The 72,089-nt window shown below is 31.7% G+C and overlaps 1 protein-coding gene across 1 annotated transcript; it reads left to right on the top strand.

The window, feature by feature from the left end:
- The first annotated feature begins 23,184 nt into the window (after nucleotides 1-23,184).
- LOC120205781 lies at nucleotides 23,185-33,590 on the top strand. Its single transcript, XM_039205591.1, has 6 exons — nucleotides 23,185-23,325; nucleotides 23,419-23,630; nucleotides 24,102-24,258; nucleotides 25,472-25,543; nucleotides 25,630-26,094; nucleotides 33,528-33,590. Exons 1-6 carry the CDS (start codon nucleotides 23,185-23,187, stop codon nucleotides 33,588-33,590), a joined length of 1,110 nt encoding a protein of 369 aa, XP_039061522.1.
- Nucleotides 33,591-72,089: the final 38,499 nt, after the last annotated feature.

Raw genomic sequence — 72,089 nt, 5'->3', positions numbered from 1 at the left:
TGGGACTGGGAGAAAAGCACCTGGGGCATTCGAGTTAGATACCAAGGATTCTGTTTTCGCTCAACTCTCAGCTATCACTAATATGGTAAAAAAATTACAACTCTCTACTGAGGTAAAGGAAGTGAAAACAGTTAGTTCGACATATTTTTTATGCCAAGACAATCATCATGAAAGCGAATGCCCGACAAATCAAGAGTCTATCAACTTTGTAGGTAATTTCAATTGAAGAAATAACAATCCATATTCTAACATGTATAATGCAGGATGGCGTCAACACCGTAATTTCTCATGGGGTAATTAAAGAGCCCCTAATACTAGTCAACCTACTCGTCAGCAAAATTATACTGAATCTCAATGCTACCAAAACACTATGCCATGACATAATGCTAACAAGGGAGCCTTATCTTCAGCAAACATTAGTTCTTTGGAAGCCACAATTCAAGATTTCATATCTACCACAAAGATAATGATGCAAGACCATTCTACTTCAATTAAGAATCAATGAACTTTTCATTATAATCAAGATGCCTTACTTCAATGCCATATCTCGTCTCTAATAGCTTTGGAAGGTCTAGTTGGTCAGATTACCGTAGCATTGCAAGAGCTTCCGCAAGGATGTTTACCAAGTGACACTGAAGTCACCAAATCTATTAGAAAAGAACAATGCAATGTGTATACTCTTAGGAGTGGAACAAATATTAATCAACAAGTCAAGGTTGGGGAACACAATATGATGATTTTACCCTAATACTGCACAAGTTAAATCTGAATTACATGATGATATCATTGTTGAGAAGGACAAGGATGAGGGTTCTACTAGTTAACTTGCCGTAGCAATAAATTTCAATTCCAAGGCAAAACAATTCTTACTCCCGTAGTTAAGGAAGTTAGACCACCACCACCTTTCCCGCAAAGACTGAAGAAACACAATGTTGAAGTTTGGTTCAAAAAGTTTGTGGACATTCTTGATCAACTCCATATTAATGTACATTTCTTGGAACCTATTGAACAAATGCTGACTTATGCCAAATTTTTTAAAGAAATTTGTACAAGAAATGGAAAGTTGAGAAGTATGAGACAGTTTCCATGGAAAAATAATATTGCTCTGCATTGAGTAATTGCCACCAAAGCAAAATGATCCTGGCAACTTCATTATTCCCTATTCTAAAGGAGCTAATTTCGTTGGAAAAAATATTTATTCTGCTTGGTATAGGAGATGCAAGACCTATCCCTGTGATTTTACAACTTGTCAATTGATCCCATGTTAGACCTGAAGAAAAAGTCAAAGATGTCATAGTAAAAGTGGATAAATTCGTGTTTCTAGTCGACTTCCTTATCCTTAACTATGAAGTTGATGCCAAGGAACCCATCATCTTGGGTAGGCCTTTCTTAGCCATTGGTTGTAATCTGATAGATTGCAAAAAAAGGTGAACTTACCATGAGAGTTGTCGACCAATGTGTGACTGTCAATGTTTTTCGTACCCTCAAGTATGTTGATAGCCCTGAAGAATGTCATGGTATTTTTGAAATGAAATCATTGATTGAAGAAAGAACCAAATAGATTTACTAGAACAATTTCATTCAGCTAGCAAAATAGGAATGTTCGATCGATGATGAAAACTTGAAGGGGCATGAAAAATTGCCAGCTAGGGTGGTGTCTTACTACTAGATGGATCAGGTATGAACTTTGAACCCCTTGATTTTGATGTATTTATTCCTCCTAAGCCATTATTATTGCATGCGCCTACCCTAGAGCTAAAGCCTTTTCCAGGGCATCTTAAATATGTTTACTTGGGTAGTGATAATACTTTTCTAGTGATTATTTTCTCTAACCTTACTACTAACCAATAGAAAAGTTTGTTAAGTGTTTTTTTCGTAACATAAGAAAGTGATTGGTTGGACTATGACTGATTTAAAGGGGATTAGTCCCACAAATTGCATGCACAATATCTTATTAGAAGAATGACATGCCAATTCAATAGAACTACAACGAAAACTCAACCCCGTTATAAAGAAAATGGTGATGAAAGAAATACTTAAATGGCTTGACGATAGAGTTATTTACCCCATATCTAATAGCTCATGGGTGAGTAATTTCTAATGTGTGCAAAAGAAATGTGGCCCAACTGTGGTAACAAATGAGGAAAATGAGCTATTACTCAAACACACCATCATTCGATGGAGGATATGTATAGATTATCCTAAGCTGAACAAAATTACAAAGAAGTGCCATTTTTCTCTACCCTTCATCGATCAAATGTTGGATCGATTAGCAGGAAAATTATTCAACTATTTTTAGATGGGTATTCTAGGTAAAATCAAATTTTCATCGCATCATAGGATTAGGAAAAGACCATATTCAATTGTCCCTATGACACGTTTTCATTTAGGAATATATCTTTTAGATGTTGTAATGCACCGTTAACATTTCAGCGTTGTATGCAAGCCATCTTCTCAGATATGGTTGAGGACTTCCTTGAGATATTCATGGATGATTTCTCCATTTTTGGAGACGACTCTGAGTGATGCATCGGTAATTTGGTAATAGTTCTCAAAAGATATGAGGAGCCTGATCTACTTAACTGGGATAAATGTCACTTTACGGTAACTGAGGGCATTGTATTAGGGCACAAGACATCTCACAATAGAATTGAGGTGGATAAAGCTAAAATAGAAGTGATTTAAAAATTATCGCCACCTACTTCTATCAATGACATAAGGAGTTTTCTTGGACACGCTGACTTTTGTAGAAGATTCATCAAATATTTCTCCAAAATCTCTAAGCCCTTATGTACATTGCTTCAAAAAAACCAACCCTTTGTGTTTGATAAGTTATGGCTAGGCGCATTCACTGAGTTAAAGCAACGATTGATCTCAGTGCCCATTGTAGTTCCTCCCGACTAGACATCACCATTTGTGTTGATGTGTGACGCAAGCATTATACCATAGGAACTATTATGGGGCAATGCCAAGGTAAAATATTTCATGTTATATATTATGCTAGTCTTACCTTGAATGAGGCACAAATTAATTATACAATCACTGATAAAGAATTACTTGTAGTGGTATTTGCATTGGATAAATTTAGACCATACCTAATAGCACTAAAGTTATTGTTCACAGTGATCACACATCTATAAAATACTTAGTAAAAAAAGGATGCTAAACATAGTTTTATTATGTGGATCTTACTTTTGTAAGAATTCGACTTAAAGGTTGTAGATAGAAAATGTATTGAAAACTAGGTTGCTGCTCATTTATCTAGGTTAGAGAACAATTTCGAATATCATTACACTGTAGATATTCAAGAGAAATTCATTAATGAGAAAATATTATATGCCACAGCAATCCCGCGGTACACTAACCTTTTTAATTTTATTGTTAGTGGTATATTTTCTTTTGAATTAAACAGTCATGGAAAAAAAATTCAAGCACGATGCAAGGATATACTTTTGGGATGAGTCGTATTTATTCAAGCTTTGTGCATACCAACTCATTAGACGATGTGTACCTAAAGAAGAACAACATAAATTCTATACCATTTTCACACGGCCCCAAGTAGAGGCCATTTTGGATGAGTGAGGACTGCTGACACGATTTTACAGTCAGACTTTTATTGACCAACACTATTAAAAGATGCTCAAGCATTTTATAAGTCTTGTAATTGATGCCAACGCACTGGGAACTTATCAGGCGACATGAAATGCCATTACAAAGCATTTTGGAAATTAAGTTGTTTGACGTATTGTCATTGACTTTGTAGGACCATTCTCATATTCTCATGGTGACCTGTACATTTTGATGGTTGTTGATTATGTATCCAAGTGGGTGGAGGTGATTGCAACATCAAATAATGACTCTAAAATTATTTTAGAGGTTTTGCACAATAATATATTTACTCGGTTTGGAGTACCTTGAGCCATCATTAGCGATGAGGAAACCCAATTTAATAACAAATTGATTGCAAATGCATTGAGGAGATATGTAGTCTATCACAATATTACCATGGAATATCATCCACAGACGAATGGCCAAGTGTAAATATCAAACAAAGAGATATAGAAGATATTACAAAAAGTGGTGAACCCAAGGTAGAAGGACTGGTCACCAAAGTTAGATGAGGCACTTTGGGAATATAGAACAACTTTTAAGACTCCTTTGGGCATGTCACCTTTCAAGTTGGTGTATGGGAAAGCTTGTCGTCTCCCTGTCGAGTTACAACATAAAGCATATTGGGCTATTAAGATGTTAAATTTTGATGCTTAATTAGCTGGGGAACAAAGATTGTTGGAGCCAAATGAGATTGAAGAGTTCAGGGCACAAGCATATGAGAATGAAAGTATATACAAGGAAAAGACTAAAAAGTGGCATGACCAAAAGATGATGCCATGACATTTTCATGTTTGGCCAACAAGCGCTACTTTACAATTCCAGGCTTAAGCTTTTCCCTGGAAAGCTTAAATCCAGATGGTCATGGCCATTTGAGGTTCATCATATCTATCCCCATGGAGCAATAAAAAATGTAGACGATGGGATAATCTTTAAGGGCAATGGTCAATGACTAAAAGTTTAAAATGGAGCTCTAATGATGTGTGACAAATCAGTGTTTTATCTACATGATGCTTGAGTGTGCCTATCCCATAAAAAAATTTCAATGCCACAAAATTGATTTCTACTGATTGTGTATAAATAACAAATTTATATTTCTTTCATTTTTATTTTTATTTTATTATTCATGGATAATTACAATTTATTGTGTATTGTACGGACCCTCCAGTACTTAGGTTGTACGAAGGAGTAGTTACTAAGTGGAAGGAAAAGACAAAACAATTAAAGGGGGAAATATTCTTTTATACTTTATCATTTATTTTATTTTTTTCCATATTTTTTTAATTGTCCTTTCACCTCACATTTATTGTTACAGTTTATGTTTTCCCACTTACTCATTTCACTCATTCCGCTCACATAATTTTTAATCGTTCACTCACTTTTTTCATTCATTATTTCCCTTAACTTTTCATTTTCAGCTTCTTATTCCCTCATTTTCCTCTATAGCTGACATTATTGTTACAAAGTAAAGCTCTCAACTTTTTGCTCTTTATTCCTTCAAACTGGTACAAAAATGTTACGAACAAGACTCGCATAAGCTAACACCACTGTTCCCTTGTAGTTTGTTGATGATGCATCAAAAGGGAGATTTTAAAATTTAAAAAACCACAAACTCTTCTTCGAGATGGGTTCACTTTTACTGAGGAACGAGACGGAGGCTTTAGACCAGACGTTATGGACATTATTGAACCATTGAAATGGAAAACGTTTGCGAGGCATTCCCCGAGCCCAATGATGTAGACCCCCGTTGCTGAGGTAGTACTAGATCCTGTACCCCAATGTCCTACTCTTGATTCTCCTGTAGCACCATCTGAACCAGCTTCCAGTCCAGTTACAGTACCTACACCTACTTTCGCCCGCCAGACCAGCCTTTACAATAAGAGATCGATCAGATTCCAGTCCCACACAATTCCAAAAGAGAACAAAGTGTGGAGCTGCTAGCACTTCCACCAAAACACCGCCACCACCATAAAAAAATTGTGGTACCTCATTTTGCATTCATTTATGCATTACATAACATTGCAATTAGTTTTGATAATTAATTAGTTTTCTTAAGCATTTAGGACAATGCTTCCCTTATGTTTGGGGGACGTAGTGTTCTTTGTAGAACATAGGCATGATGATGTTAGCATTATATTAATCCATGACATTATTAAATGATAATATAGTTAGACAAAATGTTTTGGTGATGCTCGATGATGATTAACTTTTTAGGCTAAAAATTGAATGTAAATAATTGTTGAGAATTATATAACTGACTCTAAGGATTGATGCTTTGTGAATTATTCTTACACGATTTGTATTCTCTATACTTAAGGAATTTAGGAAATTTTATGAAAGAACTCTAGTTAGCCTTGGCATTGAAATTTGGTAGTATGCTAAAATGACAAATCAATGAGAACTCATTTTATGTTTGAATTATGTTTAATTATGAATACATTCTTTGGCATAGCTGTAGAGGGACACATATCTTTGCTGTGGCATTGCCTGGAACTCTCTTTAATAAATGATAGCCATGTATATGAGTGAATCAAAGTAGTCACATGATTACTCTACTTGACTAGCTTGGGGTGGAAGGTATACTCGATTTCACCTAGAGTGTGGGATGATTGGTGTGATAAATGACTCCCTTCGTAGCAATATAAAAATAGTGTGTATTCAGTAAAAAGGTAGTATAAATGTGCTTTATAAATGAGTAAATACTGGGGCAAAACTAAGAGACTCAATTAGAAATTGCCTAGATTTATTAAGTATAGATTGGACACAATCACACACACACAACCATAAAGAGTTTTGACCTATGGAAATGTACTTGAATTCTTGATATGTCTAGCATGTTGAAGCCAACATTTTTTAGGGTTGAAAATCTAATTTTGTCATGGTTGTCATATTGTTGAAAATTGTCATTACATTTTGATTGTGTTAACTATTATCATTGCTTGAGGACAATCAATAGCTTAAGTTTGGGGGTGCGATAACTCCATAGAAAGGCTATTTTTAAGGCTTTTTTCACTTAAGTTATTGTTTGTATAAGGGATCATTTAGGTCATTTTAGATGCATGTAGCTGCATATAATTGCATTTGTATTGGTTTTGTTATTTTATTTTGTTAACATGATGTATGTGGAGGAAGGTGTGGTTGTTAGTTATATACAATAAATAACGACCAAAAGGGAAAGCTGGGAAAGAATGTCATGGCATCACATGTTGCTTAAGTATACTGTAATGCCTAGGCATTTCTGGGCTATAAAAGGACAAAAGGATATTTTTACAAAAGGACAGCTAGAAAGGCACGTTCATAATGCTTGTAAACACCTGCTGGGGACCACTACCACATATGGAGATAGAACACACATATAAGAAATGAATATAGGGGTATAATGGGTATTTTAAGTGCAAAATCCCAATAATACCCTTTGAGATTTTTATTATTAAAAGACACCACTTATTAGAGAAAAAAATATGGTTACACCATCTTAGAAATTATCATCTTCTTATTCCTCTCCACCATTCTTCTTCCTCCATCTTTTTGTTGTGTTCCTCCATTAGCAAGCTCTAAAGAGTGGCGAGCTAGGCATCTGAGTGGAGTTAGCTAGCTAAGGTGGTTTGTGGTGGTCGAGTAGAGCTCTGGCAGTGCACATCAAAGGCTTTTTCCTCTTTCCCTTCATTTTTATTTCTCACTTATCATATTTGGGTTGCAAGGAACAAATTGATTTTATGATTTATTTCATGGATTATTTGAATCCCACCATGAACTAGCTCACTATAGATGTTTAAGTTTTTTTAAAAGGATAATTATTCTTTTTATATGATTTTATTTGTTTCGTTTATGGTGATTAACGATTTAATGTTGTAGGAGCTTCGAGAGTAACCATTCCTTAGGAAAATACTTAGTGTTATGGAGAAACTAAGTAGCTAATATTTAGTCTTCGATAGAAACTAAAGAGGATCAACATAAGCAATAGGTTTTATATAGTAACTAGACCTTATTCGCCCTTAAAACATAAGGCTAGGAATTCAATCGACTAAAAGGAGTAGTGCTCAGTCGAGAGGTTAGATGCTAGTGCTAATGTTGAGTGGTATTTCCGTGACATATTTTATTAAACTGATATGATCCCTGCACCTACTAATGCCAAGAGCTATTGCCATGGCATTTTCATCCTATTGTGTCCCTTGACTAGAGATAGCATAGGGCACCTTTAGTAAACTCTGTCGAGAAAGTAAAATATAGAAGTGAGACCATCCCGAGAAGATAAACTTAAGTTTCCTAACTGAATCCTATAATTCATTCCTATAGTAGCTTGTTGTGTGAGGATTATCATGTCATTTTATTAAATCTAGTGTTTACATTTTGTTTTGCCTTTACGTTCTCATTTGATTACACTACAACCAATCTATTTTGCCACGACATCTCTATTCGCTGCCACAACACACTATCATATCATCCCCACCAACATACATTTTTCCTTGCCTCAACATTTACATTAGTACATGGCATCACTAACTATACTTAGATAAAGTAGTTATTTACTTTGATTGAACTGATAAATTTCCTCTAATCCATGTAGATACAATACTCACTCATCACTATATTACTTGTTCGATTGTGTGTACTTGCACATATTTCGCATCCATATTTAGTACTCACAAAACACGAGATTATAACTTTCTCTGAGACCTCTACTGTTACTATAGTGCCACTCCAAATGGTGATGTAACTAATGTTTTCTCGTGCGTTTAGCTCGGTTTGAGATGGTAACTTTTCCTGTGACTCCAACTGACTCATAGTTTGTGCTAGTTGAGTCATTTCTTTATTAAGCTCTTGAAGTTGATCCTTAATCTTGATTTAAAATTCCTTAAAGGATAATACCAAATGTTCAACGGTAGAATCCAATAAGGATTTCAGTGCTTTATACGATTGAGGTGGTGGTAGCCTTGGTTGATATACTTGGTTTGATCTCGAGTTTTATTCATATATGAAGTTCAAGATGTCCATCCATCTCAAATTTTAGGTATCGGCGTGAGAATTGTAAGATCTCTAGGGAGGTCCCAAAAAACTTCCTACTGTATTAACTTTTGTGGTTGCATCTTATTGTAACATCGGATAATAGTATGTTGGATGACCTGACTTTGTACATAACTTGTATAGTTTAGTCATACTTGATTTCCCTGCAATAAGTGAATGAACCATATCAGTTAATATATCAACTTTACTCTCTATAGAAAGTGTACTTATCTCATGAGCCTATCGAATGGGTTCACCGGAAAGGTGAAACTATTGTGAGTTAGCAACCATTATATAGATTATACTTCTGGTTGTATTTGGAGTAATATTCACGGGATCCCCTCTTCTCTCTACATCGACCATCTTCATCTCCAAAAGAAGCAAGCCCTCATAAAAATATTGAACTGGAGCATGTTAAGTTAACTTATTTTGTGGACAATTAGCACATATTTTCTTGAATCATTTTCAGTAGTCATATAACTACTCACCTTCTTTCTGTCAGATTCCCAATATTTATATCCTTAATTCACTTTCCTTTGCCATAAGGAAGAACTTGTCAAGAAAAAGCGGTCATATCAGTCCATTTGTTGTTGGGACCGTCGACGCATCCCATTGCGTAGCGGAAACAAAAAACAACGGTCTCACCAGTGACCCACGTACGAAAAACTCATATTCGGGAGGAATAGATACTATTTCTCACTTAAGATTCCTTGAATAACAACAATACAACAACGACTCAAAATATCACGATCGATTTGAATACTAGCCTCCACATATATCGTCTCGACCTTTACTTAGTTCACCTAGTTGAAAAACCGTTGAGAGCAATTTTGAAATTTCTGAAAAGGGGATAAAGAGGCTACTAGACAACAGCTCCCTTTTATATGTGTTGCCCTAACTATTAGGGTTTTAATACGAATTTAATATGGAATATAATTACCCTAATTATATTCTTTTAATTAAATTTGATATTTTAATGTGTAATTAAAATTACATGAAAATATATATCATATATATTAATTTTAACAAAATATTTTATTCATGTACAAAACAATGTGCATAAGTGACACATTTATAAATTGCTCTTTTTAACCATTGGGTATGACCCTATAGGTCCCTTTAACGTTAGTAGGTATAATTAGAACCATTCCAATATTACAAACAATGAGTGACATCTAGCAATATATCATTGGTACCTAAGTTACAGGAAGTCATGATTTGTCATAACATGTTTGTGACTAATGTACTAAATCCTTTAGTCCTTTATATTAAGAATAGGCACAAGTCTTGGAATAGTTACACTTGTATAGTCTTTCTATTATTTCTTGATATCTAGAGTAGACCATAATAAATGAATAATTTGTGATATATCATATTAACTTATTTGTGCATGGCTATGCATTTATAGTCTCACTCAATCAAGTGGCCTGTGATATATTTCCTATTATGTAGGAAGCACAAATCTTATCTCGATTATTCACACCTCACTACATATGTCATGATATGTTCAATGTCAGTTGTTATAATACAACTATTACAAAGTACATTTAACTATATTAAAACATACAACAATATATGTTGAGATATTAATAATCTTAAGTATAAGGATCATAAATATGATTGTCACCATGAGCAGTATCATAACCGACACATAATAATCCAAGACATATTCTCATAGCGGGTCAATCCAATACATTGTTCTCTAACAACATATTCATGCATCAATTATGACATATCTATGTCAATGGAACTCATTGTCATCAATCAATAACATGTTAGTCTAAAGTGTATTATTATTGCCCATGCCCATAATAATACTTGAGTAAGGATCTTTAAACAATAATCATATTATTATATGGAAATTATTAACTTTTAGTTTATTTAATACTTAGAAATATAACAAAAGAAAATAATTGTAATGCCTTTATTTAATAAATATGGTAAAGAAAATATAGCAATACAATCATTATACTATTGGTATTTGGGCATACTCTAACAGTTGTTACAAAATTAGGTGGTAAATAAGGAAAAATCGAAGGTGCGAAGTTTGATATGATCTTCATATACTCTATGTAGTTTCATGCTTGAACAAACCTTATGAAATTTTGTAAGATGTTTGTGCAGATTTTCGCTTAGCAATATGTGAAAGGTATGGAGAAGGTGGATAAGACATGTTTTAAGCTGGAACATATTTTGCCACGAGGGAAGGCAATGTATAACAACTTTTGTTTGACAGGTGCAACAGTTAACTCTCGGATTATTTGATCAACCATCGGATTTGGTTCCTCTTATGTAAAATGTGTATCGATGTTAAAAGATGTGTTATGTAATGGATCTGAGAGTCATTCTTGCTATCTTTGTTTCTTTTATCGAAGTGTTTGTCTATGTTTTCTACGAGCTAAAACCTTAATTTCTTGTTCATAATCTACTAGCTATCTGGGATTTTTCCTAGTCATAAATAAAAACAATATGTATTAGTAATTTGCTGAAATCCCCAGTAGTAGCGCCAATATGACAAGCATCATATATTGTCAAATAAATATCAATTTTGTCAAATGAAATAAATTGAAACATAATATCGAGAAGAAAGGGTCAACCCGTAAAGCATAGAAATTTTCATCGTCGAATTGTGTTGATTAAGATCAGGGAAAATAGTAGGAAAAAGAAAGAAGGGGATTTTGTAATGAAACTAAGTAAAATGAAATAAATAAAAATAAAATAACAAAGAGTAAAATTAATAGTTGAAAATAATAATTATGAAGAATAGCCTCAAGTTCGCTCTCCCTATTTTCATTTCGATCATCGAACAAGATTTTAGTTCGAGATTCATGAGGGTTACATTTTACAAGGCCCGACCCTTGTAAATTACTTTTCTTTTCGGTAAACCGATATTCACAAATCAATCTTTGAAATTCAGTCCTTGTTTGGACTAACTATGGTTATCGCTGTTAGTACCAAATCAGCTTTAAGTGCTAGAAAAGCCCGACTAGGATTATGTTGTCTCAATGAGAAACAAATCTGATCTCAATTTCCCTTAGCGAACCACCGCTAAGTGTGTTCACAAGAAGTCAACTTTCCTACCAATCGATTCTTCCTCCTAACTTGATAAATGCACCATAGTCCATAACAATGACAACACATACTTCTTTGGACTAATATTTCTACTCAAACCTGTTAGAAAAACAAAGTCTCAAAGATTCAAAGCATATCTATTCAGTAAGTATAATGTGAGTAAATTCTTAAAAGGTTTTAATGTTTTTTATGATGAATCCTTTTAAAGAGAGGAATGATGATACATGCATAACAAGGATCACATCAAAGGAAGATATACTAACGCGTCTAATTGATCCACACGACCAAACCTTGGAAAAGAATAACAACAAAGAAGCAAACTTGTGATTGCTTTTTGAATAGGATCCTGATGTTATTTGGTAGGCATATCTTCTGGAGTTACAATCGGTTATATCTTATCTTTCGAATGGTTCTTTAATCGTATTAATATGATACCAGGAACTCAAGTTACGCTTATTTTAGTAGAGATAGTCCATGCAAAAATTCCTATATGGGATTAATACGGGATTTTGTAAACATTAAGAATTTTCAATGTTTTTATTGATTATTTGTAATATTTAAAAAATCTCGTATAGCAATTTTTCCATGCACTATCTTCAGTAAAATAAGAGAATCTTGAGTTCTTATTATCAGATTGATACGATTCAAGAACCGTTGGAAAGTTAATAGACATTCAATTGTAACTCCATATGATAAGTCCAAATAACATCAGGATCCCATTCAAGAAGTCGTAAGTCTGTTGCTCTGTTGTTTTTCATTTCCAAGCTTTGGTCGTGTGGATTAATTGGCAGATTTACTCCATCTTCCCTTGATGTGAGTCTTGTGATGCATGTATCATCATTCTTCTCTTCAAAAGAATTTTTCATCGATTCTAAAACATCAAAGAGATAAACATTAGAGCCATTTAAAAATGTACTCATATTATACATATTGAATAGATAAGTTTTGAATCTTTGAGACTTTGTTCTTTTAATTGGTTCGAGTAGAAACATTAGTCCAAGGAAGTATGCGTTGTTATTGTTATGGAGTTTAGAGAATGTATTTCAAATTTAAATCAGAACAACATCCAGAACAACATCGACTTTTTGAAATGAAAGTGTTAAGATTTTTAAAGGAAATGTTGATTGCCAATCAAAGTTTACAGAAAATTGACAATGATATCTATAAATATTAAGTGATTTTCAATTTTCACTTAATGAATTGAGTCATCGGTAAGCCATCGACTAATTGAGATAATTATCTAAGCATGATATAAATCATACTTAGAAAGTTTTTGAAAGAAAATAAAGTAAAGACTTAAAGTAAAAACGAAAGTGAAAAGAAGAAAACTTCTATAAAAATTAAAAACAAAGTAAAACAAATAAAATTCAAGTCTCCTCCAAGCTTTACCCTGAAGGGATATTTATAGCTTTCAAATAACCTAAGGAAAAAAAGATAATCCTAAAAATATTCAAAGAAAATACTAACTAATAAAATGATCATTCCCAAAGTTTTGAATTCAAAAGAAAACTTAAATCCTAAGTAATTTATGCACATCTCCCTTCTGGATAATGTTGATCTGATAGCCTTCTGGAAGTTGTTTATGGATAACGTCGAAACGTGTCAAGCCCTAGGTCATGCCAATGTTGCCAGCCATGATCAGACATTAAAAAAATACAGAACATGCCATTCTTACTGTTGTTTATGGAAAATATACTCATGCGCATAAATGAGCAAAACATAACCAAATCAACAATAGTAAGTCGATGACACATAAGAATTAACAAGTAAATATATTTAATTTAAAACATTCATCAACTTCTTACAAAAGAGAACAACCCTTTGTAACATATTATTATCTCTTTTGAGTTGGACCCTTAACAACTACATTTTGATTTTATTTTTGTCCTCATCTTTATATGCACTTTTCAGGTGAGTACTTTGAAATTTATTGTGCTTCTACATTACTTACTTTTTCACACAATGAAAAATGAGCTCATTTATCCATCTGAGTTGATTAAACTCTATTGTAACACCCTAAACCCGATTGTGCCTAAAGTGTCACATTAGGCTACCGAGGTAACACATAATTTTCAAAACCTACTTGGTTTCTACTGAAGATATACTCAATGGTATCATAATTAAACATAAATAACTATTATAAAAACATTTTACAAAATAAAACTCCATGACAAAAGTTTAAATCGAAATATTACAAATTTCTAAATACAATAATAAGAGTCCTATGAATACACATACCCACTAAAGCTATAGTACAGTACTCTGAAGGGGGTTACTGGAAGTCTTGCCGTGACGGTGCTCCTCAAACTTCCCAATCTATAGACCAGCTAACAAAAAACATCCGAAGGCTAAGCTTGCAAAGCATAATAGTATAATCACTAATCTAGTGCAACATAAGAATTCATAAACACAAACATGCTAAAGATTGAATAATAAATAGTAGTTACATGTATGATATAGATTAAATGCTACCTACTTAAGGCTTAATTATTCTATTGCTAAAGTAGAAATCTCATGCTTCCCTTAGTCTTCTACTAAGGGTGTCACTATGAGTACACCTCTAAGGGTCTTTAACCTTATTAATTGTAACTGTTATGCATTATCTAAATGTGTAACTAATACTCTTGTGCATCATCTGAATAAAATTTAACTGTACTGTGCAGTATCTAAATGCATCACTGACTCTATTGTGGTAGTATATGGTATCACATAGCATCAAATACTAACACACTATAAGAGAGTACTCATATCACATATAATCAGTATAGTCCCCTCTAATCTATTGGATGATCACCTGGTATCACATAGTATCAGGTAGACCATCGAGAATAAATCCTAGTATCACAGAACATTAGATATTCCCACTAAACTAAAGTATTGGCTTTGTATCACATAACATCAAGCCAAACTTTTTTTATAATTAAGGTATTGGATTGATGCAACTAGACATGCATATCTAAGGCCCAAAACCCACACAACACTGACACCACTAACCCACTCTTCATGAGTGTTTGGGCCTCGCGCCCTACCTAGCTCCTCATATGCCTCGCGCACTAATAATGACCCACAAGGGAAACTAAGTTAACATGGGTATACCCTAGCATAGCTGGACTCACTAAAGTGAGGTCATCCTCTCAGTATCTATTATCTCGTTGTTTCTCCCATATAGAATGTTAGGTGTGTAATACCCCAAGATGTTGGTTAGTGACCAAAATGTAAATTTTAAAAATTAATTGGCCAAATTGTAAACTTTGGAAAAGTTTAGTGACTAAAGTGTAATTTTAAAAAGTTTTGTAATCTTGCCCTGTAAATTAATAGTTTACCCCCAAGAATGACGTTTCTATGGGAATTAGATTTTTCGTACGAATTTTATATTAAAAGCTATAAAGCAATAAAGTTGGAGAAAAATCCAAATAACTGGATCAAAAGAAAAATTGAGAAAATTTGAAGGATGCTAAATTAAGCTTAGAAATATTATTTCTACATTTTAAAATGATGGAAAATAATATGGATTTGAAGATTTATTTCCATATTCAATTTGGATCGTTGGATCAAAGTGGCAAGATTGTAATTTTTGGAAAGCTACTTGGTAAAATTGGAAAATGGTAAACTATTTTTGTTCATCTTTGACTTTGGAAAAATGATAAGGTTATATGGCTTGGTAATATTGTAAATATCAAGTTTCATTCATGGCAAAACAAACATTTCTCATTTAAAGAATATTTTAATCATTTAAGCTTAAAATAAGCTAAATTAACATGAAATTCATTAGAAATTTTATGAAAACTTAGCCATTTTCAGCCAACATTTTTTTATCCCAATGAACAAGGTAAGAGAATTTTTATTTTTCACTTTTGAGCAATTTCCTTTGGATTTTGAATTATGCCGTGAAATAGAAAATTGTTCTATTCGAAAAACTATATCATTTGGTACCATTATTGTTTGCTAATTTGGTTTGTGTTCAAAGATCCCAAATTTTAGGGTTAATGTTCATGTTAGGGTTTATGTAATTCATGAACGATTTTGATGTTATTGAGGTTGTAGAATCACTTCCAAGCATGATTGATGATTAAAATCACTTGTACATTATCATATGAACATATTACGTTTCGGCCTAACCCTAATCTTGGGAGAAATATTTGTTTTGATGAAATTAAGTTAGGTTTTTTAATGTATATATTTTATAAGGTTGAATCAAAGTTGATTTCATGCCTGAATCGAAAAACAATCGAGTAAAATCATGAAAACCCTGATCTTGAACATACAAAGCACTCAGCCTTGACTATAGAGGATGAGAAAAATTATGTAAGGGCTGGAAAGGATGTATGAAGTATTTTACAATCCTTAAGACAATTCTGTAATTTTATAAAATTTGGGGACCTAATCGATAATAATGGAAAAGTTTTAGATTGTTGTGTAATTGTTCAATAGTTGATGTAATATGTTGGAAATTAATGTTTTATTGTTGGAATTGAAATTTGGATGTGAAATTGGATTATTTTGGAAAGCTTGTAAAAGTTGAAGCTTAAATCATAAATATGGAAATGTTGGGAGCTTAAATGCAAATTTTATGTGAACTTGGGATAAAAAGGAACTTGGGTGGTCAATTAGAAGTATTAAGGTCAACATCTATGTTGTGACATGGAAATTATATCGAATAAGCATCAGAAAATTTGTTAGGAATTTATTTTCCAAAGTATGCATATGTTAGTAAGATTCTAACATTTGGTTTGAACTTGTATATGTTTCGTAGTGATGTTCATTTAGATTTAAAGGTTGAAATAAAGATAAAATATTATTAAAACTGAGGAGAATATTAAGAATGAAATGGGAAATTCTAAGGAAGTTTGCAAGCTAAGGACAACAGGTGAATGCAAATTTAATTTGTACTTATGTTATCCAACATGTATTGGCTTGCGATGAGCTAGTGATGGAGTTACTATGGTAATAAGTGACTCCTAATTGTTATGTGATTTTTGGTTTATGCATACATATGCATTTGGTGAGCTAATACAATTAGTGAATAACATGAAAATGCAAATTGGTGAAATTTTCTTAGAATTTAAGTTATGGACAGTAAGTTTAGAAAATTACCATAAATTCTAAAAAAAATGATGAGAGTATGATTTTTATATCATTATATTCTTATATCAGTATATTATTGTTTAGGACAAACGAAAATTGATTTCAATATTTATACAAAAATATATGAATTTTTAATCGAGGATAGGTTATAAAATGGGGCATCATATTCTTCTCAATATAGATTATGTTGGTTAAATTTGAAAATTTACTGTAAATTATAAAAATTAGACTAGAAGTATTGTCTTGTATAGATTGATTTTTATTTAAGTCTAGTTTTCGTTGGTATAAACGGAATAATTTTTAAAGGTGTATATTAATACAAAAAAATATTTCTTTAAAGGTAGTGCAAACTGCCATGATATGAAATTCTGACTAGTTTTGGAGTTTAACCAAATTAGAAGAAAAGGATCAAGTTAAATCTTAGTGAGGCTTACATTTTGACTTGTACATAATGTCAAATTGAGTTCATTTCTATCTTATTTATATATGATATGAGGAGGACTTGCGATGAGTCAACCTCGAATGTTTTAAAAGAAAATTGTATTTTCATAATACTTTATTAAATAATCTTTCAATAATTTGGCTTGTGAAAAGTCAATCTTGAAAGTCTGATAATAAAATTATATGGGTTATGTTACGATATTTGTTAATATTTTATGGAAAGGATTTGAATGATTTTGGATATGAACTACCGAATGCATTTTTATATGATATTTTGATATATTTGTGTTTATGAAATTTGACATGTGAATGGTATATGGATTTAAATATAAGGCCCATTGTATGTGCATTGAGAGTAAGTGGTACAATTGGAATGCAAAAGGTTTGAGTGATTATTGATCGATCTTACATGGTACATTCGTGCACATTCTACGTGGCAGTTTATGTGCAATTCTATGAGGCACTTTCGGTACAATTCTACGTGGCACTATATGTGCAACTACACAACACTATTTGTACATTCAGGAAATTCATGATGTTGATCATTATGATATTCCTAATTTATACAGTGATGTTTTGTTCTACCTGTATATTCTACGTGGCACCGTAGGAGAATATTATCTATACGGTAGTTTTAACTTCATATTTGCAAACACTTATATATGACTCACGTATCATGCATTCTCTTTCATCATAGATTGGGCTTTGAACTGAAATGAAAGTGAAATATATAGGGTTGATACATTTTATTGAATTAAAGTTTTATATGATGATTTTATATTATGTCACATGTATGGTATTTTTCTATACATGTTTTTAATTATTATTCTTATTTTTATTATTGATAGTATCATAATGCCTCACTAAGCGTATGTTTAGTGTGTGATAATTTTCACATGTAGGAAAAAAGGAAGAAAAGGAGTAAGGAGCTGAGCTTGGCATCAATCACCAAGGAAATATTTACAAGTGACAATGATGACATCCTACTGTATTCTAAAAGTTCTATCTAACATGTATACAAGAATGAAATGTCTGCAATTTCTTAATAAAGTTAGCATTGAATATAATTAACAGTATCAATAAATATTATGATATTAAACTATGCTTAAAAAAATAATTTGGGTTTAAAATCAAAAGTGGTGGACAGTCATATTTATTTTATGAAACAGAACATAACTATCTATCATTGCTTGAAACTGGTTTTGAATTGGTAACCCAAAAGATTATATTATGATTTTTCTCTGAATAATTATTTTATAATAATTGTTCAAGTTATGAAATTGGAGATGTTTGACTGAAACAAAATTTTACTCAGTTCAGTTAAAGAAATGTTTTGAATTTCTGATGTAACATTTGTAACTCTTATTGGTTCGTGTATACGGGTTATGGGTGTTACATTTATTGGTATTAGATCTACATGTTTAGCCGATTCTAGGACTAAACTGAGCTTGTTTTGTTTTAAAAAGTGTATGTATGCTACTAGAACGTCATTGTTACTTTTTGGTGATTATAAGGTTTGAATGATGCCATTGCTTACTTATAGAGGTAAATAAATATAGTGTATGCAAAAGATGTGTGTATTCGAGGGTTTGAAGAATGTGATCGAATAGGAGGTTCAAAAATAAACTAATAGTGATAATAATGGTTTTACCATAATTTTAATGTTTAGTTTAATAAGATGATGTATTGGTACAATAGGAAGTGTCAATGTTGGATTAAGAAAAACCCTCATTTATTCATAATTAAAGCATTGATGAAGGAATGAAACATTCTGCTACAATTGATCGTAAGTGACATGTGTATGATTAACCTTTTTTGCTAAAATGCGAGGTTGAATCGTATTTGTAGACATTAACTGTCTGGTAACGATTCAAAGTGTTGATTTATAATAGACTTGATAGAATTAATTTTCGACGGTAATTTTTGGAATGGATTAATTACCCCTTGCCATGTTGCAATGAATTACTGCTTAGAGTGATTGAATTTTATAGAACTCATAAAGTTCTGAGATATTTGTGGTAGGTAAAGAGAATAAATTTGTTTTCTAATGTGATTTTAGCATCAACTACTGTAAATTTATTGCTACTAGGATGTCAATCCTTCTTAGTAAAGGAGGTGATACTCAAACTTTCTTAGTTAAGTTAGAAGATATTCAAATTGTTCGAGGGTATCCAAATGTGTATCTGCAAAAGTTACCTGGATTACCTATACTTTGAGATGTAAAACGTAAAATAAAGATGTTTCTCAGTATTACATTTATTTCTATAGTCATATAGAATGGCTCCGACTGAGCTCAGATAATTAAAGGCATAGTGAGTATAATTGTTAAGACCAAGGATTTACAAGACTAAGCGTTTCATCTAGGATGCACCAGTGTTATTGTAAAAAATAAAGAGAGTATATACAATTATGCATAGATTATCATCCATTAAATAAGGCAACAAAGAAGAACAAGTACCCTCTTTCGAGGATTGATAATCTTTTGATTAATTAAAAAGATGCATTGCTGTCTCCCAACTTGGTTCTCCTATTGAGATATTATTAGTTAAAGATGAGGAAGAAGATCTTCCTAAGACAGTTTTCAGAGTTCGATATGAACACTACGAGTTCGCGATAATGTCATTTGGTTTAACAAATTTTCTTGCAACACTTTTGGATTGGATAAATTGATTATTTCAGTTATGCATGGATTAATTGGTGGTAGTGTTCATTGATGTTATTGTGATATGTTGTAAAATCAGGGAAAACATGATGCTTGTTTTTGTATAGCTCTTCCAACTATTCAGGAGGAAAATTGCATGCTAATTTGACCAAGTGTAAATCTTGGCTTTTTAAGGTTGTATTTCTTGGCCATGTGGACTTAGCTAAGGGGATAAGAATATATATCATGGAAGAACGATATATAGTCGAATGATCTTAATGAATGTTTTTTAATTTCAAAGTTTCTTGGGATTTGTTGGTTACTATCGAAGGTTCACAATGAACTTTTTTATGATTATATTCCCTCTGATCAAGCTATTGAGGAAATACGTGTTATTTATTTGGACTGTTAAGTGCCAAGAAAACTTGGAGATGTGTTAAAAAAGAATACTAACATAAGTTCCAAGGTCAGTATAATTAGAATATGGAAAAGATTATGTGAATTATAGTAATGTGTATCATAATGTTATGAGATGTGTGCTTGTTTAAGAGGAAAAAGTTAAGGTTTTTGCTTCAAAGCAACAAGAGAATCATGAACGAAATTATTCGACTCATGATATCAAGTTGGCAATAGTTGTTTTTATTTCATTGACATAATGCCACTATTTATATGGTGATTGATGCTATATCTATATAGATCTCAGATGTCAAAAGCATGTGTTAACTCGAAAGAGTGAAAATAATGTAAATGGATTGAATTCCTTAAAGAATGATAATATGTTTATCAACTACAATGAGGAAAGACTAATATAGTGGTTAATATGATAAAGCTAAAAGACATTTATGTTCTGAGAGTTTTGAATACATGATTGTGTTTAAGGGAAGATGATGACCTAATTGTAGCTTTAAATTTAAAGCCTATGTTGCTAGATCGAGTAAAGATTCTTTAGAGAAAAGATGAAAATTTTTGTTCTTGTCAAAGATAGAACAATAGGGAAAATGAGAAACTAAAGACTTTAAGGTTAAGTCTAATGAATTTTTATATTATCGAGGAAAGAGTTTAGAAGCAGGTATGAAAAGCGTTATCATTGAGCTTGTTTCTAAATGGCTGACATGTTAGCGAGTTAAAGTAAAGCATCAAGTGCCTTCTGAATTATTGTAATCGATTTATATCCCTTCGTGTGAATAGAAACGAGTTACAATGGACTTTGTAATTGGAAATGATTATTTAAGGTAACCTCATGATAGTTGTCTATTAACAAAAGTCTTATTCGGATTTAAAAAGGAAAATAGATATTCTATAAAAGTGGTGATAAGTGTTGCTGAAAGTATCGATTAGGTCCTTCTTATGTTAACACATCAGAAGATATTAAGATTGAATAAAAATTTTGACTTATGAAATCGGTACTTATTAAAGCTCGACATAGAAATTAAAGCTTGAAAAAGCTAATCGAAAAAAAGAATAGCAAGATATGAACAAGCAATATCCTTATCTATTTACATCAAGTACGTTTTGAAAATTTGAGGACGAATTTTCTTAAGGGGGACAATTGTAATACCCCAAAATTTTGGTTAGTGACCAAAATGTAATTTTTAAAAGTTAATTGGCCAAAGTATAAACTTTAGAAAATAGAGACTAAAGTGTAATTTTAAAACATTTTATAATCCGGCTCCGTAAATGAATAATTTACCCCCAATAATGACATTTTTGTGTGAATCATATTTTTCGTACTGGTTTTGTATTAAAAACTATAAAGTGATAAAGTTGGAGAAAAATCCGGATAAACGGATCAAATAGAAATTTTGAGAAAATTTTAAGGATGCTAAATTAAGCTTAGAAATATTATTTTCACATTTTAAATTGATGGAAAATAATATGGATCATTGGATTTGAAGATTTATTTCCATGCTTAATTTTGATCGTTTGATCAAAGTGACAATATTTCAGCTTTTGGAAAGTTGCTTGGTAAAATTGGAAAAGGGTAAAATATTTTGTTCATCTTTGACTTTGGAAAGATGATAAGGTTATGTGGCTTGGTATTATTGTAAATATCAAGTTTAATTAATGGCAAAATGGACATTTTTCATTAAATGAATATTTTATTCGTTTACGCTTAATATAAGGTAAATTAACATGACATTCATTAGAAATTTCATGAAAACTTAGCCATTTTTAGCTAACATTTCGTGCTCCCCATGAACAAGGTAAGAGAATTTTTATTTTTCACTTCTGAGCAATTTCCTTTGGATTTTGGATCATGCCGTGAAATAGAAAATTGTTCTATTCGAAAAACGCTATCATTTGATTCCATTATTGTTTGCTAATTTGGTTTGTGTTCAAAGATCCCAAATTTTAGGGTTCATGTTCACATTAGGGTTTATGGAATTGATGAAGGATTTTGATGTTATTGAGGATGTAGAATCACTTCCAAGCATGATTGATGATTAAAATCACTTGTACATGATCATATGAACATATGAAGTTTCAACCTAACCCTAATCTTTGGAAAAAGATGTGTTTTGATGAAATTAAATTAGGGTTTTGATTTTATAGATTTTATAAGGTTGAATCAAAGTTGATTTCATGCTTGAATCGAATCAAAATCGAGAAAAAATATGGAAAAATTATGTAAGAGCTGGAAATTATGTATGAAGAATTTTACAAGCCTTAGAAAAATTCGGTGACCATTTTTAAATTTTATGAAAGTTAGGGGACCTAATCGGTAATTATAGAAAAGTATTGGATTTTTTTTGTAATTGTTCAATATTTGATGTACTATTCTGAAATTATTTTTTTATAGTTAGAATTTAACTTAGGATGTGAAATTGGATTATTATGGAAAACTTGTAAAAGTTGAAGTTTAAATCACAAATATAGAAATGTTGGGAGCTTAACTGAAAATGTTTTGTGAAGTTGGAATAAAAAGGAACTTAAGTGGTGAATTAGAAGTATTAAGGTCAAAATTTATGTTGTGACATGGAAATTATATCGAATAAGTATCGAACAATTTCTAGGAATTTATTTTCCAAAGTATGCGCATGTTAGTAAGATTCTAACATTTGGTTTGAATTTGTATATGTTTGGTAATGATGTTCATTTAGATTGAATGCTTGAAATAAAGATCAAATATTATTAATGCTAAGGAGGAGCAGGCACAACAGGGAGTGCTTGTGCAAGATCAGAGGACCTTATTCCAGGCGTTGGACGTGATTCTGACGCGTTTCCAACCGTCTGCTCTCTCAGCCCCTAAGATGAATGTCTATAAGGAGCTGAAAAGCCTAGTAGCACCATAATTTAGGGGAGAAACAGAAGATGGTCCCGTTGCTACCGATATGTGGCTCAATGACCTGAAGATTATGCTAGAGAATCTTCATTATTCTGAAATGGAGAAATTAGATGGTGTAGTTTCTTTATTACGGGGTCAAGCTAGAATTTGGTGGTCTAATGTGACGATGCGAGCTTCAAGGGATCAGGTGACTTGGCCCTTCTTTCTAGAGGATTTTAAGAACAAATATATAGGGGATCAGTTCATCAGGCAGATGAAGTAAGAATTTATGAGTTTAAAGAAAGGGAATCACACGGTGTATGAGTTCGAGTGCGACTTCAACAAGTTCAGTCGATTTGCTGCAGAGTTTGCCCCTATAGAGAGGGAATCTTGTGATTGGTTTGTGGAGGGTTTATGCCCCAGACTGAAAGAGTTATTGTTGGCACTTAGTCTCTTTTCCTTTCAAGAGGTTGTGAATATATCTAAAGCCCTGGAGCAAGCTCAAAACAAGAGGTTTGTGGAGCAAATATCACAATGGAATAAGAGAGCTAGTGCTTCGTCCAGTGTTTCCCAACCAAATAAAAGTAAATGTTCGAGTTCTTGACCTCATACTAGAGCAGAATATGCAGCATCCTTAGGTAGAGGATCAAATCCGGAAAGAACAAGACAAACTTATTTGGTGGAATCTAGAGTGGACAAGCCAAAATAATGTCAGTATTGTGAGAAAAATCATAGTGGAATATGTCGAAGGGTATCCAGAGCTTGGTTTAAGTGTGGAGAGGAAAGACATTTTATTCAAGATTACCTATTGATAACGAGAGAGTCTGCCCAAACATAATGATCCACTACAACACCAATGAAAGGTAGAGGTCAAGGAGAGGAAAGAATCAGTCTGAGTCGACCACTCAACCTGAAGTACATTCCACTGCTCGGTATACATCTTAAAGACTAGTGAAGATTGTGATGATCCTGAAATCATTGCAGGTTCTTTCAGATATGTGGTAAATCTATTTTAGTATTGATTGATCCCGGATCAAATTATTCCTATGTTAGTAGTAAACTAGTTAAAGACATGAGAATTCCGTTAGAACCTGTACGTAGTGAGGTGATTGTGACTAATCCATTAGGACATAGTTCTCGGGTGAGACAATTATGTCGGGGATGTCCCATATGGATTCAGGGAATTAAATTCCCTACTAATCTAATGGAATTACCCTTTGACGAGTTTAAGGTTATACTTGGTATTGATTGGCTTTACCATTATCATGCCAACGTGGATTGTCAACTTAAGTGAGTTATGTTAACAAGTCTGGATGGATTAGAGGTTAGCGTGGTCAGTGAAAGAATAAATCTCTTAGCTAATGGGATATCGTTGATGTCAGCATGAAAGTTAATGTTGCAAGGATACCAAGTGTATATTGCTAATGTAATTGATACGAGAGCTAAAGAAAAGAAACTTGAAGATATCCTTATAGTCAGAGAGTTTATAAATGTATTTCTGGATGAATTACCTGGGTTACTTCCAGATAGGGAGGATGAATTTCAGATTGAAGTGATGTCAGATTCAGTACATAATTTAATGGCTCCTTACAGGGTGGCCCCAAAGGAATTGAAAGAATTAAAGGTTCAGTTGCATGAGATTTTAGATTTATTAGACCTAGTGTGTCAACTTGGTGTGCTCCAGTGTTATTCGTAAACAAGAATGATGGTTCGATGCGCATTTGAATTGATTATCGTCAGCTTAACAATGTAACCATAAAGAACAAGTATCATCTTCCAAGGATAGACGATTTATTTGATCAACTCAATAGAGCTGCAATGTTTTTAAAGATCGATTTACGTTCAGGGTATCATCAGTTGAAGATACAAGAAAAAGATGTTCCAAAAATGGCGTTCAGGACTCAGTATGGTCATTACGAATTTGTAGTAATGTCATTCAGGCTAACTAATGCACTTGCAACATTTATGGACTTGATGAATAGAATTTTTCAACCATACCTTTATTAGTTCGTGGCCATTTTTATTGATGACATCTTGTTGTATTCAAAGTCAAGAGAGGAGCATGATGTCCATCTTCGCGTGGTTCTTCAAGCATTGTAAGACATGAAGTTTTATACAAAGTTCTCTAAGTGTGATTTTTGGTTATCTGAATTGACATTCCTTGGACATGTGGCTTCTGCAGAGGGAATTCGAGTAGATCCTCAGAAATTTAAAGATGTGTTAGAATGGGAGATTCTGAGAATGTGTCAGAAATTCGAAGTTTATTAGGTCTTGCAGGTTATTATCGGAGGTTTGTTAAAAACTTTTCGATGATATCTCTGCCTTTAACCAAACTGTTAAGAAAAGATCTGCAGTTTGAGTGGACTTCTGATCGTCAGAAGAGTTTTGAAGTATTGAAGAAAGTTCTGATAGAAGCTCCAGTGTTGGTACAACCGGATCGAACAATGATTTCACGATTTTCAGTGACGCTTCCCATAATGGTTTGGGATATGTCTTAATGCAATATAGACAGGTAGTTGCTTATGCTTCAATACAACTTAAACCTCATGAAAAGAATTATTCGACACATGACCTTGAATTAGCAGTTGTGGTCTTTGCATTGAAATTTTGGCGGCACTATATATATGACGAGAGTTGCTATATCTTCATCGATCACAAGAGTTTGAAGTATTTGTTAACAAAAATGGATTTAAATTTGAGACAAAGAATACAAATGCAGTTACTTAAGGACTATGATGCCATTATTGATTACTATCCCGGAAAGACCAATGTAGTAGCTGACGCTCTTAGTCGGAAGACTTTTGCTGCTTTACGTAGTTTGGATACTCGAATCGTGTTAAAGGAAAATGGTGCATTGATGGATGAGTTGATGTTGAAACCATTATTGTTAAAACATATTAAGGAATTACGAATGAGGGATGATAAGTGTTTACCTTGGTTTGGACAATTGGAAAAAGGTGAACTTAAGGAATTTCAGGTAAAGTCAAATGGATGTTTATACTTCAAAAATCAAGTTTGTGTTCCCGTTGATGACGAATTAAAAAGAGATATATTATATGAAGCACATTGTAGTCCTTTAACGATGCTCTCAGGAGGAAATAAGATGTATCAAGATTTGAAAGAGCGTTTTTGGTGGTCATGCATGAAAAGAGACATTACAGAATTTGTAGTAAATTGCTTAAATTGCAAACAAGTAAAAGTTGAACATCAAGTGCCTTTGGGATTATTGCAACCAATCTCAATTCCTCAGTGGAAATAGAAAATTATGATGATGGATTTTGTAACATGTTTTCCCTTATCGTCGAGCAAAAAGGATTCGATTTGGGTAATTATAGATCGCCTTACAAAGACTGTACATTTCATTCCTGTGCGAACGGAATTCTCTATGGAAAAACATGCTTAATTTTATGTCAAAGAGATAGTGCGACTTCATGGTGTTCCAATTTCAATAGTTTCTGATAGAGATCCCATATTCACTTCGAGATTTTGGAAGTCTTTGCAAGGAGCTTTGGGTACCTGATTGAATTTTAGCACTGCTTTTCATCCTCAGACTGATGGTCAACCAAAGTGAACCATTCATATGCTGGAAGACATGTTGAGAGAGTGTGTGATTGATTTTAGTGGATCATGGGAAAAATATTTGACACTTGTGGAATTTGCCTGTAATAACAGCTATCAATCCAGTATTAAGATGGCACCGTATGAAACATTGTATAGAAGGAAGTGCAGAATACCACTCAATTAGTATGAATTAAGGGATCAGGAAGTTCATGGCCCATATTTGATTAAAGAAGATGAAGAAAAGGTTTAGGTGATTCAGCACAATTCGAAAGTGGAATCAGACAGACAAAAGTCATACGCCGATTTGAAAAGAAAATAAATTGAATTTCAAGTAGGTGATAACGTATTTCTAAAGTATCACCATGGAAGAAAGTACTTCGCTTTAGGCGTAAAGGAAAAATAAATCCTAGGTTCATTGGACCTTATGAAGTTCTGAAAAAGGCTGGACCAGTGGCATATCACTTAGCGTTGCCACCAGAAATGAAAAAGATCCATAATGTATTCCATGTTTTTATGCTTAGGCAATATCGATCAGATCCTACACACATTAGAACTACAGATGTGATAGAAGTTCATTCTGACTTGACATATGAGGAAGAACCAGTGCAAATTCTAGCTTTTAAAAACAAGCAGTTGCGAAATAAGACGATTCCACTAATTAAGGTTCTTTGGAGAAACCATAAAGTAAAAGAAGCTACGTGGGAACGTGAACAAGATATGAGGAAGCAATATCCCCACGTCTTTTTGCAATGAAAATTCAGGGACAAATTTTCTTAAGAGGAGATTTGTAACATTCAATTCATCGGGTCAGTGATCAAAATGTAAGAATTTTAAACTCAATGGTTGAATTAGAATAATTTGATAAATTCAAGGATTTATGGTTGAATTTCTGTGTAGGTCTTGATAGAAATTATGGTTTAGTGGATAAGGCATTATAGTTTTTTTATGTTAAAGGATAATTATCTCCTTTTTTAAGGGATAAGCACGTGGAAAGTGGAGATATCTAGAACCTTTCTTGCTCTCTTCTTCTTAGTGTCGTGTACTCCTCCATCAAAGGTAAGATTATGAAATTAGTGGATTTCCTTTAATTTTTGGTTTGGTAATGAAAGTTTGGATGTTATATAAGCTTAACGAAAGCTTATATAGGATTAAAACAACAAGAGGAGTAGACTAGAAGTGAATTTATAAAAATGTGTGTTAAGATGAATTATTGATATAGTGCAGTTTTTGAAGTTTTATTTGGATATTTGACTTGTCAATGATCAATTTAAGATGGTAGAAGTATTTGAAATGATTAAACACGCGTTTAAAATCTTGGTATGATTTTGGGATTTGAGTGTTTATACAAGAATTTGGATTAGTAAATGAGGACAAATTGGTGTGGAAGTATAAGGGTGAGCTTAAAGGCTTAATGTGTTTGGAGTATAAGAGAATTAGGAGGATTTTGATTTATTTTCGAACTGAAAATAGCCATTCTGGGCATAGAGTATCAATACCATTAGAACAGTACCGATACTTCAAGCGTTAAATCTATGTACTTCTAAAGGTGGTATCAATACCGGTTGAAGAATGTATCGATATTGAGTTGGTAGTATCGATACCGTGGGTATGGTATCGATACCATTTTCAAGATACAATTCTAGAATCTTGAAATGGTATCGGTATCGTCAGAGGGTATCGATACCCTAAAGGGAACTATCGGTACTGTAGGGGTAGTACCGATACTTCTAGGCATGAAATGAAAATTTAGTTTTTCTTTCATCACAAGTTATTATGATTGATTATAAGTAATTCAAAGTATAATATTGATTTTCGATTGTTTTGTGTAGTTGTTGAATATAATCAACTTCCGGTCAGCTCGACATATTAAGTACCGAATCAAAATTGTTAAGGATTTCGCTTAGGACTTCAGTGAGTAAAAGGTGAGTGCAACTTCTCGGTTTTGTAACAGAATTGAGGAAGGCTCGAGATAAGCCAACCTCAACATTTTCAATCGAAAACTTTATAATTTCTTTTATGTTATATTACAATGTTTTATTCAATTTATATTATATAAGTTATGTTTTATGATTATGGAAATGTGAACTTTGAACAAGTGTATCTGAAAAGACTCTATGTGAATAAGAAACACTTCGAATAGTTATTGAAAATTATTATGTGGTTAATATCCCAAGGTATATGTATGAGGATTAAAGGTATAGTTGGCATGCCAATAGTCGAGGGTTTTATGTGGTCCTCCGGGATAATTATGTGGTACTTCGGGACAAATATGTGGCACTTCGGTGCAAACCTATGTGGCACTTCAGTGCAAACCTATGTTATCCTTTGGGACAATTATGAGGCACTTCGGTGCATATTACGAGCAACGGTGACAACATTAGTGCACAACCTCAATGTACTCAAATACCTAGAGTTCCCAGTAGTATACATTGGGCATTTGGAACAAATGTAAATAAAGTGAATAATATACATAAGTATACCTTTTTGATATGGAAAATAAGTTGAAATTCTTTATAAAATGTTTTGCTAAAAACCAATAAAGATTTCATTTATTAAGTTAGCATTATTAGTAATTTGTTAAGGTTCTTAAGGTGTCATAAAAAACATTAATAACACCTAAAATGTCATGTGATCATAACTTCAAAATATAAACCCTAAAATGCTTAAATACTCAATTCCTAGAAAATACTTGAAATTTATGAAATCTTAATACTCCAAAGGATTAGAAATACACTACCTTGATGTCAGGATCCCGAAAGAAAGCTCGTTGATTAGCCAAAATCCTTTCCTTGATGATGTGGATAGAAACCCCCACGTTTCTTTAGCTAAGATTAAACCAAGACTTTGATTCGTTAAACTAAGTTTACTCGATGAATTTAGGATGAAAATAAAGTATGAAATGTGCTCAAAAACTTACCTTTTCTTTTGCCTTATATTAGGAAGAAAAAGAAGTAAGAATGGAGAAATAAGGAGGAGGAGAAGATGAAGAATATAAGAAGGCTCATCTTTGAAAATTAGGAAAAATGCACAACTGGTCCTTCCTTGTTTTTCCACAATAAAAAATCTCCATTTTATGGCTAATTGGTCCCATTTCAAAATTCAATTAAGCCCAATGATGTAAATTAGAATTTTCATGGGGTCTACATACCCTCTCATGTAAACTCAAAACTACTAGCATGGAATTTGGTGTGTTACATCTATAGGAAACGATATTGAAATTATAAGAACATGTATTTCTTCAGGAAAAAAAACTCGATCTTATGTGCCTTAAGTCTTGAAGCAATATGAAACATATCCATAATGTAATCCCTCACATTTCATTGACCCATATACTTTAAAGACATCAAAAAAGTCAAAAACGATGTCATTTAAACTTTATTGTTTTAGGGAAAACATTTCTCAATTTCTCGAAGGAAACAATTGGCCTAAGTAATATTTTCAAATTATGTGACCCTAAATACTTATAAAAGTTGCGCTTCATGACCACTAAACTCATGCAATTTGAAAAAAAAATCATCTATCAAAATCCCTTATACCAATTAAGGATTTTATCCCATATGAGAGGTTGAAATTGTTCTTTTCTTAGTGCATAGTCTACGTTCATACAACTAAAACCTCATGTAAGTGTGTTTTTCCATTCCTTGAGTTTTGCTTCCCTAAAGGATGAGCATAAAATGTATAATAACATATATTGTGATAATAATAAATAAATAAATAAGCTAAATATAGAACAAAATATAAATAAAATTAACCTCACATTAATTCACAATTAAATAAATAATCAAAATAATAACTAATTCTCATCACAAGATACCAAATACTACATCAATATCATATCTTTGGATAATATTAATAGAAAACGATACTCTTATTATAGTAATCAAACATTGAATAAGCTATGTCTAACAATAAACTAATCTTCGGAATAATGTAGTGCTCACATAAAATACCTTATATTTGTCACATATTATTACCACGAGTGTCCCTTGGAAACTAACAAAATATTAACTTCCCCTGGGGCAATTAATAAACGCATGAATCAAAAGAACGCATAATCATTTGATATTTTAAATAAACCAGTCTACATAAAAGAGGTCACTATGATAGGATTATGTTTCAACAAATCCACTAAAATATCAAACGTATACAAAATTTGAATTATTTTGTTTATATATATATATATATATATTCTAATAAACAACCATCAAAACTGAAATTTTGATCAAACAGAATTGAATATATACATATATTGCATTAACAATATAAATAAAAATATATAAATATTGTCAACAAATAATTTCTCTTAGTTTTATCTTTCAGTTAAATTAAAAGATAACCAAAATAATAATAAATTTACATACACTTAAACCTTATCTCAAGATATCATATGCTCCATTGATATTTCATCTTTGGACAAAATATTCACTGTCAGTGATATCTGTTACGGTAATCAAACACTGATAATAAGAACATATCGAGCAATAATCTTCTTTTGGGCCGATTTATTACTCACATCGAACCGAATAATTATCATATGTTTATTAACAAAGTTGTACATGCGATTATGTCAACTATTAATCTTCCTTTGTCCCGATCAATACTAACATATCGTAAGTTACATAGACATAACCTTTGTCTTTTAAAAAATCAAATATTTTGCATAATTGATATCACTTTAATGACTTATTGCTTGAATCAAGTCATCTCAAAATGAATATCAATATTCAAATTTAATATTTCTATAACAATGAAATATCAAAACTGAAATTTCTGATTACACTACAACATCTGAAATAACACAAATAAGGTCACATAAATAGTGTTATAAAAAATTGGAAACTCACATCTTTGATTGTTTCTAAAGAATTCCTTAAATGTCCATTTAATTAATTACTTCATAAATTACTAAAGATAAATCGAATTCATAATAATCAATATTTAACCACATGTCAAAATTAAAGTACATACTGATGAATTATATCTTTAATCAAGCTTAATCAAATATATCAATTCCAAATATATATTCTATAATCTATAAGGATAAAAAACCAATTTTTTTTTTTTTAATCACACCATCCTTTTTCCGAAGTAACCCATAATAATATTGTTATCTAAATAATGTTATTGGAAACTGAAAACCTAAATCTTTGACTATTTTCTCAATAATTTCTTAATCACGGATTAACCAAATTAAACCAAAATCAAATAATCACATATTCAGATAATAACAACATGTTCAATTGTTAACAATAATAATTCATAAATGACGTCTCAAGGAAAATAGGTAACCCACTTACCCATAATTTAAACTAAACATCAAAACTTAGTTTCATTTATTTATTATTATCTCAAAATATTTCTTAATCTCAAAATAAAATATTGATTTGGTCATATTAACCAATTATGAGGACACAAAAAACTAAAAGATAACTCTATTGTTCTAACGAAGCCAAACTATTCTGACCAAGATCATCGTCAAGTAAAACATAAACTTTAAACCCAATGAAATTCCAAAATAATTTTCTTAATAATTAACAATCAAAATTAAAATTTTTTCAAATTAAATTAAATATAGATTTTAATCAACGTATGTTTAATTTCAAATCGAAAAGTGATACACAAAAACTCAAGTGAAATACGATAATAGCTCATAATGAAAAAAAAAATTATTTTTATCAAAGTCACATGAAACAAAACTCATATATAGGATCTTATACTGATTGCGATTATAAAGTCAATATATGAATCCTAAATTTAAACATGTAATAATAGATATTGAACAAATAAAAACACTAAAATTTTAATACCATTCGAAATATCAAATCAATGGATTAAATCCATAAAATCTTAATAACGAATCGATCTGAAAATAAATAAATTAATAAATTCTCAATAATTCAACACGACGAGGTGATGATACCATTTGTTAGAACTAAACCATAATAAACATGAAAACAATCACGATTTAATTGATGGAAAATTAATAAATAATTGAATAAATTGATGTCTTTTAATAATAAGTTATGTCACTTAGTGAACTGACTTATTATTTGGTATAAAATTACATCAATGCAATTATACCTATTAGCTTTTCAACAAATCTCTTCATCAAAAGGTTATAACCTTTTGATTAATTTCCTCTCCCCTATATATAGGTTAGTTGAGGCACAATCTTAGAAACAACTTTGAGAGACAACTTTGAGACACAATTCACAAAGTTGAATTAGGAAATCACTTAGAAAATTCCTTTCAAATTCGTTCTTTCCGGTGATAGAGAAAGGCAAGATTGTATTCGATTGATCATTACGGTTGTGCTTACTGTTTTGATTGTTTGTTGTTGTATCCTGGGAGACCGACATCCAACGTTACTCAAAGCACTGAGGATAGGACGAATCTGTCTTAAAGAAACTATTCATACCTGCCTCAACAAAAATCCTTCTTCGGTTTAACATACTCTACTCATCCGATTCATTGTCTAAATATGAGTAAACCAATTTCTTGCCTCTACTTTAAATTTTATTTATTTTGTTTCGTTCGATTATATAATAATATTTATTATTATTATTATCTCGGATTAACAATTTTGTCTAACAAACTTAAGACATATTTTATATTTTATTTTACAATTCTAATCCAAGATGCACTTTATACGTAATTGGTTGTGGCAATTTGCGTCATTGAAATTCTCAAGTGGAGAAAGTTGGATTGAAAGAACATTTACGTGTGAAAGACCCTCAGAAAATCACTGGATAGTTATTTTCGTGCTCCAATCCTTGAAGAAATTGAAGTGATGGACACAAAAAGTAGGGTCCAATTAACTTTTTGTTATGATTCCATAACCTTTTGCAGGTTCAAAGAGAAGAACCTCTATTATCAGCCAGTCTACGAGACTACCACTGGAACAAGTTTTAGAAACCTACGTTTTCTCTAATATCTTGCCTATGAAAATTTACAATGCAAATCGAATGTAAGTGGAGCCCAAAGTTTCAGTTAACGTGCGAAACTACGATACAAAGAACCAACGTTGTGTATTCCTTTGTTTCTTGCCTAGACCTTCGCATACGTCATTCGGTGCACACCTTTTCATTTGGTTGTGCTTTGTGGATAGCGTAAGGGTTGGTTATTTGTGGTAGCAAATACAATTTTCCATGTTTAACTTTGAACTCTCAAAGCAACATTTGTCCTTTGTGATGGTGCACCACCCACAAGTTAATGATCTGAGTTTTGGTTGGCAACGATGAATTCATAATACTGATCAAGAAATCGAAAAGGTATGTGTAACCATTCAATATTTGTTGTATAATATATGTACATTGAGATTATACTATTGTTTCGGGTTTTATTAAATTCCCACCGATCAACAGAAGTTAGTTCTGTTTCGAGAATTAATTTATTAAATTCTCTTCGTTTAACAGAAATTGGTTCTATTTTGGGTTTTATTTCCGTTTTCCAACAAAAGTTGGTTTTGTTTTGGATTTTAATTTTAAATTCTGACATTAACGGATTCAACAAAATAATGTTGATTGTACATTTCTTTTTCGGGTTTACTTTTACTAAATTCCCGCTGTTTAACAGAAATTACTTAATTGTTGGATTTTAGTTTTAACTAAAATTTGTTGCGATATATAAGGTACCGAAACAAAATTATGATATGTTTGTGAATAAAATCCGAGCCGATAATTATGTTTCAGGATTTTAATCCCGTCAGCCAACGGAATTTATTTGATTTACTGTTTAAAACAGAAATCATTTGAAAGTAACAACATTTTTACAAAGTTTTTATTAGAATTTAATTTCTAATTAAATTCTATTGTTTAAACAGAATCAGCGGGTAAAATAAATTGAAATAAGTTTTGATTTATTATTAGAATTTTTACGAATTCTAATTTCAATAAAAAAATGGTAACCCCATTGATTCACCTAACTCATGATTTGAAATGTTAATTCCTATTCAAACTTTGAATAAAATCAACAATGTCAGTGGTTTTGAGCCACACCGAGAAGCATGTGAAATTCATGGATAGAATTTCAAGACATAAGGACATAAGATGTTGTTTTTAATTATGTTGAATATGGTCAAATATAAGATGATCCTCTTATTCATAGAGAGGATGAAATAGACATTGTTGTCATTAAAGCTTGAAAGCATTCTAAGTTTCTATGTCGTAATTACATCTTGAATGGATTGTCAGATACACCATGTGAAGTGTATAGTATCCATAAGATTGCTAAAGAATTTTGAATAACATTTGGTCATGTTCTGAGTTGTCACAAAACATGGTGAGGAAGCTATTTTATTAGCAAATACCTTTAAATAAGGTAACTTACAAGAAAATAGGTGAGACACCATATGAGTTAAGGGAATGTAGAAAATTTTCCTACAACTACATCAAAGTGTGGGGGTGCCTTGTATAAGTATAATGGTAAGTTAAGACACAAACGTCGACGATATAATATCATTAAACAATTGATCTCAACTAGAGTTATCTATATTGATTTTGTAAGATCAAAAGATAACATTGTGAATCCACTAAAAAATGAGTTGAATCAAGATCAAGTTGATAAACATCGAAAGGAATGTGACTAAAGCTCATTAATATTTAAGGCGCTATGTGAAGGAAAACCCAACTTAGTTGACTGGAGATTCCAAGATCTAAGTTCAATGGGAGAACCTACTTACATAGACCTTGTGAGGTCATTGTGGGGGTTCTTATCCCCAAGTCCATTCCTATGATACAAATAGCGACTAAAATGTGGAAAAGGTTAAGTAATTCTTTTAATGATCACTATGTGTTTCGGTGAGCCAAACAACATAAGTCACCTATGTGAGAGTAAAGTGGAGCCGCTTCAAAGAGACTATTGGGGCATAGTTCTTTAAACTCTTGCAGAACCAGGAGATGTCCACGGCTATATGGATATAACCATGTGAACCAAATTATTGCTAGTGAGATATTTGTATGAGATATGTTATCGCTTACACCAATGGTAGGACAGTTCAAGGACATCACGTCTACTGGACATCCAGTAAGGTAAACATATTTTCACAAGAGAAGGTTCAAAGGGGGACGACTACCTATCCTATACAAATATCGAACATAGAATCTATGACCATATCGAGTCAATGTTTAAAATCATCAATTTCATTCATGTGGGGGATTGTTGGAAAAATTAATAAATAATTGAATAAAATTGATGTCTTTTAATAATAAGTTATGTCACTTGGTGAGCATACTTATTATTTGTTATAAAATTGCATCAATTCAATTATACCTATTAGCTTTTTAATAAATCTCTTCATCAAAAGGTCATAACCTTTTGATTAATTTCATCTCCCATGTATATAGGTTAGTTGAGGCTCAATCATAGAAACAACTTTGAGACACAACTTTGAGACACAATTCACAAAGTTGAATTAGGAAATCACTTAGAAAATTCCTTTCAAATTCGTTTTTTCCAGTGATAGAGAAAGACAAGATTGTGTTCGACTGATCACTACGGTTGTGCTTACTTTTGTGATTATTTGTTGTTGTATCCTGGGAGACCGACATCCAATGTTGCTGAAATCACCGAGGAGAGGACGAATTTGTCTTAAGGAAACTGTTCATACATGCTTCAATAAAAATCCTTCTTCGGTTTATCATACTCTACGCATCAGATTCATTGTCTAAATATAAGTAAACCAATTTCTTGCCTCTACTTTAAATTTTATTTATTTTGTTTCGTTCGATTACATAATAATATTTATTATTATTATTATTATTATTATTATTATCTCATATTAACAATTTTGTCTAACATTAATCATGCCAAATCATCAATAGTAAAATACTAGATACGAAAACGTACCTGAATTGATAAGTTGAAATGCTTGAATCTTTCTTTGGTTGTGATATTCTAAGATGAGAGAGTTCTCTTTAGTATAAACTCACAGACATGATAAGAGAAAATACAAGATTATATATTTATTGGGGACCATAACCCTTTAGATAGTTGATTTAAGAGCCAATTATTATTTGTACTTATAACTCTGCCCCTCATCAAATTATAAATATAACTTTAATAATATCTACACTTTTATTTCTTGATATTTCTAATACCTTTTAACTTTATAACATAATTGGTTCACTAGTATTTATTTTGTGCTACATTTTATGATTAAATACTCCTCGTTTGTTCATTATTATTGCTGATTTGGGCATTTCTATTATGTGTATGGCAATGAATTCTGGAAAATGTGCTTAAAAGGCCTGAAAATTGCACTTTTTGTTCTGGAATCAAGGCTGGAATATTGGGCATGAAATGCTGACATGACAGTGAGTCAACATCTTCTAGAAGGTTGAATCAACAATTCTAGAAGATGGGCGGACGACTGAAGCATTCCAATCATTTTAAATTGAAGTTTAGAAATTATCGTTTTAGGATTTATGTTTAAACAATTATTTTTTATTTTTCAGCCAATTTTTAGGGTTTTTAAAAGACTATAAATACCCCTTGGGTAAGCATAATTCATTCATCCTTTGATTGATTGAATTATCAAATCAACTCTTCTTTCTTTTTTCTTTCTTAGCCTTTATAAATTCTCTTTTAGTTTATATTTTGTTTTCTTTTAAAGTTTTATTTTTAAAAACATGTTAAGTATGAGTTTTGTCATGTTTAGCTAATTTTGTTTTAAGCCAAGGATTAAAGCAATGACTCAATTCCAACGTGAGAATTGAAAAAAGTACTTAAATAACTTCGAAAGTCTCTCTCAATTTCTTGTGCTTATTTTCAAAAATCAAAACAATTTCTAAACCAAAGATTGACGTTGGTTAGGATGTCATTGCCATTAAACGCGTGGGAGGAAGGATCAAATTATTGAAAGCACATTCGACTTCCTGGGAACACACTTAGTAAATTGATTGCTAAACGAATTGATATCGGAATATGTTATTATTGAAACAACATAATCTGAGTCGGTCTTTTACGAACTTAAATGGTTCTTGGTTACAACAATTGATGTTCATTAGATTAATTTCCAAAGTCAGAATCAAAGGTTGCACTTGGGTATTCAGTATACAAAGCATAGTCCGAAAGATTGATCCTTGTAGACAAGTAACCAACATGAATCTCGAAAACCACTTTCGATGATATGAGGAATCTGAGTCAAAGCGATAGACCAAGGCTAATTTACCATATTAAATTTAGTTCTTTTAAGTATTCTTCTTATTCTTCTTTACTTTTGAATCACCCTATTTTCTTATTGTTATTTTATTTTACTCTCTTCATGTACAAACCCTCCATCATCACTCAAAAATTACCCTATCCACTTTCTGGCTCAGAGATTAAATCAAGCATAAATCATGGGGTTTTCTTAGTCTTTTTGGGATCATCCTTACTTGTCCTTTACTACGTTTAATTTTCTTTAAATATCATTTGAGAATGAAGGAATTATTTTGACGCGAAAAGCGATGCATGTGAAATTCGTGCATTTTCGGGGACTAACGGCAGATTACTGATTTGTTTCTTGTTTTTGATTTATGAACAGGAAAAAACGTATTGAAGTAGAGGAAGCATCTCTCTCAAAACCCGTAGTCTGAATTAGGTCGTTGAGCTAACGATGTTAAAAATAGTGCTCAAAGGAGGCAACCAATATTTTTAGTTTAATCATTTCTAGTTTAATTTGTTTTCGATTTTATTTATTTTGGTAATTTTATTTCATTATTTTCAGAATTTTAATTTTTAATTTTTTAGGTTCCTCGTTTTTCCGACTTGTATTTTAAGCAAGATGGAATCGAGAATTGTTCGAACAAAAAGTGAGAAAATGGAAAATATTTAACCCATGCATGATAACAAGTCGAGAAGAAGCAAGCAATTTTGCTTATTTTTCTTTATTTACACGTGCAACAAAGAAAAAAAAAACTCTTTTTCTCCTTTTCCAAACCGTGTGTCGTTCCTCTATATCACCAAGAACCGTCACCACTCTACCTTCTCTCTACCACCGACTGTCACTAAATCAGGGAGTATTCCTTTTCCCTCTCTTTAACTCTAATTTTTAATTATATTTTAGGACAAAATTGATTAACTTAAGGGGGAAGGGTAGCGTGTTGAATTTCACATTGCTTGTTAAATACTTGGATTTTGTATCATTTTGATTTGAATATGTTAAAATGTTTGTTGCGTATTCTTTAATTTATTTGATTGTTTTAATTTTTTCAATTAATGTTTGTATTGTTTTGAATTGAACATTTGATGCATGATGGTTGGTTGGCCTATTCTTGTGAGCTTTAAGCATAATGAGCATACATTTTTCGTTCTTTCTCTTTGTTTCTTTCTATGTGCCAAACTAGTTTGGGCATTTTAGAACTTGTGGTGTAATACTAGTTGAGACTAAATGCATGAATTTGATGTGTTTGAATGATAGAGGCAATTTAGATTAGCCCTTTTCACTCCCCCAAAATGCCTACCCTTTTATCCCTCAATAACCAAGTTTGAGCCAATTTTCCCTTTTCTTTGATTTTCATCTCATCGAATTAAACCAAAGCATTTTCTTTCATCTTCCCTCTTTTTTCTTACCCTTTCCGAGACTCGAGATCATTTTTTGTTACACGAAAAAGAAAGAATAAGGATTCAGTTTGACAAGCAACCTAAAATACAAAAAATTATAGCTGGAAAATTATGCTTGATGAAAAAAATAAAAAAATTGTTCGAGAAAAAAGAGCCTACTATGTGAACAACGGAAAAAAGAAAAGAAAAAAAAGTAACCATTGTTTGAATGATTAAAAAATTTATTGCTTGTTTGATTTTGCATCTCTTTCTTGCGCTTCACTTTCAATTGTGGAATGATTCAATTTTTATGTTCCTTGTCTTGGTAATTTAACCATTTCTTTTTAGCCTTTACCCTACCCATACCTTAGCCATGTTACAATCTTGTTCAAAGACCTCTTGACTTTTACATCAAATTCATTTTTAAATAGTGGAGATTGGATTTAATAACAAGCTTATGGTAATGCTTTAACTTGTTTTGGCTTGAACGTTTCTTTTTCCTTAAACACTTTGAACGGAATAAGTGAATCCCTTGTGCGGGAATTGAGTTATGCATAATGTGATCAATGAGCTATTGGAATGTCTTATTTTGTTTTAACTTACTTCCTAGCTTTGCCACTTGCTTGATTGTTTCCTCATTTCGGTCAATTTCTTGATTTTGGTTCATTGGAAGATTAATGCATGATGTCAATTAGAGAATGACAACTTATAATTTTAACATGTTGATTGATAAATTCTTGGGGACAAGCATTGGACAAGTGAGGGGATTTGACTATTCTTTATTTTCTTCTACATTTTATGATTAAGTACTCCTCGTTTGTTCATTATTATTGATGATTTAGGCATTTTTACATGATTTCTACGCATGGAAATGACTTCTGAAAAATGTTCTTAAAAGGCCTAAAAATTGCACTTTTTGCTATGGAATCAAGGTAGAACATTGGGCATGAATTTGGGCATAAAATACTGACGTGGCAGTTAGTCATCAACTTCTAGAAGGTCCGATCAGCAATTATAGAAGATGGATGAATGACTGGAGCATTTCAAGCATTTTAAATTCAAGTTTAGGAATTATCTTTTTATGATTTAATTTTAAACAATTATCTTTTATTTTTCAACCTATTTTTTGGGTTTTTAGAAGTCTATAAATACCCCCTTGGGGTAATTCATTTATCCTTCGATTAATCAAATTATCAAATCAACTTATTTTTCTTTTTTCTTTTTTTAGCTTTTATAAAATTATCTTTTAGGTTTTATTTTTTTTCTTTTAAAGTTTTATTTAAAAAAAGAGAGCTAAGTATAACTTTTGTCATGCTTAACTAATTTGCTTTTAAGCCAAGGGCTAAAACAATAAATCAATTCCAACGTGAGAATTGAAAAAGTACTTGAACAACTTCATAAATCTCTCTCAATTTTTTTGCGATTATTCTCAAAAATTAAAACGATTTCTAAACCAAATATTGATGTTGGTTAGAATGTTGTTGCAATTAAATGTGTGGGAGGAAGAATCGACTTATTGAAAGCACATTCGACTTCCTGGAAATACAATTTGAAAATTGATTGGTAAGAGGGAATTGAGATCGAACTCTATTATTATTGAAACAACATAATCCAAGTTTATCTTTTATGAACTTAAATGGTTCTTGGTCTACAACTATGGATGCTGGTTAGATTAATTTCCAAAGTCTGAATCAAAGGTTGCACTTAGGTATTCGATATACAAAGCATATTCATGAGGATTAATCCTTGTAGACAGGTAACCGACGTGAATCCCAAAGTAAAAACCAGTTTCGATGATCCAAGGAAACTTAGTCAAAGCGATAGCCCAAGGCTGATTTACCATAATGAATTTACTTCTTTTAAATCTTCTTCTTATTATTCTTTAATTTTTAATCTTCCCATTTTCTTATTTTTATTTTATTTTACTCTCTTTGTCCACAAACCCATCATCACTAAAAAATTACTCCATCCACTACCTAGTTGAGTGATTAAATCAAGCATAAATCAAAGAGTTTCCTTAGTCATTGGTCACTTTAATTTATGTCATTTTTTATGATAACAATATACATTAAAAATATGTGTCCATAATATAGATTTTAATCCAATGGAATTTACATATTTTATTTTATGATCTTAGTTTATTTTGAATTTTTTAATCAAAATAAATATTTGAATCATACCCCATAAATTTACTTTTGTAAAGATTTTTAAAATGAACTATTTTTTTTTAATATATTGGATCTAAACTTTATTAACAATATTAGTGAATTCTAAGCAAATAAGAATATATATTTGAAAATCCCTTCCAATAAAAATAAGACAACAAAAACAAGATAATTAGTATGATATATTAGGTTTGATAATTTAGTTGTATAAGGTCTTGCATTTATGGTCTTGGAATGTTTTTGAATTTTCATAATTTATAGAATTATATACATATTAATAATTTTTTTATGTTTGTTGGAATATTTGTTGAAATGGAGAAATTTGCATGTTTTAAAAATTAATAGGGACTCAAAAGATATTTACACCAATTTATTATTCAAAATAATAATTAATGCATAGATGAAGAACAATATAAAATAAAACTGAGAAAATAAAATTATAATGTTTTATTGATGAAATCATGAAACCTCAAGGGAAATGGATTTCTCGTATGGAAAATAAAAAAAAAATCATTAGAAAATATAAGAAGATAATAGAAAAATAAATAACAGGCTTAGCTAGCCAATTGTTAACTAACACTGGAGATGAGCGTTCAATTCAATCTAGTCGAGTAAAAAAATGAGTTATTTCAGATGATGAACAGTATTTTATGGTTCATACTGTTAGGACCGTCGGCGCACCCTATGGCGCAGCGGAAACAAAACTCGATGGTCTCACCAGCGATCCAAGTACGAAAAACTGAAATCGGGAGGAAGAGATGCGAATACTTACAGCGGGTTCCTTGAAAAACAGCAAGGAAAGCAGTGAATTCTGGTGGTGTAGATCGGTTCGAATCGTAAGCCTCCACGAAATCACGTCTCGGCCTCTACTCAGTTCACCCGATTGAGAGCAAATTTGTTTTCCCCCAAAACAATTTTGAGAGAAAGTGGCTGAAGGTTTTGTGTGTGTTCTCCCCAAAACGGCTGCTAGACCTAACACACCCTTTTATAACCAAGTTACCCTAGTCATATTAGGGTTTTTATTATTTCAAATTAATTAAATCTATATTTAATTAATTAGAATTTAATTATCCTTTTCTATCCAAGTTATCCTAATCATATCAGGGATTTTATTATTTCAAATTAATTAAATCTATATTTAATTAATTGAAATTAAATATTCGGGATTATTAAAATATATATACTTAATTAACTCTAGATATATTTTAGTAACGTACAACAAGTTGTACATTTTTGTTCGTTTCAATCTTAGGGTGTGACCCTGTAGGTTCTTGTAACATTATAAGTAATTATTAGAACAATTCTAATATTACATACAATGAGTGACATCTAGCAATATATCATTGTCACCTAAGTTACAAGAAAATATGATTCGATATATCCTCTTGGTGATTAACTCTTATATGTATTATATCCTTATGTCCTTTATATCTAGAATAGGCACAAGTCTTGGAATAGTCACACTTGTATAGCCCATCTATTGTTTCTTGATTTCTAGAGTAGACTTTAATTAATGAATAGTTTATGATATCTCTTATCAACTTATTCTAGCATGGCCATGCGTTTCTAGTCTTACTCAATCAAGTGGCCTATGATATATTTCCTATTATGTAGGAAGGACATATCCTATCTTAATCATACACACCCACTACATATATTGAGATATATTCAATAATAGTCTTTATAGAGCAACCAGTTACGGAGCTTGTTTAGCTGCATCAAAACATACAACAATATATGTTGGGATAGTATTGATCTCAAGTCTGAGGATCATACATATAGCCATCACCATAAGTAATGTTATGACTGTCACATAATAATCCAAGACATATGCTCATGGTGGGTCAATCCAATACATTGTTCTCTAACAATATAATCATGTATTAATTCTGACATCTCTATGTCAATGACAACTCGTTGTCATCAATCAATAACATGTTAGTATTGAGCGTATTATTATTGTCCAAGCCCATAATAATACTTGACTAGGGATCTTTTAATAATAATAATTATGTCATTATTTGGACTTTATTATCTTTTAGTTTATGTTAAACACATATATATAACTAAAAATAATAGCGACAATGCCTTTATTCAATAAAATTGGTAAATAAAAGTATTATTACAATCATCATATGATTGGTCTTTGGGCATACTCTAACATAGACTTTATTTTAATTTTTTTTCAAGTCGAGTTTATGAAATTTGAGTCTAGTCGGGTTGTTCGAATTTCTATGCAAATTTAATTGTAATTATTTATAAGTAAAATTTGTTCCAATTTAACCACTTTCTATAATCATATAAGATGCAAATATATATTTGTTCATATATTTTCACATTATAATGTTATCTAATAAATCAAATACAATATAAAATTATAAAATATATTTACAATATTATTTCCAGATATTGTATTTTGAGGATAAAATAGTGATGGAAGTATAAAGGACACAATGAATTGATGAGAAGAAAGAATTTGCAAAAAATACAATCAAATACTAAATTAAATAAACTACAAAATTAAGCGACTAAATTGAAAAAGATGAAATTTTTAGTTCAATTAGAAATTAAAGTTACATAGGTATTTTATAGTGATGAAGGAGCATGTTGTTCAAATTTGGTCAAAAATACATTTAAAATGAATTAGGATTAATTGAAGAAACAAGGAAATCATGCAAAGTTACAAGACTAGATTGAAAAAAAAAAGTTATTAAAAAGAAGAACTGAAGTTGCATAGATATTCTACAATAGTTTAGGGGACATGGATCAAATTTGGTAAAATATACTTTAAATGAACAAATAATTGAAGGAATGATGAAAGCATGAAAAATTAAGGGACTAAATTGAAAAAACTATAAAATTTGTTATGAAAAATATGAATTGAATATAAATAGATATTCTAGAATTTTTAGGAGCATATATTTCAATTTATTTTTTAGTTCAAAGGAAGGAGGAAACTAGTTACTCCACAACAGTAGATTGTGCAACACAAACACAATGCATCTCTATCATCACTTTCACAGTTAGCTCCGTAGGGGTTAACTGAAAGACATGCGGTCCAAATGAACATGACCACGCAATATGTGCAAGAGAATCAGCAATGCTGTTATTTTCACAATGAGCAAAGGTAAACTTCAAGTTCTAGTTCCGATCAATAAGGTTCAAAATATGTGGCACCATCGACGAGCCACGAGCCACCACTTGATCTCTTGCCATCTCTGATTGCTACTAAAGCATCCTTACTATCTGTCTCCACTATAACTAGCCATAAATCCAATCTCCATGCCAACGACAGAGCTCCTTACATACCCCTAGAGTTACTATATATGTGTATGGGTTAGAGGGATTCTAACATATGCTTTTGATTGTTTATGTTATGCATTAGATGTGCTTATAGACATCAATTAAAATCAAAATCAAATTAGTAAAAAAGGAAAGAAAAGGATTGAATTTAAAACTTAGTGAGGCTTATATTTTGACTTTATAAAAGTGTAAAGGTGAGTGCAATGCATACATAAAATAATACATGGATGTTTTATACATCATTAAAAAGATTGTGATGAGTCTACCTTATTTACATTGGTGTGATATTTATGTCATTGATCATATACTTGACATGTTATAAATATGTCAAAAATTGAAAATAAAATGGATGAATCACTAATATGTATATATGAAGATATATCATGTATGTTATTTTGAGTATACTGCCAATATTGAATTATACTGATAAAATTTACGATGGATGAAATAAATATTGACTATATGCTCATGTATGTCATTGAGTGAAAAAGGTGTAGTTGGGATGCCATAGAGCCTAGCAACACGCTACATACTCGGCTTAGCACTACATTGTATAATAGTACACTTAGTGGAAATGGTGGGAAAAACATTATGGATTTAATGGTGGGCACGACCTTATGTGTATATATTTGCACTTCGATGTATATTTTGACTCTTGTACCTAGGGTTCTCACAGACTTATATTTGGACTATGATTTATTGGTTACTAAATGATAAACAAGTGATTAAGCTTATGACCTTATGGAATAAACGGTTAGCATATTGATAAGAAATTATATACATTGTTATTTTATGTTAAAATATGGTAACATGATTGTGATACAGTTACAATGATAATGATGCATCGAGTATTGTTATATTTACAAATATGTTATATTTCAATAATTGTCATTAATACCTCATCAAGTGTATACTTAGCGTGTAATGATTTTCGCGCATAGGTAAAAATCAAAAATCAAAGTAATGAGTACTTGACATTCTACCAATCGAGGAGTATATCTACAATATAAATTAATGACATATATTTGAAGTATTTTGATTTTACTAGTTAGCATGTATATGTTAATAGTAGTTGGTTTTAAACTAGTTTAGACATAATTCATAATAGCTTATAAACTAGTTTATGTTATTGAAATGAATGATGGATAGTTATATTAGTGTTGAAAATGGTTAAATGAATTACGTGTTTAATATCTGGTAAATAATATAATAAAAATGGAGAAACAAGTTAAGGTTCAATTTAGACAGTTATACTATTTATGGGTTGTAGTTATGAAATGCTAAGTTGTTGTATGAAATCGAAGTTAGTTTTGTTTTTGAAAAAATAGTAATTGATTTTACGCGATAAATTGATTAAATAATTCAACGGTGATTAAACATAGATTAAAATATATGGTAATAAGTAATATTTGGATAAACCACAAACATATGTTATATTTATTGATATTAGAGCTACAAGTTTAGTTAGTTATGAACATGAATCGAGTTTGTAGTTAGTCAGAATTATATACATGTCACTAGGATATCAAAATTACTGATAATTGTATATATAAATTGATGTTTATTATTTACTAAAGTTACTCCTTACTAATTTTAGTTGATTGTGACTATATACATATGTAAGATCATTAGAAGTCCCATCAGACAATTAAGCACGATACTCCTGCACAGAGCGGGAGTAATGGTCTAAATCAAAATCCTCCCCTTGTTTAGTAGAATGTAGAGTCACCTATTCAAATTCAGTAGGATATGCCTATGGGAGATCGATATTTATTACTATTGGCATTAGATGCTATCACAAATTGTCGAGCATCAGTATCAGTTTCAAAGGAATTGAGGAAAATGAAAGCACTAGAATTTAGGGGATACATTGATGAAAATTAGATGGATGTTGATTAATGGTTGAATAACATTAAAATTATGAATAAAATAATTCCTTATGATAATCATGGAAAATTGAAGGAAGTTGTATCTCTACTTATGGAGCAAGGTAGCATTCGGCGGACAACAGTCACTACACAGGTTCCTTCAAAGCATATTACATGCAAATTCTTTCTAAAAGATTCAAATAAAATATATTAGGGACTTTTTCAATGATGTAATGACAACAGTTCCTGGATCTGAAGCAAGCAGGTAGATAAATATATGAATATGAATGTGAGTTCAACAGACTGAGTCGATTTCCAACAAAGTTCCTTCTAACATAAAAAATCAAAGTTTATAGATTCATTGTTGGGTTGGATGCTTAATATAAAATGGTATTATTTTCTCAAAATTTTATTACTTTTCAAGAAATGGTGAATCAAGTGAAGGATATGGAAAAAGTAGACCTCGAGGAAAAAGAGAATAAGTTTTAGACAAGTAAAAGGCCTGGAGGTTCTTTTATTGCGAACGCAGTAAAGGATTTCAATGGCAAAATCCTATAGCATCAACATCTTCAATTAAAAAGGGATCTTCTACAAGAAAATAAAATTAGGCTTAGACAACTACAACATGGACTTGAGGTTCGAGATTTCATCCTATTCCTGAATGCAAACATTGTAAAAAGAAGCCTTTTGGACAGTGTTGGTTCACTGGAGGGACATGCTAACAATGTGGGAAAGGTGTCATAAGTGAAAAAATAGGAGCATTTGAGGCTACATCTAATCAGGATGGTAATACTACTGCACGAGTCTATAATATTAAGACAGTTGATGATCTAGAGTTTATAGCAAGTACTTTAAAACTCTTTGGCAAACCTATTTTTCGTATTGATTGATCTAGATTCTACACATTCGTATATTATTTCTAAAGTAATATTTGAAAGAGATAATCTGATATAACTAATTTTGAGTGAAGTAGGGTTTATGAATCCAAAAGGATAAAGTGCCAAATAGGTCGAATATGCAAAAAGTACCTTATAAAGATTTAAGAAGTTGAATTACCATTACATGAGTTTGACATTATTTTATGAATGGATTGGTTATCGACATATGATCATATTGTTAAATGCGGATTGAAAAGACTAATTTGGGAGACAGACCAATGGTACAACAATTTTTTGATGTATTTCCACATGAATTGTCAAGATTACCTCAAGATCGAGAAGTGGAATTTGGTATTGATGTACTTCTTGAAACAACACCAATATCAATGGAACCTTACAAGATGGCTCCTGTAGGACTTAGAAAGTTAAAGACTCAATTACAACAGTTATTGGAATGATGTTTTATACGTCCTAGTATATCAACTTAGGGATCCCCATTCTTGTTTGTGATAAAGAAAGATGGATCAATGAGATTATGTGTGGATTACTGTTAAGTTAATAAAGTGACGATGAAGAATAAATAACCTTTACCGAGGATTGATGATCTCTTCAATAAACTTAAAGGAGCAATAGTATTTAAAATTAATGCTCAATCGAGGTATCATCAATTGAAGATCAAAGAAAAAAATATCAAAGACAACTTTCGGAACTAGATAAAAAAATTATGGATTCGTAGTAATACCATATATGCTTACAAATGCACCAGGAAGTTTTATGGATCTAATGAATCAGACATTCAAACCATACTTATATCTATTTGTGGTGGTTTTTATTGACGACATCTGAGTATATTCTTAAATCAAAGAGGATCATGATATTCATTTTCGGGTTGTTTTTCAAATCCTTCAAGAAATAAACTATATGCAAAGTTATCAAAGTGTGAATTTTGATTGCCTAAAGTAGCTTTCCTTGGACACGTAGTTTCAACTACAAGAATTCAAGTTGATCCTAAAAATATTCAAACAATCATTGAATAGAAAACCCTAAAATTATTTTTAAGGTAAAATGTTTCTTGGGTTTAGCTAGTTATTACAGAGGGTTCATGAAATACTTCTCCATATTTTTGCTCCAATTACAAAGTTTTTGAGAAAATATATGTTATTCGTATGAATAGATAAATGTCAGGAAAGTTTTGACATAGTAAAGAAGATATTAACATAAGATCTTGTATTGGTACTACCAGAGTCTATGAAAGATTTTGTGGTATATAGTGATGCATCGAATAATAATTTGGGGTGTGTATTAATGCAAGAAGGAAAATTTGTGGCATATGCTTTTTGAAAACTTGAATTTTATGAAAGAAATTATCTTACTTACAATTTGGAGTTGGCTAAAGTAATGTCTGCTTTAAAGATTTGACGCCACTACTTATATGGTGAAAAGTGTTATATCCACACTAATCAAAAAAGTTTGAAATACTTGTTATCTCAAAAGGACCTAAATTCGAGACAAAGACATTGGATAAATCTTATCTAAAATTATGAAGTAATCATTGATTATCATCTAGGAAAGGCTAACATAGTAGTAGACGCTCTTAGCTGGAAGATATTGTCTTCCTTCAGATCATTGAATTCACATTTGACTTTGAAGGAATATGGTATATAAGTAGCACTACTGCTACTTAAGTCCACTTTGATAAGCTAGATTAAAGAATCGCAAGTAAAGGATGAAAAATTCTTAGAGAAAAAGAAGCAAATTGAATGTGGTGAATCTATAGACTTTGAGATAAAGTCAGATATATTCATTTATTATATCAACTTTGTATAAATAGAAAATATGGCTACAAAAATGAAGAGGATTCTTTTGAAGAAACAAATAGCTAAACAAGTGTGAGAGACAGTTGAAAGCTTCCAAATTTCTTTCCGCTTTCATCTTTTCAGAGGTTTCCTCAATAGCCAAGTTCAAGGGAGTGGCAAGCTAAGGGTTCGAGAGGAGCTAGTGTAGCTAAGGTGGTTTGTGCTGGTCCGCGGAGCAATTGGCAACACGCATTTGGAGTTTTCTCCACCCTTATCTTTATTTTTCTTTCGATTTATTGGGTTGTATGGAACGGAACCCCACCATGAACTAAACCTTATTTGGTGTGGGTTATTATAAATGATTATATATTTTCCTTAATGAATGATTTGAGTTTTTTATATTTTATCTATTTGTTTTACTCATTGTGCTTAGTTACTTATGACTATAAGAGATATGAGAGTAGCCATTTCTTAGGTACATTACTTAGTGTTCGAGAGAAACTAGGTAAAAGATCCTTAGTGTTAGAGAGAAACAAATGGAGAATCAATGTGAGCAATAGGTTTTATGTAACACCTAAAACCGTATAATTATACCTATACAGATTATAGATGTCACCTGAATTCCTTAAAATATTTTCCAATTCAAAACTGATTTAAATTTTATTTTCTTAAAAAAATAACTGATAATAAAAAAATATCATATCACGTCAAACTATCACATACTGAAAATAGAGTAAAACAATTTAGTTTAGTTATTACAAACCAGTTCCAAAATAGTTCAACAGAGCAACTAGGACATTTATAGTACATGGCACCAACTAAGTCAAAATCACATCATAGGATGTCCTACTGATATGAAAATATACTCCTCGATGCATGATGTTGCTCTGAACTCTTTATTCTACTATTGGCTTCTTACCTACGCATTAAAATCATCACACGCAAAGTATATACTTAATGAGACAATTTAAAACAATAAACAGTGCAATACAAATCATGCCTGAAATTTAATATCAATTTCAAATGCCAAAATCAAAACAACATAATATAATAAAAATCATTTTTATCATCAACTATTGCCCACAACTCTTAATCCATGAGGAACCCAGTATAGGAGTTAAATATTGCACAAAAGTGCTAAGGTCGAGCATTGCTCTCCTAATAATGCACCGTAGTACTGAGGTCGGGTTTTACCCACCTGACTTGTACTATGTATCTTATTTGACAATATAGTACTACTTAATTCTGTAGCTGCTAGACTCTATGGCATGCCATTAATACCACTGAACCTCATTAACATACTTGGGCATATAGTCATAAATTAAATCATCCATGGAAACGTATAACCATATATAAACATTAGGGCAGTTCATACCCAAAATAACATCCATGTCAAAATCTAATGCTAATAAAACAAGGTCGACTTATCGCAAATCTTCCTGATAATGTATAAAACATATATGTACATAATGTATAAAACATCTATGTACCATGTCATGCATGTATTGCACTCACATCGACACTTTGTAAATCCAAAATATTTGCCTCACTACGGTCCATAATAACTCTTTTATACTTGATTTGCTTCAATCACAATTCAATCACGATCTGTACAAAATCACAAATTTATAACAATATTTATGTTAGCATTGTACTAACATAACACATCCCCAAAACAAAATCCATAATATACTTGAAACTCATTTTCTACCAAAATACTTAACACTTAATAATTCCTTTTTAACATTGGCACCAACTTTTTCAATTTAAACAAAATTGTCCTTCACCAATTTATAAATTAGATTCTTAAAACTAAAATTCCAGCATTGAAATTATTACCATTCAAATGCTTTTACAAAGGTATAATTACTTTTAAGTACCTCAACTATGCGAATGTTGTACTTAAATCACCAACCTTTTTAAACTTCCAAAATGGTCATATTTCACAGCTAATCACTCATTTAAATTCTAACACGGTAATTTCCAGCATAGTATATCAATTATTAAATAATTATGCATCCATTCACAACTTTTCCAAAATTGCCAAATTGGTCCCCTAATTTTTCAAAAATTACAAAATGATCCATAAATTTTTCTAAGGCTTGTAGAATACTTCCTACATCATTTCCAGCCCTTATATAATTTTTCCATAACTTTTCTCACTCAAATAACCCATGGCCGAATACATTATCCATTAAAACTATGTTTTCATGATTTGCTCAATTTTGATTTCAATTCAAGCATGAAAACACCAAGTTCTTCAATTTCTTCATTTGACCGAAATTTATAGAATCATATCTAGGAAGTTTGAACATGTTTTAATCATAATTCATGCTTGGAAATGAATCTACAACCTCAAAAATATAAATATTCATCATCAATTTCTTGAACCTTATCATGAATATAAACCCTAAGATTTGGGATCTTTGAAATTAAGCAAGTTGAGCAAGCATAATTTGTACCAAAAGATAGCGTTTTTCGACTAGATCACTTTCTTATTTCACAACATAACTTGAAATCCAAAGGAAGTGGCTTAAAAATGGAAAACAAATATTTTTCCCTTACCTTGGTATAGCTCACGACAATGAAGAGAAAGATGAACAACTTTGGCATGAAATTTAGATATTTTTCATGCTAAGCCTATCTTAAATTTAACTTAATGAATTTTAAATTCATTAAATTAGGAAATTACCAATTCACCCTTAATGAAACTTCATAATTACCATTAAACCAAGACACCTAACCTTATCATCTTCCAAAATAAGACACCTCAACCTTATCCTATCTCATAAGTCAAAGATGAACAAATAAAATCTTAGTTTACCGATTTTCCCTTGTTTTTTTTTCCAAAAATAACAAGCTTACCACTTTAAATCGAATAGTCCAAATTAAACAAGGAATTAAACCCTTAAATCTAAAGATTTATATTATTTTCCAACATTTACTAATGTGAAAATAAAATTTTTCGGTCTAAGGTATCATCCTTCAAATTTTCCTTAATTTTCTATTCGATTCGATTTACCGAATTTTCCCTCTACTTCCTTGTTTTATAACTTTTATAACACATCTCGTATTAAAATTCTGATTCCCACCAAAAAGTTATTCTTGAGATAAACTATTTATTTACAAGGCCCAAAATGTAAACTTTTAAAAATTACCATCTTGGTCCTTGAACTTTTCCAAAGTTTATACTTTGTCTATATTTAAATTTTGGGGTATAACAACTCTCCCCCTAAATAAAATTCGTCTTCGAATTTTTAAGATGTACCTGTTATGAAAAGGTGTGGATACTACTTTCTCATGTCCTCTTCTATTTCCCAAGTAGCGTCAATGACTTTATGATTTTACCAAAGTACCTTGACTAAAGGAATCGTCTTGCTACACAGTTATTTGATTTCTCGAGCCAAGATTCGTACTGGTTATTCTTAATAAGTCAAATCTGGTCGGATCTTTATTTCCTCCGATGTAATAACATTTGAAGGATCTGATCGATACTTTTTAAGCATCGTCACATGAAAAACATTATGTACCTTGTCCAACTCTAGAGGTAATGCTAACTAATAAGCCATCGGTCCGACATGCTTCAAGATCTCATAAGGTCCAATAAATCTTGGACTTAGTTTTCCTTTACGCCCAAAACCCAAAACCTTTTTTCCAAGGCGATACTTTAAGAAAAAAAATTATCGCCTTCCTCAAATTCAATCTCTTTTCGCTTCAAATCTACATAAGACTTTTGTCGATCAGATGCCATCTTGAGAATATCTTGAATTAACTTTACTTTATCTTCAACCTTTATCAAAAAATCCGGGCCAACAAGATTTCGATCTTTTAACTCAAACCAATTCAATAGTGTTAAACATTTTCTCCCATATAAAGCTTCATACAGAGTCATCTTGATACTCGTTTGATAGTTGTTGTTGTAGGTAAATTCTGTTAAAGGCAAATACTTTTCCCATTACCCCTTGAACTCAATCACACATGCTCCAGTGTATCTTCCAATATTTGAATAGTACGTTCTGATTGACCATCTGTCTGTGGATGAAATGACGTACTGAAATTCAATCGAGTACCCAAAGCTTTATGCAAAGAATTCCAAAATATTAAAGTGAACCTTGGATCCTTATCTGATATGATTGATACCTGCACTCCATGTAGCCGAACTAACTCCTTGATATACAACTATGCATATTTATCCAAAGCGTAATCCTTTCGCACCGGAATGAAATGTGCCAATTTAGTTAACCGATCAACTATCACCCAAATGTAATCCTTCTTATTTGATGTCAAAGGTAACCCTGTAAAAAAATCAATAGTGACTCTCTCCCACTTCCACTTTGGAATAGAAATCAGTTGTAATAATCTCGAAGGCACTTGATGTTCAGCTTTCACTTGTTGACACATCAGACATGTAGCAACAAACTCAGAAATGTCTCTTTGCATACACGACCACGAAAATCAACTCTTAACATCCTTATACATCTTGCTCCCGCCTAGATGCATAGTCAGTGGACTATAATGTGCCTCAAAAAAAATGTCTTTCTTAAGCTTATCATTATGTGGAATGCAAATTCTTTCTCGGTAATACAGACAAGTTTCAGACTTGACATCAAAATCTTTATTCTCACATTTTCCATCAATGAAATCTTTTCTAAGCATATGTCATCTTTCTTTTGTATCTCTATTATCCGATCTAGAAGCATCGATAGCTCGCAAATCTTTTGTATCTTTTCAACAATAGTCACACGTCCATAGCTCGCAAATCTTCAAAAGTTTTACGAATAAGTGCATCTGCTACATCATTTGCTTTCCCTGGATGATAATCAATGATCCGATCATAATCATTTAAAAGTTTTATCCATCTTCTTTTTCTCAAGTTTAGCTCTTTTTGAGTCAACAGATACTTCAAACTCTTATGATCTATGTAGATGTGGCATAGTTCACCATACAAATAATGACGCCAAATCTTTATAGCAAATACTACCGCTGCTAACTCAAGATCATGAGTGGGATAATTTCTCTCGTGCATCTCTAATTATCGAGAAGCATAGGTTACCACCTTACCTTATTGCACAAGTACATAACCCAAACCATTATGAGATGAATCACTATACACCACATACACTTTTCCATATTTCGAATGTACTAGCACTGGTGCTTTAATTAAATTCCTTTTTAGAGCTTCAAAACTCTCTTGACATTTCTCAATCCAAGCAAATGAAACATCTTTTCTCAAGAACTTGGTCAAAGGAGAAACAATCATCGAAAAGTTTTTCACAAACCTTCGATAATAACCAGAAAGTCCCAAAATATTTTGGACCTCTGTAACATTCTTTGGAGGTTTCCACTCCACTATTGCTTGAACTTTCTTTGGATCCACTATTATGCCTTCTGCCGAGACAACGTGACCAAGAAAAACAACTTCTGATAACCAAAACTTACACTTTGATAGTTTGGCATATAACTTTTTATCCTTCAATATATTAAGCACAGTACGAAGACGAGCATTATGTTATATCTTTGTCTTTGAGTATACCAGAATGTCATCAATAAAGACCACAACAAACTGATCCAAATAAGGTTGAAATACTCGATTCATCAAATCTATGAATACTACCGGAGCATTTGTCAAATCAAACGACATTACAATGAACTCATAGTGTCCATACCGTGTTCTGAAAGCTGTCATTGGAATATCTTCCTCTTTAATCTTTAATTGGTGATATCCCGATCGAAGATCAACCTTATAGAAAATTGACGATACTTTAAGCTGACCAAATAAGTCATCAATCCTCGGAAGAGGATACTTGTTCTTGATAGTCACCTTATTCAAATGTCGATAATCTATGCACAACCGCATTGATCCATCTTTCTTTTTCACAAACAACACCAGTGCACCCCATGGTGAAATACTCGGTCTTATGAATCCTATATCTAGTAGCTCTTACAATTGGGCCTTTAATTCCCTTAATTCTGTCGGGGCCATTCCATAAGGAGCCATCGAAATAGGCGCTGTACCTGGAAATACATCAATCTCAAACTCCACATCTCTATCTGAAGGTAATCCAGGTAGCTCATCCGGAAACACCTCTGGATACTCTCGTACAGTTGGATTGTCTTTCAACTTAACTTCAGTATCTTTTATTTCCACCATATTTTCTAAAGTTGTTAGACACCCTTGTAACAATAATTTCTTAGTGGTAAAAGAAGAAATTACATTAGATAAGGGATTTACCCTTTCTCCAACAAATATTATATATGAACCCGTTGCATCTTTTAAAAATAATCTTTTCAAATGAAAATCTACCCAACCATAGTAGAAAGATAGCCAATCCATGCCTAAAATTATCCCAAAATCCTCAAAAGGCAACTTTAACAAGTTTACAGGAAATTCTACTCCCTATATCATTATCGGACATTTATTTCAAATTCGACTAATCTTTGCACTATGGCCTAACAGATTAATTACCACAATATCCCTAGAAATAAATTCTAAATAGATTCTTCTTTCTCTAACCAGTTTTGCACTAATATACGAGTAAGTAGAACCAGGATCAATCAATACAAAAATAGGTTCATCAAAGAGATAAAAGGTACCTGCTATAATCTCAGGAGCATCACTGTCATTATCAGTCTTGATATGATAAACTCTTGCAATAGTTATGCCTTCACGATTATATGCCACCACAGACAATCCTGATTTGCTACCTCTTTTACTTCCACCTTGTTGCGGTGTTGTTACTAACTGATATGGATAAAGTTCTGGACATTTATTTCTATAATGTCTAACTAGTTTGCAATGATAACATTTTCGTTCCATGAGTCAGCATTGACCATAATGATTATTTCCACAAAACTCACATTCTAGTTTACGACGAAATCCCGAACCTTTAGTATCTTCTCAAGCTCCATAGGTCTGTTTAGCCTTCCCTCCAGGAAATCATTTTCTTCCCGTAGTTGCTGAAGAAGTATAACTTTTCTGCTGTTGACCCTTGTTGCGTTTGGAAAATGGTGCAGAGTAGGAATTTCCAAACCTTTTATTTGTCTGTGCTTTCTTCGCTTCTAGATACTCAAGGTTAACTTTTTCCATAGCTTTAGCCTTATTTACTGCTTCTTGAAAAGTAGTAAAATGATTCGAAACGAAAATTCTCTTATACTGAGAATCCAATCCAGAAACAAATTTATCGATTTTAGATTTCTCAATCAAAAGAAACTCCAAAGCAAATCGACTTAACTTGTGAAACTCAAATTCATACTCATAAACTGTTCTACCTAACTACTTCATGTTCAGAAACTATTGCATCATCTCATTGAAAAACACGTCCCCAATGTACTTTTCCTTGAATTCTCTTAGAAAGAATTTCCATGTGATATGCTCAGTGGAAACTCGTGCAACTACTGTATTCCACCACACACTGGCTTGCTCCATAGTAGAGACACAACCCCTTCTAACTTTTCTTGATCATCACAAGGAATCTGACTCATCATATTCTTGATATCATTTAACCAGAAGACAGCAGCCATCGGATCTGCATCTGAATCACCCCGAAATTCAGGTGCTCTCATCTTCCTCAGTTCTTTTGTAACTGACACTGGGGTTCGACGATTAATAATGTTGTCCATAGCTTATAAGAACAACCCCTGATCTTGAACATGCATATCCTGTTTATTCAGATTAGACGACTCTATATTCAGCTGAGCATTAGGTGGATTCTGGTTCACCTCATTACTCCCACTCTATGCAGGAGTAACATGCTCGCCTGTCCTACTCGATTCATGATGATTTGACATCTGAACACAGTCAAAATCATCTTACATTAGTAAAGAGTAACTTTACTCACTAATAAGCATTATCAAAGTATGTATATAACCATCAGTAAACTTTTGACATCCTAGTGGCATGTATACATTCTTAACAAAATTTTTGACCATTTCATGTCTAGAAACTACTAAACTGAAAGCTCTGATACCAATAAATGTAACACCTAAAACCCGTATAATTATATCTATATAGATTATAGATGTCACCTGAATTCCTTAAAATATTTTTCAATTCAAAACTAATTTAAATTTTATTTTCTTAAAATAAATAACTGATAATATAAAAATATCATATCACGTCAAACTATCACATACTGAAAATAGAGTAAAAAAATTTAGTTTAGTTTAGTTATTACAAACCATTTCCAAAATAGTTCAATAGAGCAACTAGGATATTTATAATACATGCCACTAACTAAGTCAAAATCACATCATAGGATGTCTTACTGATATGAAAATATACTTCTCGATTCTTGATCGCTTTGAACTCTTTATACTACTTTTGGCTTCTTACCTATGAATGAAAATCATCACACGCTAAGTATATACTTAGTGAGACAATTTAAAACAATAAACAGTGCAATACAAATCATGCCTGAAATTTAATATCATTTTCAAATGCCAAAATCAAAACAACATAATATAATAAAAATCACTTTTATCATCAACTATTGCCCACTACTCTTAATCCATAAGGAACACAATATAAGAGTCAAATATTGCACAAAAGTGCTGAGGTCAAGCATTGCTCACCTAATAATGCACCGTAGTGCTGAGGTTGGGTTTTACCCACCTGACTTGTACTATGTATCTTATTTGACAATATAGTACTACTTAATTCTGACTCTACTAGACTCTATGACATTCCATTAATACCACTGAACCTCAATAACATACTTGGTCATATAGTCATAAATTAAATCATCCATGGAAACGTATAACCACGTATAAACATTAGGGCATTTTATACCCAAAATAACATCCATGTCAAAATCTTATGCTGATAAAACAAGGTCGACTTATCGCAAGTCTTCCTGATGATGTATGAAACATCTATGTACATGATGTATAAAACATCTATGTACATGATGTATAAAACATATATGTACATGATGTATAAAACATCTATGTACCATGTCATGCGTGTATTGCACTCACCTCGACACTTTATAAATCCAAAATATTTGCCCCGCTACGGTCCACAATAACTCTTTTATACTTGTTTTGCTTCAATCACAATTCAATCACGATCTGTACAAAATCTCAAATTTATAACAATATTATGTTAGTATTGTACTAATATAACACATCCCCAAAACAAAATCCATAATATACTTGAAACTTATTTTCTACCAAAATACTTAACACTTAATAATTCCTTTTTAACATTGGCACCAACATTTCCAATTTACACAAAATGGTCATTCACTATTTTATCACTTAGATTCCTAAAACCAAAATTAAAGCATTTAAATTATTACCATTCAAATGCTTTTATAAAGATATAATTAGTTTTAAGTACATCAACTATACGAATGTTGTACTTAAATCACCAACCTTTTTAAACTTCCAAAATGGTCATATTTCACAGCTAAACACTCATTTAAATTCCAAAACAGTAATTTCCAGCATAGTATATCAATTATTAAACAATTATACAACAATTCACAACTTTTCCAAAATTGTTGAATTGGTCTCTCAACTTTTCAAAAATTACAAAATGATCCACAAAATTTTCTAAGGCTTGTATAATACTTCCTACATCATTTCCAGCCCTTATATAATTTTCCATAATTTTTCTCACTAAAATAACCCATGGCCGAATACTTTATCCATTAAAACTATGTTTTCATGATTTTGCTCAATTTTGATTTCAATTCAAGCATGAAATCAACTTCCAATCAACCTTAAAACATCTCTACAATCAAAGCCCTAATCAAATCTCATCAAAACACCAAGTTCTTCAATTTCTTCATTTGACAAAAATTTATAGAATCGTATCTAGGAAGTTTGAACATGTTTGAATCATATTTCATGCTTGGAAATGAATCTACAACCTCAAAAACATCAATATTCATCATCAATTTCTTGAACCTTGTAATGAATATAATCCTTAAGATTTGGGATCTTAGAAATTAAGCAAGTTGAACAATCATAATTGGTACCAAAAGATAGCATTTTTCGACTAGATCCACTTTCCTATTTCACGACATAACTTGAAATCCAAAGGAAATGTCTTAAAAATGGAAAAAAAGCATTTTTTTTTCCCTTACCTTGGTATAGCTTAAGGCAATGAAAAGAAAGATGAACAACTTTGTCATGAAATTTAGATATTTTAAATGCTAAGTCTATCTTAAATTTCACTTTAATGAATTTTAAATTCATTAAATTTGGAAATTACCAATTCACCCTTAATGAAACTTCATATATATCATTAAACGAAGACACCTAACCTTATCATCATCTAAAATAAGACACCTCAACCATATCCTATCCCATAAGTCAAAGATGAACAAATAAAATCTTAGTTTATCGATTTGCCCTTGCCTTTTTACAAAAATCACAATCTTGCCACTTTAAATCCAACGGTCCAAATTAAACATGGAATTAAACCCCTAAATCTAAAGATTTATATTATTTTCCAACATTTACTAATGTGAAAATAATATTTATCGGTCTAAGGTATCATCCTTCAAATTTTCCTTAATTTTCTATTCGATTTGATTTACCGAATTTTCCCTCTACTTCATTATTTTATAACTTTTATTACAAATCTCGGATTAAAAGTCTGATTCCCACCAAAATGTTATTCTTGAGATTAACTATTTATTTAAGAGGGCCAAAATGTAAACTTTTAAATTTACTATCTTGGTCCTTAAACTTTTCCAACGTTTATACTTTGGTCACCAAACTTTCAAAATTTCCATTTTGGTCACTATTTAAATTTTGGGGTATTAAAACTCTCCCCCTAAATAAAATTTTTCCTTGAATTTTTAAGATGTACCTGATATGAAAAGGTGTGGATACTGCTTTCTAATGTCATCATCTCTTTCCCAAGCAATGTCATCGACTTTATGATTTTGCAAAAATACCTTGAATAAAGGAATTGTCTTGCTACACAGTTCTTTAATTTCTCGTGCCAACATCCGTACTGGTTCTTCTTCGTAAGTTAAATCTGGTCGGATCTCTATTTCCTCCAATGCAATAACATATGAAGGATCTAATCGATACTTTCTTAGCATCGACACATAAAAAACATTGTGTACCTTGTCCAACTCCGGAGGTAATGCTAACTGATAGGCCACCGGTCTGACACGCTTCAAGATTTTATATCTTCCAATAAATCTTGGACTTAGTTTTCCTTTGCGCACAAAATGCAAAATCTTTTTCCAATGCGATACTTTAAGAAAAACTTTTGTCTATCAGATGCCATCTTGAGATTATCTTGAATTATCTTAACTTGATCTTCAAGTCTTTCAACAAATACGGGCTAAAAGGATTTCGATCTTTTAACTCAAACCAATTCTGCTAAACGCAAATACATTTCCCATGACCCCTTGAACTCAATCACACATGATCTCAGTATATCTTCTAATATTTGAATAGTACGCTCTGATTGACCATTCGTCTGTGGATGAAATGTCGTATTGAAATTCAATTAAGTACCCAAAGCTTTGTGCAAAGAATTCCAAAATCTTGAAGTGAACCTTGGATCCCTGTTTGACATGATTGATACTGGTACTCCATGTAGCCGAACTATCTCCTTGATATACAACTTTGTATATTTATCCAAAGCGTAATCCTTTCGTGCCGGAATGAAATGTACCGATTTAGTTAACTGATCAACTATTACCCAAATGGAATCCTTCTTATTTCATGTCAAAGGTAACCCTGTAACAAAATCCATAGTGACTCTTTCCCACTTCCACTCTGGAATAGAAATCGGTTGTAATAATCCTAAAGGCACTTGATGTTCACCTTTCACTTGTTGATACGTCAGTCATGTAGCAACAAACTCAGAAATGACTCTTTTCATACCTGACCACCAAAATCAACTCTTAACATCCTAATACATCTTGCTCCCGCCTGGATGCACAATCAGTGGACTATAATGTTCCTCAGAAAGAATGTCTTTCTTTAACTTATCATTATGTGGAATGCAGATTCTTCCTCGGTAATACAGAAAACTGCCAGACTTGATTCAAAATCTTTAGTCTCACCTTTTTCCATCAGTAAAATCTTTTCTAGGAATCTGACATCTTTCTTTTGTAGCTATATTATCCGATCTAGAAGCATCGGTTTTATTTTTAATTCAGCCAATAGTGCGTCATTTTCTTTCAACAATAGTCGCACATCCATAGCTCGTAAAGCTGCAAAAGTTTTCCGACTAAGTGCATCTGCTACAACATTTTATTTCCCTGGATGATAATTATTGATCAGATCATAATCCTTTAAAAGTTCTATCCATCTTCTTTGTCTCAAGTTTAGCTCTTTTTGGGTCAACAGATACTTCAAACTCTTATGATCTGTGTAGATGTGGCATCGTTCACCATACAAATAATGACGCCAAATATTTAGAGCAAATACTACCGCTGCTAACTCAAGATCATGAGTGGGATAATTCCTCTCGTGCTTATTTAATTGTCGAGAAGCATAGGCTACCACCTTACCTTCTTGCATAAGTACACAACCCAAACAATTATGAGATGCATCACTATACAACACATACTTTTTTTTTTCAGATTTTAGTTGTACCAGCACTGGTGTTTTCGTTAAAATCCACTTTAGAGATTCAAAACTCTCTTGACATTTCTCAATCCAAGAAAATGAAACATACTTTCTCAAGATCTTGGTCAAATGAGACACAATCATCTAAAAGTTTTTCACAAACCTTTGATAATAACCAGCAAGTCCCAAAAAACTTCGGACCTCTGTAACATTCTTTGGAGGTTTCCACTCCACTATTTCTTGAACTTTCTTTAGATCCACTCTTATGCCTTCTGTCGAGACAACATGACCAAGAAAAGGAACTTTTGGCAGCAAAAACTCACCCTTTGACAGTTTGGCTTATAACTTTTTCTCCTTAAGTACCTTGAGCACAATACGAAGATGAACATCATGTTCTATCTTTATCTTCGAGTAAACCAGAATGTCATCAATAAATACCATCACAAAATGATCCAAAAAAGGTTAAAATACTCAGTTCATCAAATCCATGAATGCTACCAGAGAATTTGTCAAACCAAACGACATTACTACGAACTCGTAGTGTCCATACTGTGTTCTGAAAGTTATCTTTTGAATATCTTCCTCTTTAATCTTTAATTGGTGATATCCCGATCGAAGATAAACCATAGAGAAAATTGCTGCTCCTTTAAGCTGATCAAACAAGTCATCAATCCTTAGAAGAGGATACTTGTTCTTGATAGTCACCTTATTCAACTGTCGATAATCTATGCACAACCGCATTGATCCATCTTTCTTTTTCACAAACAAAACTGGTGCACCCCATGGTGAAATACTCGATCTTATGAATCCTCTATCTAGTTGCTCTTGCAATTGGGCCTTTAATTTCCTTAATTATGCCGGGATCATTCGATAAGGAGCCATCGAAATAGGTAATGTACCTGGAAATACATCAATCCCAAACTCCACCTCTCTATCTGGAGGTAATCCAGGTAGCTCATCAGGAAACGCCTCTGGATACTCTCGTACAATTGAAATGTCTTTCAACTTAACTTCAGTATATTTTGTTTCCACCATATTTGATAAATTGGTGGACACCCTTGTAACAACAATTTCTTAGCAGTAAAAGCATAAATTACATTGGATAAGGGATTTCCCCTTTCTCCAACAAATATTATCTCTGACATGTTGCATCTTTTAAAAACAATATTTTCAAACGACAATCTACCCAACCATAGTAGGAAGATAGCCAATCCATGCCTAAAATTATCCCGAACTCCTCAAAAGGCAACTCTAACAAGTTTGTAGGAAATTCTACTCCCTATATCTTTATCGGACATTTTTTACAAATCCAAATAATCTTTACACTATAGCCCAACGAATTAATTGCCACAATATCCCTAGAAATAGATTCTAAAGAGATTCTCCTTTCTCTAGCTTGTTTTACAATAATATAAGAGTAAGTAGAACTAAGATCAATCAATACAAAAACATGTTCATCAAAGAGATAAAAGGTACCTACTATAATCTCAAGAGCATCTCTATCATCATCAGTCTTGATGTGATAAACTCTTGCAGTAGTTCTGCCTTCACGATTAGATGTCACCACAGACTTTCCTGGTTTGCTACCTCTTTTACTTCCACTTTGTTACAGTGATGTTACTGACTGATCTGAATAAAGTTCTGGACTTCTATTTCTATAATGTCCAACTTGTTTGAAATGATAACATTTCCCTTCCATGAGTTGACATTGGCCATAATGATTCTTTCCACAAAACTCACATTATGGTTTAGGACGAAATCCTGAACCTTTAGTATCTGCTGAAGATTTATAGGTCTGCTTAGACTTCCCTCCAGCAAATCCTTTTCTTCCCGTAGTTAGTGAAGAAACATAACTTTTCTACTGTTGACCCTTGTTGCGTTTGGAAAATGGTGCAGAGTAGGAATTTCCAAACATTTTATTTGTCTGTGCTTTCTTTGCTTCTAAATGCACAAGGTCAACTTTTTCCCTAACTTTAGCCTTATTGATTGCTTCTTGAAAAGGAGTAAAATGATGAGAAACAAAAATTCTCTTATACTGAGAATCAAATCTAGAAATAAATCTATCAATTCTAGATTTCTTAGTAGGAAGAAACTCCGAAGCAAATCGACTCAACTTGTGAAACTCACATTCATATTCATAAATTGTTCTGCCTAACTGCTACAAGTTCACAAACTATTGCATCATGTTATTGATAAACACGCCCCCAATATACTTTTCCACGAATTCTCTTAAAAAGAATTCCCATGTGATCTGCTCAGTGAAAACTCGTGCAACGACTGTATTCCACCATACACTGGTTTTCTCCATCAGTAGAGACACAACCCCTTCCAACATTCATTGATCATCATAAGGGATCGGCTCAGCATATTCTTGACATCATTTAACCAGAAGTCAGCAGCCATCAGATCCGCATCTGAATCACCTCGAAATTCAGGTGCTTTCATCTACCTCAGTTCTTTTGGAACTGACACTCAGTTCGATGATTAATAATGTTGTCCAGATCTTGTAAGAACAACCCCCTATCTTGAACAGGCATTTCCTGTTTATTCAGATTAGACGACTCTACATTTAGCTTAGACGACTCTACATTTAGCTGAGCATTAGGTGGATTATGGTTCACCTCATTACTCCCACTCTGTGCAGGAGTAACATGCTCGCCAGCCCTACTCGATCCTTGATGATTTGGTAACTGAACACAGTCAAAATCATCTTACATTAGTAAAGAGTAACTTTAGTCACTAAAGAGCATCATCAAAGTATGTATATAACCATCAGTAAACTTTGGACATCCTTGTGGCAAGTATACATTCTTAACAAAATTTTTGACCATTTCATGTCTAGAAACTACTAAACCGAAAGCTTTGATACCAATAAATGTAACACCTAAAACTCGTATAATTATACATATACAGATTATTGATTTCACCTGAATTGCTTAAAATATTTTCCAATTCAAAACTGATTTAAAATTTATTTTCTTAAAAAAAATAACTGATAATATAAAAATATCATATCACGTCAAACTATCACATACTAAAAATAGAGTAAAACAATTTAGTTTAGTTATTACAAATCAGTTCCAAAATAGCTCAACATAGCAACTAGGGCATTTATTGTACATGCCACTAACTAAGTCAAAATCACATCGTAGGATGTGTTATTGATATGTAAATATACTCCTCGATGCTTGACGTCGCTTTGAACTCTTTATTCTACTATTGGCTTCTTACCAATGCATGGAAATCATCACACGCTAAGTATATACTTAGTGAGGCAATTTAAAACAATAAACAGTGCAATATAAATCTTGCCTGAAATTTAATATCATTTTCAAATGCCAAAATCAAAACAACATAATATAATAAAAATCATTTTAATCATCATATATTTCCCACAACTCTTAATCCACGAGGAACCATGTATAGGAGTCAAATATTGCACAAAAGTTCTAAGGTCGAGCATTGCTCACCTAGTAATGCACCGTAGTGCTGAGGTCGGGTTTTACCCACCTGACTTGTACTATGTATCTTATTTGACACTATAGTACTACTTAATTCTGTAGCTGCTAGACTCTATGGCATGCTATTAGTACCACTAAACCTCAATAACATACTTGGGCATATAGTCATAAATTAAATCATCCATGGAAACGTATAACCATGTATAAACATTAGGGCAATCCATACCCAAAATAACATCCATATCAAAATCTTATGCTGATAAAACAAGGTCGACTTATCGTAAGTCTTCCTGATGATGTATAAAACATCTATGTACATGATGTATAAAACATTTATGTACCATGTCATGCATGTATTGCACTCACCTCGACACTTTATAAATCCAAAATATTTGCCTCACTACTGTCCACAATAACTCTTTTATACTTGATTTGCTTCAATCACGATCTATACAAAATCAAAATTTTATATCAATACTTATGTTAGTATTGTACTAACATAACACATCCCAAAACAAAATCCACAATATACATGAAACTTATTTTCTACCAAAATACTTAACACATAATAATTCATTTTTAACATTGGCACCATCTTTACCAATTAACACAAAATTGTCTTTCATTATTTTATCACTTAGATTCCTAAACCCAAAATTCCAGCATTGAAATTATTACCATTCAAATGCTTTTACAAAGGTATAATTACTTTTAAGTCCCTCAACTATGTGAATATTTTACTTAAATCACCAACCTTTTTAAACTTCCAAAATGGTCATATTTCACAGCTAAACACTCATTTAAATTCCAAAACAGTAATTTCTAGCATAATATATCAATTATATCATAACTTTTTCAAAATTGTTGAATTGGTCCTTAAACTTTTCAAAAATTACAAAATGGTCCCAAATCTTCCTAAGGCTTGTAGAATACTTCTTACATCATTTCTAGCCCTTATATAATTTTTCATATTTTTTCTCACTCAAATAACCCATGGTCGAATACTTTATCCATTAAAACTATGTTTTCATGATTTTGCTCAATTTTGATTTTAATTCAAGCATGCAATCAACTTCCAATCAACCTTACAACATCTATGCAATCAAATCCCTAATCAAATCTCATCAAAACACCAAGTTCTTCAATTTCTTCATTTGACCGAAATTTATAGAATCATATATAGGAAGTTTGAACATGTTTTAATTATAATTCATGCTTGGAAATGAATATACAACTTGAAAAACATCAATATTTATCATCAATTTCTTGAACCTTGTCATGAATATAAACCCTAAGATTTTGGGATCTTTGAAATTATGCAAGTTGAGCAAGCATAATTGGTACCAAAAGATAGCGTTTTTCGACTAGATCACTTTCTTATTTCACTGCATAACTTGAAATCCAAAGGAAACGGCTTAAAAATTGAAAACAAATATTTTTCCCTTACCTTGGTATAGCTCACAGCAATGAAGACAAATATGAACAACTATGGCATGAAATTTAGATATTTTTCATGCTAAGTCTATCTTAAATTTCACTTTAATGAATTTTAAATTCATTAAATTAGGAAATTACCAATTCACCCTGAATGAAACTTCATAATTACCATTAAACCAAGACACCTAACCTTATCATCATCCAAAATAAGACACCTAAACATTATTCTATCCCATAAGTCAAAGATGAACAAATAAAATCTTAGTTTATCGATTTGCCCTTGTCGTTTTCCAAAAAGCACAATCTTGCCACTTTAAATCCAATGGTCCAAATTAAACACTTAAATATAAGGATATATATTATTTTACAACATTTACTAATGTGAAAATAATACTTTTTGGTCTAAGGTATTGTCCTTTAAATTTTTCTTAATTTTCTATTCGATTCGATTTACCAAATTTTCCCTCTACTTCCTTGTTTTATAAATTTTATTACACATCTCGGATTAAAATTCTTATTTCCACCAAAATGTTATTCTTGAGATAAACTATTTATTTATGAGGCTCAAAATGTAAACTTTTAAAAATTACCATCTTGGTCCTTGAGCTTTACCAAAGTTTATACTTTGGTCACTAAACTTTGAAAATTTCCATTTTGGTCACTATTTAAATTTTTGGGTATTACATTTTAGTTTCTAACTAATACTTTATCCACCTTATAGATAAGAATATGATTTCAAAAAATAAAAGGAGTTATGCTTTTTCGATAGGTTTTATGTTACTGTTCACACCGAGAGGTATTTTGACTTTTTTATCTGTCAGGTCCTATGACTATAGATAGCGTAAGGGCACTCTTAGTAAACTCTGTCGAGAAAATATACCATATAAGTTTGAATCATTATGAGAGGTAAAGCTTATGATTCCATAATATCCCCACTATTCATTTCCATTGTAGCTTGTATGTGTGATGATTATTAAGTCTTCTTATTTATTTCTGAATTCTCAACTTATTGTGCCTTGACATTTTTAGTACTCATAAACTGTTTTGTTGGATTGTTTTAAGTTTAGGAACTATTGCATAATCTCATTGACAAACACATCCCCAATATACTTTTCCTTGAATTATCTTAAAAAGAATTCCCATGTGATTTGCTTAGTAGAAACTCGTGCGGCAACTGTATTCCACCACACACTAGCTTGCTCCATCAGTATAGACACAACCCCTTCCAACTTTCCTTTATCATCACAATGAAACCTATTGAGCATATTCTTGAAATCATTCAACCAGAAGTCAGCAGCCATCAGATTAGCATCCGAATCACCTCAAAATTTAGGTTCTCTCATCTTCCTCAGTTCTTTGCATATCCCGTTGATTTAGATTAGATAGCTCTACATTCGGCTGAGCATTGGGTGGATTCTGATTTACCTCATTACTCCCACTCTAAATAGGAGAAACATGCTCGCCTGCCCTACTCGATTCTTGATGATCTAACATCTGAACACAGTCAAAATCATCGTACTTTAGTAAAGAGTAAATTTACTCCTAATAAGCATCATCATAGTATATATACAACTATCAGTAACTTTTGACATCCTAGTGGCATGTATACACTTTTTAACTCAAAACAAACTCGGTTTAGTCCTATAATCGGCTAAACCTGTATCTCTGATGCCAATAAATGTAACACCCATAACCCGTATAATTATACCTATAAAGATTATAGATGTTATCCGAATTTCTAAAACCATTTCCAATTCAAAAGCGATTTAAAATTTATTTTCTTAAATTGGTAAATGATATTATAAAAATATCATATCATATAAATCATGTTTCGTTGTAACCAATTTAATTCAAAAGATTTTTTTATTAATAGTGAAAAATACCCGTGAAGAGTAACATAGAACAATGGCGAAGAACAGTGGGGGAATCGATTCCTCTATGGGGGGAATCGATTCCCCTTTTACATATTGGAAATTTTTTGCCAATTCGTGGTTAGTGTTCATTACTACAGAAAGCTATAGTAACTGCTACAGTATTTTCGAAAATACATATAAATTCATAAAATTCCATTTTGTTTCCAATTTTGTTCAACAAAGCCAATAAAACCTAATAATTACATGCCACTAATTAAGTCTACATTACATCTTAGGATGTCTTACTGATATAGAAATATACTTCTTGATGCTTGATTTCGCTTTGTACTCCTTATTCCACTACTAGTTTTTTACATACGCGTGAAAATCATCACACGCTAAGTATATACTTAGTGAGGCAATTATAAAAATAAACAGTGCAATATCATTCATGCATGAATTTCAATTTCAAATCAAATGCCATAAAACCATGCTAATAGCATATCAAATATTTTACCAAGATCAAAATATCATTTTAAAAAATATTCTTTCCAATATACTTGCCATTCATTCCATAAACTCGTAAGCTTATTTTCATAACATACCATTTATTAACTAATAAACTATAAACCATAGAAAATAGCCCAATATAAAACCCTGAGGACCCTGGGTACACGAGTCAACTATAAGCACCGTAGTGTTATCTCGTATGACACATAAGGTTATGTCAACCATTTGTACTAGGTATCCTTAAGTACAGTCCCGTATGGCACATAAGGCCGTACCCACCATATACACTATGTATCCTTTAGTGTATCCCGTATACAGCCTGCTGCTGGACTCTATGGCATACCAACTATACCTTGTCCCTCAATGACTTACTTGGGCATACAGTCTATTTTATTTGATCCATCCATGGCACAATATATTATCAATATTTAACATTGGGCAGTTCATACCCGAAATAACATTCATGGTAAAATATCACATTTTCCATAATCAATGCATTATAATTTCATACTCTGACATATCAATGTCATGTCAATTTATAAAAATATGATAAAATATCATGTTGATAAAATAAGGTAGACTTATCGCAAGTCTTCCTGATGATGTATAAAACATCTATGTATAATTTCATGCACGTATTGCACTCACCTTGACACTTTATATAATCCACAATATGATCCTCACTAATTGTCCACAATAATCCATTTTCTATTTGACTTGCTTTGATCACAAATTAATCACAATATGTATTAAATCACAAATTCATATAAATTCTTATGTTAGTATTGTACTAACATAAACACATCCCATAACAATTCCGTAATATACTTGGAACTCATTTTCTACCAAGTATTTAAACACTTAATAATTCCATTTTAACATTTGCACCAACTTTTCCAATTATATAAAATGGTCCTTCAGCATTTTATCCCATACATTCATTTAAATTCCAAATCAACAATTTCCATCATAGTACATCAATTATAAAACACTTATACAACAACCCCTTAATTTCCATAATTTATGAATTGATCTCTAACTTTTCAAAAATTACTTAAAAATCACCAAATTTTGTAAAGCTTGTATAATACTTCCTTCATAATTTCCAACCCATATATAATTTTTCCATAATTATTCTTACTCAAAAACTACATGAGAACAAGTTTTAGAAAGATTAAACATGTTATAACCATCATACATACTTGAATATGAATCTACAATATATAAATCATCATGATTTATCATCAATTTCATGAATCCTATCATGAACATAAACCCTTAGATTTGGGATCTTTGAAATTCAAGAAGATTAGAAAGCAATATTGGTACCAAATGATAGCGTTTTTCACATAGATCACTTTCCTATCTCACAACATAACTCCAATTCCAAAGGAAATAGCTAAAAAATGGAAAATAAAATATTTTCTTACCTTGAAAGCTTTCTCACGTCCATGAAGATGAGAAGAACAATTTGGCATGATATGTTTGATTGATATCATGCTTATCATCCTTTATGAAAAAAGTATTTAATCATTAACTTGGAAAATACCAATTTACCCTTAATAAAACTTTATAATCACTATTAAACCAGGATACATATCCTTATCATCTTCAAAATCACATAAATATCAGCCTTGTCATCTTTCAATATTCAAAGATGAATAAATTAGTTTTCCACTTTACAGTTTTGCCCTTAAAATTTCCAAAATTTACAATTCAGACACTTTAATCAAACATTTCAACTTAAACATGAAATTAAACATAAAATATTATTTTCCAACATTTTAAAAATGTGAAAATAATATTTTTATTTCTTATTTTCGTTACCCGTTTGTAATTTTTCCAAAATTACATTTTGGTCCTTGAACGTTTCAAAGTTTATACTTTGGTCACCAAACTTTATCAAATGTATTATTTCATCACCAAATAAATCCATTTATGGAATAACATTCTTTTTGAGAAAAATTACCATTTAATTCCTTAAACTTTTCCCAAATTTTATACTTTGACCATCAAACTTTCAAAATTTACATTTTGGTCATTATCTAAATTTTTGGGGTATTACAATGACACTTACTTGTTTGCTTGAGTGTTTACAATCATTCATGACCATATTGTATTATGCTTATATGTTGGTTGCATGTAGTATAGTAGGGTTATTTAAGTGGCACTGAGCTTGTGAGCTCAGTGTATGGAATAAGTTTCCGTGCATAGGTCCTTAGGTGCCGATTTGAGGAGCACGTCACCAATTCTGAGCTTTCCAGACTTTATCAGTTCCAGAGTACATCTCGAGTATTTTAGTGGGCAAGTACTGTCATAGAGCCTTATGTGTATTTGAATAGTAACATTGTATTTTGCTTTATTATCATATTTTGGAGACTTATGTCGGGAGCTCTCTCGTATTTAACTTTCTTATTATTTGAAAGCGTGTGGTATTTTTTATGTTAACGTTGTTCACTCAACAAATGTTTTAAAAAATGGTTGGCCATTCAAGTGGTTTCGTGTGACATCATAGTCTATTGGCTTTTTGGTCAGATCAGATTAGGGTGTTAAATAACAACAGTGCTCCAAATTCATTGAATCGAGAAGAAAATACATTGTGCTAAAGATAGTTAGAAATAATTTTGTGATAAATTGATTCAAACAAAATGGAACGAGATAATTGTTAATTAATTAAGGGTAAACTACACGTTTTGTACAACAATCACTTTTGTTCAGTTATGGTCACCCAATTATTATTTCTTTAAAACATACCTAATATTATGTTTTGGTTTCATTTTTGTCACCCACCATTAAAAAATTAATAGAACTATTGATGTTGTCTTTTTCATATTTTTTTCAATGATGATATGACATTACCTTATGGTAACACATTAGAATCATAGTTAATTATTTTAACGGTGGTGACCAAAATAAGATTAAATATTAGTTATAATTTTCAAAAGAAATATTTGGGTTATCAAAAGCAAATAAAAGTGATAGTTGGGTACTAAAGGTAAAGTTTACCTATTAAATAATTAATTTTCTCCATTATATATTCTTACCTTGTGGTTGTAGGTGTGAAATTATGGG

This window comes from Hibiscus syriacus, unplaced genomic scaffold (genome assembly GCF_006381635.1).
Source record: "Hibiscus syriacus cultivar Baekdansim isolate YM2019G1 unplaced genomic scaffold, ASM638163v2 tig00013040_pilon, whole genome shotgun sequence".
Lineage (NCBI taxonomy): Eukaryota > Viridiplantae > Streptophyta > Magnoliopsida > Malvales > Malvaceae > Hibiscus > Hibiscus syriacus.
Note: the sequence above shows the minus strand (reverse complement) of the source record. Positions and strands in the feature narration are given on the sequence as shown.

Coding starts and splice junctions, on each gene's coding strand:
- LOC120205781 (XM_039205591.1), top strand. CDS start 23,185: ATGTGGCTCAATGACCTGAAGATTATGCTAGAGAATCTTCATTATTCT. Junction 23,326..23,418: donor TGCGAGCTTCAAGGGATCAG/GTGACTTGGCCC, acceptor ATGAGTTTAAAG/AAAGGGAATCACACGGTGTA. Junction 25,544..25,629: donor TGATAGAAGCTCCAGTGTTG/GTACAACCGGAT, acceptor CAATATAGACAG/GTAGTTGCTTATGCTTCAAT.